At 43.6% G+C, this 72,089-nt stretch overlaps 2 non-coding genes across 2 annotated transcripts; both read right to left on the bottom strand.

Annotated features, from left to right (window-relative positions):
* Nucleotides 1–41,235: 41,235 nt before the first annotated feature.
* trnal-uaa (transfer RNA leucine (anticodon UAA)) lies at nucleotides 41,236–41,318 on the bottom strand. The gene has a single exon. It is a non-coding gene; the product is annotated as a tRNA-Leu (tRNA).
* A 3,324-nt stretch (nucleotides 41,319–44,642) lies between these two features.
* Nucleotides 44,643–44,725, bottom strand: trnal-uaa (transfer RNA leucine (anticodon UAA)). Its single transcript has one exon. It is a non-coding gene; the product is annotated as a tRNA-Leu (tRNA).
* Nucleotides 44,726–72,089: the final 27,364 nt, after the last annotated feature.

Here is a 72,089-nt window from a genome sequence, read left to right as displayed (position 1 = left end):
TGACTCTGGCTGGGTTCAGTTCTACACTGACTGGTTCCCTTCCCCTGAAGGTACTGACTCTGGCTGGGTTCAGTTCTACACACACTGGTTCCCCTCCCCTGAAGGTACTGACTCTGGCTGGGTTCAGTTCTACACTCACTGGTTCCCCTCCCCTGAAGGTACTGACTCTGGCTGGGTTCAGTTCTACACTCACTGTTTCCCTTCCACTGAAGGTACTGACTCTGGCTGGGTTCAGTTCTAGACTCACTGGTTCCCCTCCCCTTAAGTACTGACTCTGGCTGGGTTCAGTTCTACACTCACTGGTTCCCCTCCCCTGAAGGTACTGACTCTGGCTGGGTTCAGTTCTACACTCACTGTTTCCCTTCCACTGAAGGTACTGACTCTGGCTGGGTTCAGTTCTATACTCACTGGTTCCCCTCCCCTTAAGTACTGACTCTGGCTGGGTTCAGTTCCACACTCACTGGTTCCCTTCCCCTGAAGGTACTGACTCTGGCTGGGTTCAGTTCTGCACTCACTGGTTCCCTTCCGCTGAAGGTGCTGACTCTGGCTGGGTTCAGTTCTACACTCACTGGTTCCCCTCCCCTGAGGTTATGACTCTGGTTGGGTTCAATTCTACACTCACTGGTTCCCTTCCCCTAAAGGTGCTGACTCTGGTTGGGTTGTGTTCTACACTCACTGGTTCCCCTCCCCTGAAGGTGCTTACTCTGGTTCGGTTCAGTTCTGCACTCACTGGTTCCCTTCCCCTGAAGGTGCTGACTCTGGCTGGGTTCAGTTCTACAATCACTGGTTCCCCTCCCCTGAAGGTGCTGATTCTGGTTGGGTTCAGATTCACACTCACTGGTTCCCCTCCCCTGAAGGTGCTGATTCTTGTTGGGTTCAGTTCCACACTCACTGGTTCCCCTCTCTCTCCTCCCCTGATGTTTTTTTTTTCTGTTAAGTTAGTATTTAGTCTTTAAATAAAGGTTAATTAAATCAGCGGATTGCTGAGTCGTTGCTGGGTATATTTCTCTAAGATTTAGAGTTTAGTTCTACTTGATAATTGCGAGTGTAACTGGAGGGTTGACAGGACAGCTCAGTTCCGTGGATTACACATCCTGTGGCATGTGAGCAATCCTGGAAGCTTCGCACAGCCAGGACGACCACATGTGCAGGAGGTGTCTCCAGCTGCACCAACTCCAGCTCCGCGGTTTGGAGCTTGAGCGGCGGCTGGAGTCACTGCGGTGCATCCATGAGACTAGAGCTACGGGGATCTCACGTTTCTAGAGGTGGTCACCCAGCAGCTTAAGAATGTGCAGGCAGAGGGGGATTGGGTGACCCCTGGACAGAAGAGGAGGACCAGACAGGTAGTGCAGGAGTCCCCTGAGTCCATCTCGCTCTCCAACCGGTTCTCTGTTCTGAGTACTGGTGAGGGCGATGGTGGCTCTGGGAGTGAGCCAGAGCCACATTCACAGCAGCTTGGGTATCTCAGCTGTGCGGGGGGGGAGGAAGAAGAATGGAAGAGCTCTAGTGATCGGGGATTCAATAGTCAGGGGAGCAGACAGGTGTTTCTGCAGCCGCAGACGTGACTCCAGGATGGTATGTTGCCTCGCTGGTGCCAGGATGTCACTGAGCGGCTGCAGGGCATTCTGGGGGGAGAGGGTGAACAGCCGGAGGTTGTGGTCCACATCGGGACCAATGACACAGGTAGAAGGAGGGGTGAGGTCCTGCAGGCAGCATTTAAGAAGCTAGGAGAGAGATTAAAAAGCAGGCTCTCAAAGCTAGTAATCTCCGGATGACTGCCGATGCCATGAGCTCGTGAGTACAGAAATAGGAGGATAGAACAGATGAATACGTGGCTGGAGAGATGGTGCAGGCGGGAGGGCTTTAGTTTACGGAGGCATTGGGACCGTTTCTGGGGGAGGTGGGTCCGGTACATTCTGAACAGATTGCACCTCAAAGAGCCGGGACCAATAGCCTCACGGGGGGGGTTGCTAGTGCTGTTGGAGAGAGTTTAAACTCGCTTGGCAGGGCGACGGGAACCTGAAAATAGATTCAGTAGGGAGGGGAGTAAAGCTGGAATTAGAAAGCAAAATTAAAGAAAGGGAGTTTGAAGGAGAGAGGAAATAAGCAGGAAAAAAGTGTAAAAAAAACAAACTTAAAGCCACTTTGTCTAAATGCACGTATCATTTATAACAAAATAGATGAGTTGACGGCACAAATAGATACAAATGGGTATGATCTGATAGGCATTACAGAGACATGGTTGCAAGGTGACCAGGTCTGGGAATGAAATATTCAGGGGTATTTGATAATCCAGAAGGACAGACAGAAAGGAAAAGGAGGTGGGGTAGCTCTATTGATAAAGGATGGAATCACTGCAATAAGAAGAAACAATATTGGCTCAAATGATCAGGATGTTGAACCAGTTTGGGTGGAGATAAGGAATAATAAAGGGAAAAAGTCACTGGTGGACATAGTCTACAGGCCACCTAACAGTAGCAACTGTGTTGGTCGGAGCATAAACCAGGAAATAGTGGGGGCTTGTAAAAAGGGAACAGCAATAATCATTAGTGATTTTAACCTCCATATTGATTAGACATATCAAATTGGTCAGGGTAGCATTGAGTAGGAGTTCATAGAGTACATGAGGGGCGGGTTCATTCAGCAGTATGTAACGGAACCAACCAGGGGGCAGGCTATCTCAGATCTGGTCCTGTGTAATGAGATAGGATTAAAAAACAATCTCCAAGTAAAGGATCTCCTTGGAATGAGTGATCATAGCATGGTTGAATTTCAAATTCAGATGGTGGGTGAGAAAGTTAGCTCTCTAACCAGCGTACTAAGCTTAAATGAAGGAGACTATGTAGGTATGAGGGCAGAATTGGCTCAAGTGGACTGGGAAAATAGATTAAAGTGTAGGACGGTTGTTGAACAGTGGTGTACATTTAAGGAGATATTGCACAACTCTCGAGAGGAATATATTCCAGTGAGGAGAAAAGGGCGTAAAAGAAAAGATAGCCATCCATGGCTAACTAACGAAATAAAGGACGGTGTCCAATTTAAAAACGAGGTGAGACAAAGTGGCCAAAACTAGTGGGAGGACAGAAGATTGGGAATCTTTTAAAAGCCAGCAAAGAAAGACTAAAAAAATGAAGAAAGGGAAGTTAGACTATGAAAGTAAACTTGCACAAAATATAAAAACAGATAGCAAGAGTTTCTATAGGTATATAAAAAGAAAAAGAGTGGCTAAAGTAAATGTTGCTCCCTTGGAGGACGAGACCGGGAATTAGTAATGGGGAACATGGAGATGGCCGAAACTCTACAAACATTTTGTATCTGTCTTTACGGTAGAGGACACAAACAATATCCCAACGGTGGATAGTCAAGGGGCGATACGGCGGGGAGGGGGGGCGGAGGAACCTAATAAAATCACTAAGATGGTGTTACTCAGTAAGGTAATGGGACTAAAGGCAGATAAATCCCCTGGACCTGGTGGCTTGCATCCTAGGGTCTTCAGAGAAGTAACGGCAGGGATAGTGAATGCATTGATTGTAAATTTAACATAATTCCCTGGATTCAGATTGGAAACCTGCAAATGTAACACCTCTATTTAAAAAAGGAGGCACACAAAAAACAGGAAACTATAGACCAATTAGCCTAACATCGGTGGTTGGGAAAATGTTGGAGTCCATTATTAAAGAAGCAGAAGCAGGACATTTGGAAAAGCACTTTTTGTGTCAGGCAGAGTCACCACGGATTTATGAAGGGGAAGTCATGTTTGACAAATTTGTTGGAATTCTTTGAGGATGCAACAGACAGGGTGGATAAAGGGGAACCATTGGATGTGGTATATTTGGACTTCCAGAAGGCATTTGACAAGGTGCCACATAAAAAGTTACTGCACAAGATAAAATATCATGGGGTTGGGGGTAATATATTAGCATGGATAAAGGATTGATAAGTAAAAGAAAACAGAGTCAGGATAAATGGTTAATTCTCGGGTAGGCAATCAGTAACTAGTGGGGTGTCGCAGGGATCAGTGCTGGGACCCCTACTATTTACAATCTATATTAACGATGTGGAAGAAAGGGCCGATGGTAACGTAGCCACATTTGCTGACGATGCAAAGATAGGAGGAAAATCAATGTGTGAGGAGGACACAAAAAATCTGCAAAAGGACATAGACAGGCTAAATGAGCGTGCAAAAATTTGGTAGATGGAGTATAATGTTGGAAAGTGTGAGGTCACGTGCTTTGGCAGAAAAATTCAAAGAGCAAGTTATTAATTAAATGGAGAAAAATTGCAGAGGTTAGTATGCAGGTTCTGCAAGTGATCAGGAAGGCCAATGAAATCTTGGCCTTTATTGCAAAGGGGATGAAGTATAAAAGCAGGGAAGTCTTGCTACAGTTATACAGGGTATTGGTAATGGCACACCTGGAATACTGTGTACAGTTTTGGTTTCCATATTTACGAAAGGATATACTTGCTTTGGTGGCAGTTTCTTGTCTTGGAGGGTTGTAGTAAATCTGTGGAATTCGCTGCCTCAGAGAGCTGTGGAAGCTGGGTCATTGAATAAATTTAAGACAGAGATAGGCAGGTTTTTAACCAATAAGGGGTTATGGGGCGAAGACAGGGAAGTGGTCCAGAGTCCATGATCGGATCAGCCATGATCGTGTTGCGTTGTGAAGCAGGCTCGAGTATGGCCTGCTCCTGCTCATATTCCTGATGTCTATTTGTTCTTATGTTTACCACTCCCTCATCAGACACTTCCAGGGCAAGTACAGCAAGGGTTAGATACAGAGTAAAGCTCCCTCTGCACTGTCCCATCAAATGCTAAACCTTGCCCATAATGAGCAGGGCTCAGGGAGGTTGGTTGCTGGGCACTGCAGTGATGTCATTAAGCTAGTTTGAATAGCTAATAGTTACTCCAAACTAACTTAGGCCAGCATATCTGGCCACACAGAAAGACAGGAAAGCACCAAGCACTTAACAAAGCACAAAAATAAGCATTCAATAACAAATAAAAAAATACAAGGAAGCTGAGAGAACCTGCATCAAGCACCAAGATTTACAAAGCACGAAACAAAACACAAAAAGTAACAAGCAATTAATTAACAAATAAAAAATAAAAGGAACCCTGCATCGAAAGCACCAAGACCAAAGTAATTGATGGGATTGAAGGCCAATAAACCCCCGGGGCCTGATAGTCTGCATCCCAGATTACTTAAGGAAGTGGCCCTAGAAAGAGTGGATGCATTGGTGATCATTTTACAACAGTCTATCGACTCTGGATCAGTTCCTATGGCCTGGAGGGTAGCTAATGTAGCACCACTTTTTAAAAAATGAGAGAGAAAACGGGTAATTATAGACCAGTTAGCCTGACATCAGTAGTGAGGAAAATGTTGGAATCAATCATTAAGGTTGAGAGAGCAATGGCAGGATCGGACCAAATCAACATGGATTTATGAAAGGGAAATCATGCTTGACAAATCTTCTAGAATTTTTTGAGGAAGTAATTAGTAGAGTGGACAAGGGAGAACCAGTGTATGTGGTGTATTTGGACTTTGAAAAGGCTTTTGACAAGGTCCCACACAAGAGATTCGTGTGCAAAATTAAAGCACATGCTACTGGGGCTAATGTACTGACGTGGATAGAGAACTGGTTGGCAGACAGGAAGCAGTGAGTCGGGATAAACGAGTCCTTTTCAGAATGGCAAGCAGTGACTAGTGGGGTGCCGAAGAGCTCAGTGCTGGAACCCCAGCTATTTACATTATACATTAATGATTTAGATGGAGGAATTGTTGTAATATCTCCAAGTCTGCAGATGAAACTAGGCTGGGTGGCGGTGTGAGCTGTGTGGAGGACGCTAAGAGGCTGAAGGGTGACTTAGACAGGTTGGGTAATTGGGCAAACGCATGGCAGATGCAGCATAATGTGGATAAATGTGAGGTTATTCACTTTAGTGGCAAAAACACAAATGCAGAATATTATCTGAATGGCAGCAGATAAGGAAAAGAGAAAGTGCAACGAGATGGTGTCATGGTACATCAGTCATTGAAAGATAGCATGCAGGTCCAGCAGGCGGTGAAGTAGGCAAATGGTATGTTGGCCTTCACAGCAAGGGGATTTGAGTAGAGGGGCAGGGAGGTCTTACTGAAGTTGTAGAGGTCCTTAGTGAGGTCTCACCTGGAATATTGTGTTCAGTTTTTGTCTCCTAATCTGAGGAAGGACATTCTTGTTATTTAGGGAGTGCAACGGAGGTTCACCAGACTGATTCCCAGGATGGCAGGACTGACATATGAGGAGAGACTGGATCGACTGGGCCTGTATTCACTGAAGTTTAGAAGGATGAGAGGGAATCTCATCGAAACATATATACAATTCTGACGGGTCTGGACAGGTTTGATGCAGGAAGAATGTTCCCGATTTGGGGAAGGCCAGAAATAGGGGACATAGTCTAAGGATAAGGGGTAAGCCAGTTAGGACTGAGATGAGGAGAAACTTCTTCATTCAGAGTTGTTAAGCTGTGGAATTCCCTGCCTCAGAGAGTTGTTGATGCTAGTTCATTGGATATATTCAAGAGGGAGTTAGATATGGCCCTTACGGCTAAAGGGATCAAAGGTTATGGAGAGAAACGAGGAAAGGGGTACTGAGGTGAATGATCAGCCATGATCTTATTGAATGGTGGTGCAGGCTCGAAGGGCCGAATGGCCTACTCCTGCATCTATTTTCTATGTTTCTATGTAATAATCAATCAATAACAAATAAAAAGGTCGGCGAATCGGTTCTTTCTCACTGTGTAGATCTGCTCCTGGTGATATACCCTCAACCTCCTACTGACTGCAACTCAACTTGCATGTATGTGCAGTAAAAACTCAGAGAAAGCTCAGAATCTCTTCAGTCAACTTAAACTGGGGTCTCGAGATCTCTTGCAACCCAAAAAGCAAAATGAAAAATGGACCACAATCAATTAATAAATAAATAAACACACAAAAAGTAGAAGTCCCACCTTCAGCGGGCCGCCGATGAGGGAGCCCATTGGGCCAGGGACAGGGGCGGCACGCTTCGGGCCCCTCCCACACAGCCTGCAGAGCACACACAGAGATTCTGGGGGCGAGGAGCTACTGCACATGCGTGCACACTCTAGCGTGCATGTGCAGAGGTCCCGGCACTGTTTTCAGCCCCGGGACCTGGCTGCGCCTCCATCGAGGCGAGGCTGGGGAGCGGCCAAACTCGGCCTGAAGACTTTTGGTGCCCTAATCGGTATAGAAAAGCGTCGCACCTCTGGTGAGTTCGTCAGAAACCTCTACTGGTCAAATTTGGGCCCCAAGAATGGGACTGTTTCAAATTTACCAATTTAGCACTTTGTTCTCACCAATGTGTGTGGTCCCTTTAAATCTGCTGCACGGTGTCTCTTCTAGCGGTGGGTGCTGGTGAGTGGTCCCTTTAAATCTGCTGCACGGTGTCTCTTCCAGCGGTGGGAGCTAGTGAGCGGTCCCTTTAAATCTGCTGCACGGTGTCTCTTCCAGCGGTGGAATGAACATGGTTCAGTTCTGGATGTAACTAACAGCAGAATCCACACCCTGCAGTCACTTGTGAACTCGCTGGTGTCTCAGCAGGCTGAATGATCGAGTGAACCCCTTCCCACACATGGAGCAAGTGAACGGCCTCTCCCCGGTATGATCTCGCTGGTGTCTCGGAAGGTGCTAATTGTTGTGCATGTATACACCCTGTACACTCAATGTACAGTTACATAAGATCTATTAATGTACCTTTACACTGTATACAATATGCCTGTACCACCAGAGGGTGCAACAGGTGGAGACCTATAGGTCAGCTGCACACCGCAGGTATAAAAGGGAGCCCACCTTACTGTCACATCATTCAGGAGCTGCAATAAAAGGACTAAGGTCACAACAGTGCAAGTGCAATACCTTACCTCGTGGAGTCATTACTCGAGTGCTGGCAAACACGATAGTAATTACTGTTGAATGTGTTTCCACACACGGAGCAGGTGAACGGCCACTCCCCAGTGTGAGTGCGCTGGTGTGTCAGCAGTTCCTTTTTGCTATTAAAGCTCTTCTCACAGGCAGAACATTTAAAAGGTCTCACATTGGTGTGAACAAGTTGGTGTCTCAGTCGGTGGGTTGAAGAAATGAATCCTGACCCACACACGGAACAGGTGAAGGTCTCTCCCCAGTGTGAACTTGCTGGTGTGTTAGCAGCTCACATAACCGAGTGAATCTCTTCCCACACACGGAGCAGCTGAACAGCCTCACCCCAGTGTGGGTGTGTTGATGAGTTTCCAGCTCAGATGGGTAATTGAATCCTTTCCCACAGGCCCCGCATTTTCACGGTTTCTCCCCAGTGTGGCTGCGTTTGTGTTTCGCCAGGCTACAGGATCAGCTGAATCCTCGTCCACACACACAACATGTGTACGGTTTCTCCCCGCTGTCAACTCTGCGTTTTGCTTCCATGTTATGTTTGATGATATTCAGGTCCCGATGAATAGACTGATCGATCTTGATGTGACATTGGAGTTAAATCTCCCGTGTACAAGTCCTCCCCTTCAAATACATTGAATATAAAACAGATAAAAGGGAGTGAGAGAGAACCCAGAAAAACACACAGGCTGATTGTAAAATTGAGCTTAATAAATCGGGGAATTTGTGGTGCGGGCTCTCGATAAACAGTCACCATGAAAGCTGCCGGATTGTCACTAAAATCCCAACTGGCGCACTAATGTCCTCCAGCGATATGGGGATCGGGCGGGAGAGTCAAGTTCAGGTCGAAGATCAGCCATGGTCATATTGACCGATGGAGAAGGCTCGAAGGACCATATTGCTGACTCCTGCTCCTAATCCTTATGTTCTGATGGAAGGGAACCTGCCACCCAACCTGTCCCTCGGCTTTTACCACCCAGAAGGAAAAGGGCAGCAGGTGAATGGGAACACCATCATCTGCAAGTTCCCCTCCAAGTCACACACCATCCGGACTTGGTCCTTCATCGTCACTGGGTCAAAATCCTGGAACTGGCTCCCTAACAGCACTGTGGGAGTACCTTCACGACACGGACTGCAGCGGTTCAAGTAGGTGACTCCCCACCACCTTCTCCAGTGTAATTAGGAATGGCCAATAAATGCCGGCCTTGGCAGGGACGGCCACAGCCCGGAACACATTTAAAAATCTGTAAATGTTCAATGGATTAAAAGTCTCTCCAGAAATACTTGTTCCTCAAAAACTTTTCCATTGCGTGGACAGGGGGTGCTTAACAATCTAATCTCCCCCAGAGCCCACCTCCCCGGGGGCCCCGCACGGGCCCAGAGCCCACCTCCCCGGGAACCCCGCACGGGCCCAGAGCCCACCTCCCTGCACAGGCCCAGAGCCCACCTCCCCGGAGGCCCCGCACGGGCCCAGTGCCTACCTCCCCGGGGGCCCCGCATGGGCCCAGAGCCCACCTCCCCGGGGGCCCCGCACGGGCCCAGAGCCCACCTTCCCGGGGGCTCCGCACGGGCCCAGAGCCCACCTCCCCGGGGGCCCCGCACGGGCCCAGAGCCCACCTCCTCGGGGGCCCCGCTCGGGGAAAGGCCGGAGCCGCAGGTTGTTGTTCGGGGCCTGAGGCCCACAGTGTGTGTGTGTGAAGCGGATAATGCGGAGTGTTGTCTCTCGGGCAGGCGGGGCCTGTGCCCGCACTCGGTGTGTGTGAAGCCCGCGCCCCCTGGGGTTTATTAACCCGCTCCCTCCCTCCGCCCATCTCTCAGCCGCTGCGTCAGACACAGCCGCCCTACCGCGCATGCTCAGCTCACACTGCCCGGGTGATTGACGGCAGCTCCGGGCCAATAGGAAGAGCGGGGGCGGGGCCGGAGGACCGAGTGGGCAATGGGTCATCCAACGAATCAGACTGTGCTCGGGGCGGGGCTGGAGGACCGAGCGGGCGGAGGGTCCTCCAATCAATCGGAGTGTGCGAGAGGCAGGGCTGAGCCCGGATCTCCCGCACTGAGCATGTGCGGGCGGCGGCGGCGACAGTTGGTGGAGCCCGGATCATTTCGGTTGTCGGCGCGGGGCTGGAAGTGGAGCCGTGTGTGGGGCTGGTGAGCGTCATAAACACCTGGTGTAGGGCCCAGGGCCAATCACAGCCCAGAGGCTGACCCCGGGCTTGACCCGCGGTGACAGGCCCGGGGTCAGCGGGGTCACCGGCCGCCAGCTGGGATTTGGGAAAGAGGAAAAATGGGAGACATTCGAAAGCAAATGGTGCAATTTGCAGGTGAACACAAAGCTGTAAGGGGCAGGGTCCGTGGCCAATCTGTACCAGCATTAATAGCAGTATAGAGTACAACAAGCAAGTTCTGGTCAACCTTTATCACTCACGAGTTCGACTCAGATATTGAGGGTTGGCCTCAATTCTGGGACATCAATAATAACTTTCAAAACCAGCAATGTTCAAAGGGAACATTTTCTGGTGTTTTGGGGCAGGTGCAGAGAGTGGGTCTTTCAGTGAGTTGGACAGGCTCGATGGGTCGAATGGTCTCATTCTGTGCTGTGTTATTCCCTGAAATGGTGAGAGTCAGGGAGCGAGCGGTCAGGGAGAGCCCATCACCAAAACAGGGAGATATTACAGATATATAGGGAGGGTCAGAGTGTATAAAGAGGTGACGAGAGCACAGACACCCAGAATCAGTACCTTCAGGGGAGGGGAACCAGTGAGTGCAGAACTGAACCCAGCCAGATTCAGTGCTTTCAGGGGAGGGGAACCAGTGAGGGTCGAACTGAACAAAGCCAGAGTCAGTACTTTCAGGGAGGAGGTTCAGAGGTTTCGTGAGAGTGTTCCAGAGCTTGGGGCCTCGGCAACAGAAGACAAAGCCACGAATAGTTGAGCGATTATAATCAGGGATGCTCAGCAGTGAGTCACATTCTGCACTGAGGGAGTTGGGTGGTGGCTTCAGGCTTTAAAATTCTCATCCTCTTGTTCAAATCCCTCCAAGGCCTCGCCCCTCCCTATCTCTGTAACCTCCTCCAGCCCGCCAATCCTCTTAATAAGGAGAAACAATTTTCAGTGTCAGAAAGTTCAGTAACCAGAGGCACAGATTGAATGTGATTGGTAAATGAACCAGATGCTACATGAGGGAACTAATGAAGCAGCGAGATGTTCTGGCCTGGAACGCACTGCTTGTTCGGGTGGTGGAAGCAGATTCACTTGTAACTTTCGAAAGAGATAAACATGAGTTGAAAAAAATTTCAGCGTTATGGGGCAAGAGTAGGACAGGAGTCCCCTGAGTGCATCTCGCTCACTAACCGGTTTTCAGTTCTGGATACTGATGAGGGCGATGATTTCTCTGGGGAGTACAGCCAGAAACATGTCCACGACACCGTGGGTGGCTCAGCTGCACAGGGCGGGGAGGAAGCAGAGTGGAAGAGCATTAGTGCTGGTGCATTTGATAGTTAGGGGAACAAAAAAGCGCTTCTGCAGGCACAGACATGATTCCAGGATGGTATGTTGCCTCCCTGGTGCCAGGGTCAAGGATGTCACTGAGCGGCTGCAGGACATTGTTGAGGGGGGAGGATGAACATCCAGAGGTTGTGGTCCATATCGGGACCAATGACATCGGTAGAAAGAGGGATGAGATCCTGCAGGCAGATTTTAGGGAGCTAGGAAAGAGATTAAAAAACAGGACCTCAAAGGTAGTAATGTCCGGATTACTTCCGGTGCCACGTGCTGGTGAGTACAGAAATAAGAGGATGGAGCAGATGAATGTATGGCTGGAGTTTGGTGCAGGAGGGAGGGCTTTAGAATCCTGAGGCATTGAGAGCGTTTCTGGGGGAGGTGGGACCAGTACAAGCCGGACAGGTTGCAGCTCAACAGGACCGGACAATATCCTCACTGGGACTTTTGCTAATGTTTGGAAGGCAGAGGAAACAAAGGCTAGAAAATAGACAATAAGGGAGTTTGGCAGGGCTAAATGCCAGTGCCAGTGTGTTTCAATGAGATCACCTCTCATTCATCTAAACTTCGGAAGAGTATAGGCCCAGTCTACACAAACTCTCATCATAAGACAGTCCTCTCATCACAGGAATCAATCTAGAAATACTTCAATGCCAGTGCAAGGAGTCTGGGGATTGAGGCAGATAAGCTGAGGGCACAGACAGACATATGGGGGTATGATATTGAAACTATTCGTGAAACACGGCTAAAAGAATGCAGGAATGGCAGCTCAACATTCCTGGTCACAAGGTTTTAAGACAAGATAGAGACGGGATAAAAAAAAAGGCGGGCACATCGCAGAGTTGATTAAAGAAACAATTCCAGCTGTGGGGAGGGATGATATGTTTGAAGGATCATCAAATGAGGCCACATGGGAGAAGTGAAGAACAAAAAAGGGGCGATCACACTGCTGGGGATATACTATAGACCCCCAAACAGTCAGAGGGAGACAAAAGAGCAAATATGTCGGCACATTTCTGATACGTGCAAACATAATAGGGCAGTAATAGTCGGGGATTTCAACTACCCAAATATTAACTGTGATAGAATTAGTATGAATGATATAGAAGGAGCAGAATTCATAAAATGCATTCAGGAGAACATTTTTAGCCATTACGTAGCAAGCCCAACAAGAGAGGGGGTGGTTTTGGACTTGGGTTTAATGAATGAAGCTTGGGCAGGTGGAAGGGGTGTCAGTGGGAGAGCATTTTGGTGCTGGTGATCACAATTCAGTTAGATTCAGGGTCGTTATGAAAAAGGACAAAGATGGACCAGAAATAAAAGTTCTCAATTGGCATAAAGCTAAATTTACTAAGCAGAGATGTGATTTTACCAAAGTGGACTGGAAACAGCTACTTGAAGGTAAATTAGTGTCAGAGCAGTAGGAGGCATTCAAGGAGGAGATAGCGAGGATTCAGAGCTAGTATGTTCCCTTAAGATAAAGGGTGGGACTAATAAATCTAGAGCCCCTTACATGTCAATATTAGAATATCAGAGATAGGAGCAGGAGTAGGTCATATGGCCTCTCGAGCCTGCTCCGATATTCAATAAGATCATTGCCCTCAACTCCACTTTCCCACCTGATCTCCATATCCCGTGATTCCTCGAGAGTCCAAAAATCTATCTATCTCAGCCTTGAATAGACTGAGCATCCACAGCCCTCCAAAGAATTCCATAGATTCACAAACCTCTGAGTGAAGACATTTCTCATCTCTGTCTTAAATGGCCTCCCCCTTATCTTGAGCCCCCGAGTTCTAGTCACTCCTGGCCGGGGGAATCGAGCTCTCAGCATCTACCCTGTCAATACCCTTCAGAATCTTGTATGTTTCAATGGGATCCCCTCTCATTCTTCTAAACTCCAGAGAGTATAGGTCCATTCTACACAATGTCTCATCGTAAGACAGCTCTCTCATCCCAGGAATCAATCTTGTGAACCTCCATTGCACCGTCTTCAAGGCAAGTGTATCTTTCCTTAGATAAGGAGACCGAAACTGCCCAGTACTCCAGGTGTGGTCTCACCAAGGCCCTGTACAATTGTAGCAATAGATCCTTACTCTGATACTCCACCCCCTTACTGCTTGCTGTACCTGCATGCTCGCTTTCTATGTTTCTTGCACAAGGACACCCAAATCTCTCTCAACACCAAGATTTAAAGTTTCTCACCATTTAAAAGATATTCTGTTTTTCTATTCTTCCTACCAAGGTGAATAACCTCACATTTCCCGACATTATGCTCAATCTGCCACCTTACTGCCCATTCACATCGTCTGCCTATATATCTTTGCACTCTTGTGTTCTGCTCACAGCTTACTGTCTCACCTAGCTTTGTATCGTCAGCAAATATTACACTCGGTCCCTTTATCTAGGTCATTAATATAGATTGTAAATAGCTGAGGACCCAGCACTGACCCTTGCTTCACGGTAGAAGACACTAAAAACCTCTCCTTTTTTAAATAGGGGCGTTACATTTGCGGTTTTCCAATCTGGTGGGACTGCCCCAGAATCCAGGGAATTTTGGGAGATTAAAACCAATGCATCCACTATCTCTGCAGCCATTTCTCTTAAGACCCTGGGATGTAAGGCATCAGGTCCAGGGGACTTGTCCGCCTTTAGTCCCATTATTTTACCTAGTACCACTTCATTAGTGATAGTGATTGTATTAAGTTCCTCCCTACCTATAGCCCCTTGATTATCCACTTTTGGGATGTTTTTAGTGTCTTCTACCGTGAAGACCGATACAAAATATTTGTTCAACGTCTCTGCCATTTCCCTGTTCTCCAATATTAATTCCCCAGTCTCATCCTCCAGGGGACCAACATTTACTTTAGCCACTCTTTTCCTTTTTAACACTCTTTAAAATGTGCCTCTCTGACCCCCGGTGTCAAATTCTATCTGATAATGCTCCTGTGAAGCACCAGGGGCCATTTTACAGAGTTATTTCAAGGCTGAGATAGATACATTTTTGGTGTTTGGGGAATCGAGGGATATGGAGATCGGGCGGGAAAGTGGAGTTGAGGTTGGTGATCAGTCATGATGTTATTGAATGGTGGAGCAGGCTCGAAGGGCCGTATGGCCTACTCCTGCTCATAACTCTTATGTTCTTAAAGGTGCTATATAAATGAAAGTTGTTGTTGTTTATAAAGGAAGGATAAATGGTGGTGGGTCAGGGAGAGCATTTGATCAGAACTGGGAGATATGGCAGATGGACAGCTTATAGGGAGCGATCGAGTGAGCGAAAGGAGAGAGAGAGAGAGACCATGTACACAAGAAATGAACTGTAAAGTTGGGTGGGGAAGAGGAGGTGGGGAAGTGACAGCAGACAAAAGGAGGCACAATAGGAGAAGGGAGAGTAATAAAAGACATATAGAAAATAAAAACACTTGCATTTATTTCGCACCTTTCACCACCACCAGATGCTCCAAAGCCCTTTACAGTCAATTAAGTTATTTTTGAAGCGTAGTCACTATCGTAATGTAGGAAAAGCAGCAACCAATTTACAATGTGATAATGACCAGATAATCTGCTTCACTGATGCTAAGGGAAAATATTGGCCAGGACATCGGGGATAACTCCTCTGTTCTGCTTGAAATATTGCAATGGGACCTTTTACGTCCACCTGAGGGAGCAGACGGGGCCTCGGTTCAACATCTTATCCAAAGGACAGCACCTCCGACAGTACAGCAGTCCCTCAGCACTGCACTGGAGCATCAGCCGAGATTTCTGTGTTCATGTCTCTGGAGTGCGACATCAACTCACAACCTTGTGACCCAGAGGCAAGTGTGTTGCGCACTGAGTCACAGCTGACACAAATACTGACATAGTTAGAGCAGGTTAGCTCAGTTGGAGATGTGAGATGATGCATTTATCAATGCTTAGATATTTTGTCTATTCCTCAAAATCAGTATCATTTTGGAATGTTCAGGTCAACGTTCACAGATTAACAATAAGAAATAGGAGCAGGAGTAGGCCATTGTATCCCTCGAGCCTGCTCTGCCTTTCAATAAAATCATGGTTGATGTGATCTTGACCTCAACTCCACTTTCCTGCCTGCTCCCCATAACTCTTGACTCCCCTATTATGCAAAGATCTGTCTATCTCCGCTTTAAATATATTGACTGATTCAGCCTCCACAGCTCTCTGCGGTAGAGAATTCCAAAGATTCACGACCCTCAGAGAAGAAATTCCTCCGCATCTCCGTTTTAAATGGGCGACCCCTTATTCTAAAACTATGCACCCTAGTTCTAGATTCCCCCACGAGGTGAAACATCCTCTCTGCATCTACCCTGTCAAGCCCCCTCAGAATTTTACACGTTTCAATAAGTTCACCTCTCAATCTTCGAAACTGCAATGAGTACAAGCCCAACATGCTCAATCTTACTTCATAAGACAACCCCTTCATCTCAGGAATCAACCTCGTGAGCTTCTCTGAACTGCCTCCAATGCAAGTATATCCTCCTTAAATAAGGAGACCAAAACTGTACGCATACTCCAGGTGTGGTCTCACGAACACCCTGTACAGTTGTAGCAAGACTTCTCTACTTTTATACTCCATTCCTCTTCAATAAAGGCCAACATTCCATTTGCCTTCCTGATTACTTGCTGTACCTGCATGCTAACTTTTTGTGTTTCATGCACAAGGACCCCCAGATCCCCTCTGTCCCGCAGCATTTTGTAGTCGCCATTTAAATAATAATTTGCTTTTTTATTCTTCCAACCAAAGTGCATAACCTCACATTTTCCCTAATTATACTCCATCTGCCAAATTTTTGCCCACTCACTGAGCCTGTCCATAATCCTTTGCTGAATCTTTGTGTACTCCTCACAACTTGCTTTCCCACCTATCTTTGTATCAGCAGCATATTTGGCTGCAGTGCACTCCGTCCCTTCATCCAAGTCATTAATATAGGTTGTAATTAATTGAGGCCCCAGCACTGATCCCTGTGGCACCCCACTAGTTACAGTTTGCCAACCTGAAAATGACCCATTTTTCCGACTCTATGTTTTCTGTTAGTTAGCCAATCCAAAATTTATGCTAATATATTACCCCCAACCCCGTGAGCTCTTATATTGTGCAGTAACCTTTTATCTGGCACCTTATCGAATGCCTTCTGGAAATGCAAATACACCACTGCTACTGGTTCCTCTTCATCCACCGTGCTCGTTACATCCTCAAAGAACTCGAGCAAGTTTGTCAAACGTGATTTGCCTTTCATAAAACCATGCCGTCTCTGCTTGACTATTATGATTTTCTAAATGTACTGCTACTATTTCCTTCATAATGGACTCCAGCATTTTCCCAATGATAGATGTTAGGCTAACTGCTCTATAGTTTCCTGCTTTCTGTCTCCCTCCCTCCCTTGTTGAATTGGGGTGTTGCATTTGAGGTTTTCCAATCCACTGGGACCTTGCCAGAATCCAGGGAATTTTGGTCGATTACAACCAATCCATCCACTTTCTCTGCAGCCACTTCTTTTAAGACCCCAGGATGCAGGCCATCAAGTCCAGGGGACGTCCAACTTTAGTCACAATAGTTTGTCTGGTACTTTTTCTCTTGTGATAGTGATTGTTTTAAGTTCCTCGCTCCCTGTGACCCCTTGATTATCTATTATTATTGGGATGCTTTTAGTGTCTTCCACCGTGAAGACCATACAAAATATTTGTTTAAAGTCTCCGTCATTTCCCTGTTTCTCATTATTAATTCCCCGTCTCATCCTCCAAGGGACTAAAGTTTATTTTACCTATCTCTTCCTTTTTATATATCTGTAGAAACTTTGACTGTATTTATATTTCTTGCCAGTTTACTCAAAATCTACCTTCTCCCTCTTTATTATTTTTATTAAGACAATACTTAAAACCACACCGCAGAAGGAAAGAATGTTCCATAGAAACTAGAATTGTCTCTTCTGAATTTCGATTCTGTACTTACTTTTGTAAACTCCTTTTGCAGGGTGTTAGAAGGGGAGGATTTGAAGGAGGGAAACTCAAACTAAACGTCACGTCAAGATCAGATAGAGTCACTCGATTCATCAGGACTTGAATATCATCAGCCTTTAAATGTGGAAGTAGAAATGTTTTTTTGTTTTGTCTGTGGGTAAAGATTACAAACATCAATGTGACTAAAAAAGCAGAGACCCACACACCCGAGTGAGAGTGTATCAGTGCACTGATTGTGGAAAGAGCTTTAACCAGTTACACAGCCTGAAAAACCATTGCACCATTCACAGCGGGGAGAAACAGTAAACGTGTTGTGTGTGGAGGAGGCTTCAACTGATCGTCCAACCTGGAGAGACGGAAGCACACCCGCACCACGGAGAAACCGTGGAAATATGGGGACTGTGGGAAGGGATTCAGCTGCCCGTCTGCGCGGCAAGTTCATCAACACAGTCACACTGGGGAGAGGCCGTTCACCTGCCCAATGTGGGGGAAGCCATTCACTCAGTCATCCAGCCTGGTGAAACACCAGCTTGTTCACACTGGGGAGAGGCCTTTCACCTGCTTTGAATGTGGGAAGGGATTCACTCAGTCATCCATCCTGCTGATACACTAGCGAGTTCACATTGGGGAGAGGCCATTCACCTGCTCTGAGTGTGGGAAGGGATTCAGTGTGTCATCCCACCTGCTGACAAACCAGCGGGTTCACACTGGCGAGATGCCGTTCACCTGCTCGGAGTGTGGGAAGCGATTCACTGTGTCATCCCACCTGCTGAGACACCTGCAAGTTCACAAGTGACTGCAGGGGTTGGATTCTGCTATCATTGCAGCTGTTAATCACATCCCGACTGAATCGTGTCCATTACGACAGTTGAAGTTAGTTTCTGATGATAATAACCCTATAATTGGGCTGGAATATAATATTTTGATGTTTCAGTAACAGAGTGTGTCGATATTTAATGTTCCAAGATAAGAGGAGACTAATTGATGTCCTGTTACTGACTGCACCATTTTGGCGCCTTTTCTCCTTTCTAACTCTGGATTATTTCAGTTCTCATACCTTCGGTTACTCTCGTGGACAAATGCCAGTTCCCCTTCCCTTCCAGAGTGCCTCTCCTAGCCTTGGCATTGAGGAAAAGTGTCGGTAACATGCCTGGGATCACTGAACACAAAACCCAGTCTGTGAATCACTTTCAGATACTGGACTTAGTGTCTGTCCAACAGCATCTCTCTCACCTTCGATGTGTGAATGGAGCATCACGCCTGCAAACCTGGGTTCAATTTAAATTTGAATCCACTCAGGAAATGTATTTAAGAGAATACAGATCACATCAAATAATTGCCAACGGTTTCGAGTCAACAAGATGAACAAGTAAATACATCCCTGCCCAATATTCCAGCTCCACATTCACAGGAGAAAGTCTGTTATCAAACTCCTCGAGTAGACAGAATAGAGAACGATGCTAACTCTAAGAATATCTACCATCTGTTGTAAATATCTTTCAAATCCTGACTGATACAACCTGGCATTTTCCTTTCAGTTGAAGTGAATGGAAGATGAGAGTGGACTTGGCATAGGGAACTTGGTTAATTCAGCTTCTGAAAGGTGTTCATGTTTAGTTCATTCCATATCGGGGAAAATATGGTTGTTATCATTAGAGAGAGATTTCACTGAGCAACAGTTGGTGTTTGCACCCAACTGGCTGTGGATATTTTCATCATAGAATGTTTAGATTAGAAATATTATAGCACCAGATAAGCAGTGTTGTACTCTGAAAGGAGCAACATGGCTGTAGCATTGACGGGGAAGGAGGTGATCTGTATAAAGAATTCGAAGGGGTAAGCTGCAGGACAAGTTATAACGAACCACAGAAGGCTGAAAACCAAGGGTGGGATAGGTGTATTGCCTGAAAAAGAAGGAATACAACTAAAGGGAGAGTGCACCCCAGCGATCGTTAGAGGAAATATACGGCGTATGACTTGAAGCGTGACATGGTAATAACACAGTGAAGCTGGTATTGATCGTGTGTAGTGTAAGCAAGAAGGAATTCAAGCTAAAAAGTGGGGTGGGACCCCAGGATCCTAGGAAAACTGGCCAGTGGGATAAAATGCAAGCTAAAATAAATGGAAAATTATTAAAAGAAAAGAAAAATGTTGGAAAAGCAAATTGAATTTACAAAGGACAGTTAGTTTTTACCAAAAGATACAAATGCGAACTTGAAAGCTGCAGCAGCTTGAAAGAGAAACAAAGATGTTGAGGAAAATGGACTGGAGGAAGATCATCAAATTACAAAAACGAATTTGAAGAAATGAGATTTCAATTGGCTGTGAAAAAGATATTGGTTTAAATATAAAAACTTACGAGTTAAACCCGACAAAGCTTTGTGCTGAGAAAGAGAAACAACGATGTCTAACTATGGACTGGAGTAAGGTCATCAAAAAATGATTAAGTTCCGATTCAAAAGGGGGAACAGTAGTAAGCTAGGCGAACTCAGCACAGAAAGAAAAAACTGGGAGTTACAGAATTCTTAAAAAAGATGGACCGGCACCGAAGATTAGATTTAGTGCCGAGAGAAATAAAACACAAGATTTGCTCAGTGAACGGGATCGTAAAAAAACCAAACTGCTGGAATGTATATAGATTGCGTGGAAATTGGATTTCTGTAAACAGAATAGCTATTAAAAATGTGTGGTCTCGCTTTAAATCAATGAAAAACTCGTTGGCAAGTATTTGAATTGGATGTGTAGAGAAATTGGAGTTTAATCTAAAATGCTGCCTTTCCTGATGAAAAGGTTTTATTATGACAACTTTACTAATAATATCTGCTATTTTAACGGATTCCTAATTTTTTATCAAGCTTTGAAAGCACAAAGACTTGGGGAAATATTTTCAGATGAATACCCGAAGTCACGTAATTACGTCAGACCTTCTTACAAACCTGTAGTGGAATTAACCCATTCCATTGACAGCTGTTTTATTTATACTGGACATTATCAGTTTGGATTTCTTAATAAAAGAAAGAAGACTCACCCGACAGACAGAGGACATGGTGGGATAGTCAGAATAAAAATAAAATGAAGAAAGGCGATGCAATAATACTTGCCTGCTACAGAGGAGAGATAGATACTCAAACAAAACAAAAGTTAGCAGCCCGTCTGCCTGTGGACTGCAAATTTACAGAGCGACCTTCCTCACCCCGACCCTTTCGGCCCAGCAGACCATGCCAGAGTTTACTCCATCATCATGTCCTGATCTTAAACGGAGTGCACAAAGAGAGTGGTCAACATGGGAACGTAGGGAAAGTGAGATTCGGTGGTAAGTCCGTGGTGAGTCTAGCTGAGTATTAGCTGTAAGAAGGGAAATTTAGATTAACGTTTTGAATTGAACTTAGAACTTTAAATACAGAAATTAGCAGAAACTGCCTGTTAGTAGTAGTTAACCACCAGTCAGCTGTAAGTGTTAGTCTGAAATATGTGCTAATTACTGCCAGCAATGGGCATGGAGCTGAGACAGCACTTGTAATTTGTGTGTGGCTCCAAAGATATAAAACTAAACACTGACTTGTGATTCTCAGTGTGTTCTGCACAGTGATATTAAACGGAATTTGGTGAGAGTTTGAATGGGAACAGTGGTTGAAGGAGGTGCTGCTTTGGCCGCCAAATTACAGCCGGTCGATGAACGTTTGGTGAGTATTACCTTTTTTCTCGAAGCTTGGTCTACACTAAGACCTGGGAGCAATAACAATACTTTATTAAATTAATAATTTAACTATAATTACTAATTTATTAATATCATTATAAATAACCATTGAATAAAAACTAAGTAATTAAATTAATTCAGTGTGTAAATAAGCAAATAAATTTATAAAAAAATAACTAAAGATGGCACGGTAGGCAATGAGTCGAGACTGTAGTGTGTATGAGTTTGTGGACATCAAATCTGTCCCACTTTCCCACATCTGCAGGAAATGTCTCTGCTTTATTCACTCTGGCTCAGCGCAATTGGGCTGGAGTGCGAGTTCGACACACTCTGAAACACACAGGATAAGTGATATAATCCAGAAAACAGTCACATCCCACAGAAAAACGCAGGTTCAGGAAAGTCCGTGGTTGATTGGGTGCCGTGTAGCGATAACTGAGGAGAGGCTGAGAATGAGATACTGCTCCTGCCCAACGATAAGGATAAAGATTGCATGGAGGACATCCACAATACATACCAAGGTACGTCGCTCATAAGGTTGTCCACAGGCAGAGATAGGAAGAAATATTAAACAATTACATTGCATTAGTATTTATCAGGGAGTCAACACAGGTGGACATGACATTGGATGATATTAGAAATGAAATAAACGCATTTAAAATAACAAGAGGGAAAATATTATATAAACTAATCAAACCGAAATTGGATAAAATGCCGGCTTCGGACAAATTACATCGAGGGAAGAGATAGAAGAGGCATTAATAAACATATTTAATACTTTGTTAGAATAAAGTGCAGTGCCGGAGGATTGGCAGATACCTAATGTAATACCTATTTTTAAGAAGGGAGGTAGAACGTGTCTGAGGAACTATAGTACAGTCAACTTAACATCGTTGGGAGGAAAAATAATGGATTCCCTACTAAAGGAGAAGGTGGAAGAACAACTAGAAACCAAAAATGAATAGTCAGCATGGATTATAAAAGGGAAAGTCTTGAATTGACCAAATTCTTTGAATCTTTCGAAGAAGTAACAGATAGCGTAAACTAACGTAATGTAGTAGATGTAATTTATCTAGATTTCCAAAAGCCTTCGATAAGATACCCCATAATAGATTGAAAGGGCAGAACAAAAATTGTAATTACAATTAATAATAATAATTGGGATGTTTTAAAATGGAGTTAGCAGATTTTTAAAATGTATCCCACAGCCTGGTTTTCAATCAATGGGAAGCATGTGTGGGATGCCTTCCGCAGAGGGTCAGATGTTCCAATGCGTAGACCAAAGGCCTTGGGAGCTGGGCACAGACACAGATAACATCGAATTTGAATTCTGTAATACGATACAAGTTAAATAAAAAGAATCATAACAACACGTATCCTGAATTACTAATTAAACATACAGAGGCCAGATTGGAGGAAGCAACCTACCAGATAATCATGTATTAATCAATCAGCACGTATTAATTGTAACTTGCGTAATTAAGTAAGACTATAATCTGAAACTTTAAAAAATAAGATGTCTCTGGCAGTTTCTCTGAGCATTCCTTCAAGGGTAGCTCACCTGCCAGCTTGTATCTCCGAGTGGTGGTTTGAAGTTAACTCTAACAACGTGGCGCAGTCAACAGGATCTACTCGACGGGCAGATTAGATTCAAAAAGCCAAACCAACCGAATAACGAGTGAGTATAGAATTACCTTGAGAAATTCTCCTCGCAAAGTAACCAGATATCCAACGAATCTGAGGTAGAGTCCATGCAGCCAGTAAATCCAGTTGAGGGGCGCGTCAGGACAATGTAAATAAGTACTGTAAGTGTTGGGACAATAAGTACGCATACGGGATATCGGGGAAAAAGCCTCAGTGTAAATATTTCCGCATAATTAAAGGTGGAAAAACAGCACTAGTTAAAAAGCATTGGTGTAAAAAGTTCTGCTTAAGTAAAGATGGTAAAACAGGAACTGGGGAAAAAGCCCCAATGTCTGAAATGGCAAAGGAATCTGCCAAGGCACTTGGAGGGCTTCGGTATAAACTACCAGAAGAGTTTCTGAGAGATACATCTGAAAAGGTCATGGAGATGGTTAAGGCAGGATATGATGAAGGGAAAAAGATAATTTTAACAGCCGGAAAGATGAATAGAAAGATACCCGAAGGTGAGATGGACAGAGAAAGTGACAAAAGACAACAGGATGTAAGTATAAAAATAGATATAGATGACAGAAGGGAATGGACAGAGGAATTTGGCCCAAACTTGTATCCCACACTAACAGGGTTATGATTAGGACTGAGGAAAATAAACGATTGATTGGGGGCCAGAAGGCTCGCTTAGTAGATATTTTTCGTAAGTCCATAACACAAAATGTTAGTGACTATCTTAAGTGAAGTATGGATCCAAAAATAGAGCCGGCCAAACAATAAGCTTTGTTGAATGAAGAGAGACTTTTGTGAATGTCTGTCTTTGAATGAAAGTGCTTGTGTGATTTTTGGCTGCGAAATATTTGAGGTGGGAATTAATGAATTTTTCAGGTGTCTGAAAGCCTGCTTCAGAAAGTGGTAGAGCTGTCTGTTGTTATGGCTCCACCCACTTTTTCAGAAAGAGTGATTTGTTTTAACCCTTTGCAGTGTTGTCCTGTATGAAGGAAGTTTTAAGAAAGTGTGAACCTAGATTTGAATTACATTTTAATTTAGAAACCCATGTGTGGATTTATTCAGATGATATGTTATGGAGCTAGGAAATGCACAAAGGATAGGTTTGTTGAGCAAAAGATAAAAAATGTGTGGTCCCGATGGTTTAAAAAAAACATTTCGACACGCTCACTTGTCAAAAGAAAACATGTAATCATTGATTACATTTGTTTGAAAGACTATACATTTAGTCTAGGAATGAGATAAAGAACGGAGAAGGGAAATTGTAATGCCTTAAAAAAATTATCCTGCGTGGGTGACTCAAGGCTGCGGTCTTGGGAAGTACGCCCCCATATTTCTTTGTGTAAAATCTTGATGCGAAAGCTTCGAGCTCAGTAAAAATATTTTTAAATAAAAGATTGGCATATTTGAATTGGGATTTTGAGATATTTGTGGTGATTCTCCTTGATAAACATTTTGGTTGTATTGGAAAATCTTGGGTTTGGAAGACTTTTAATAAAAGTAAACATACTGCGTCAGAAGCTGAAGCTTTAAATGATTACATTTATGAGATACTGTATCACAAAATTGCAGTTACAGCGCAAAAGATTCGAGTTTTTGATGTTCAGCTTCTAAAGCAGAAGTGAGGCACATAATTATAAAACAAGTAATTTGCATTCTGTGATCTGTGAATCACTATAAGCATAAATGATAAGTCCGATTAAAAAACAGTATTATCATATTTGACATTTCATAATCCAACAATAAATACAAATACTACACAAAGGGAGCAGAAATTAGGATGGAAGCAGTGAAGAGTTAATTTTGTTGTGAAGATTTCAAGTACAACTATTTAAGAAAATACGCAACAAAATTAGATACATTTAAATTAAAAAGTTAAATCTGATCTCTTAAAAAAAAGAAATAAAAATATAATGTTTGGAAACAATGTAGAAATACCTTCAGGGATCAGGTCAAACTCCTGGGCAAGTGGGGAGCTATCTGCGAAATTGCAAAAGGAATTTTGAAAAAAATTAAATATTAAAATGGCAGGCTTTAGCAGTTTAGAACAAAGGAAAATATAAGTTGAACTTGTGACTTCAGATACGGTGGTTGAAGAACCATAGAAACTGAGACGTAAAGGCTTTGAAACTGGAACATTTGAGACAACAGAAAGCAGTTATCAAAGCCTACGTGCTAGACTCTGTTCTAGTAATGAAAAATACATTTGAGATAATGGAAAGCAGGATGTAAACTAAATCCCAAAAAGGCACAAATCGGACAATTTGTGGTACAGTACCTGGGACACGAAATATCCCAAGGAAATCGGACCATGTCCAATATCGGGAAGGAGGGCATTAGGATTATGCCCCGACCAAAACCAGTCTGAGGGGTTTGTAAGGTACTGGGGTTCTTTAGCTATTGTAGGAATTTTGTGCCTAACCACAGCAATTGCAGAACCAATACAGTGGCTAGTGAAAGGGAAATCCGGTTAAAATGGAAATGGTAAGACTCTAACTAAAACCTGGAATATCCAGGATGTGCTTTATCACCAGAATATAAACGTGATCATCACCGTCCTTCCGATTCTACAAGGAAAAGCTAGAAGGCCGCCCCGAGGGGGCCCAGAAGCATTTAACCACAGCGGAGGGTACAACAACTACATAAAGCAGCCTCTAGGGGGCGGCATCTAAGTGTCGGGAGCGTTTGTCTTGAAGCCATAAGATAAGTGTGTAAAAAATGTTACCTGAATATTGTAAACCAGGGGAATTAACCTTGGGAAATAGTTAAACCTGGAACAGAAGTAATGTTGATATTTGGCAATGTGTAGCATGAAATGTTACCTGTGAGCATAAATTAATCAGCCAGAAAAAAATAACCACAAGACTAAAGCTTTGTAAATACGATTGCTAGACACAATCCTGAGATTATCTAGCGACACATCAGGAGCAAGGGAATAACACAAGAAGCTGAGACACAAAGAAGGAAGACAGAGGAGATATATAGCGAATGACGTATTAACTTTAAAGGGACATCTCTAGTAGTTGCACCAGATATACAGGCGATCCAGGCAGGTGTAGAATATTTGAGGGGAACAACGGAGTTACTAATCAGGAAACAGGCCAGGATTGGGATAGAATCTTCTGAGTTAGGATCTAAAACATCCCAAAAAAAGCTAGAGCGTGTAGCCGTATTGGAAGGCCATGCACGAAAAATTAACGAGCAAAATAAGCAGGAATTGAGAGGACGATGCCGAGGACAGGAAAAGAGACACATGTCATGCTGATGGGAGATGGATGATTGGTCAGGTGAGACACGATATGGATCAGATACAAACCGGGCGAGTTACAGGTACAATAAATAGCACCCAGTTGAAAGAAATGGCACAGCACACTGGGCCATTAGATGCATGCACCCTGAAACATAGAAACATAGAAACATAGAAAACGGTTGCAGGAATAGACCATTCGCCCCTTCGAGCCTGCACCAACATTCAATAAGATCATGGTTGATCATTCAACTCAGTACCCCTTTCCTGCTTTCGCTCCATATCCCTTGATCCCTTTACCTTAAGGGCCATATCCAACTCCCTCTTGAATATATCTGATGAACTGGCATCAATAACGTTCTGCAGAAGAGAATTCCACAGGTTAACAACTCTCTGAGTGAAGAAGTTTCTCCTCATCTCGGTCCTAAATGGCTTATTCCTTGTCCTTAGACTGTGACCACTGGATCTGAACTCCCCCAAAATCGGGAACATTCTTCCTGCATCGAACTTGTCCAGTCCCATCAGAATTTTATATGTTTCTGAGGTCCCCTCTCAATCGTCTAAACTCCAGTGAATACAGACCCAGTCGATCCTATCTCTCCTCTGATGTCAGTCCTGCCATCCCGGAAATCAGTCTGGTGAACCTTCGCTGCACTCCCTGAATAGTAAGAACGTCCTTCCTCAGATTAGAACAAAACTGAATACATTATTCCAGGTGAGGCCTCACCTAGGCCCTGTACAGCTGCAACAACACCGCTCTGCTGCTATATTCAAATCCCCAAGATATGGGGCCAACATGCTATTTGCCTTCTTTCTGTCTGCTGCACCTGCATGCCAACCTTCAATGATTGATGTACCATGACACCCGGAATCGTTGCACTTCCCCTTTGCCGAATCATCCGCCATTCAGATAACATTCTGCCTTCGTGTTTTTGCCACGAAAATGCATAACCTCACATTTATCGTTATTACACGACATCTGCCACGCAATTGCCCACTCACCTAACCTGTCCAAGTCACCCTGCAGCCTCTTAGCATCCTCCTCACATATCACAACGCCATCCAGCATCATGTCATCTGCAAAATTGGAGATATTAGACACAATTCCTTCATCTAAGTCATTGATGTACATTGTAAAATGCTGGGGACCCAGCACTAAGCCATGCGGCACCCAACTAATCATTGCCCGCCATTGCGAAAAGAACCTGTTTATCCCGACTCTGTCAGCCAGTTCTCTATCCACATCAATACATTACCTCCAATGCCATGTGCTTTAATTTTGCACACCAACCTCTTGTGTGGGACCTTGTCAAAAGTCTTTTGTAAGTCCCACTACACCACATCCACTGGTTCTCCATTGTCCGCTCTACTCGTTACATCCTCAGAAAATTCTAAAAGATTTGGCAAGCATTATTTCCCTTTCATAAATTCATGCTGATTTGGACTGATCCTGATAGTGCTTTCCAAATGTGCTGCAATTTCATCTTTAATAATTGATTACAACATTTTCTCCACCACTGATGTCAGGCTAACTGGTCTGTAATTACCTGTTTTCTCTCTCCCTTCTTTTTCAAAATATAGTGTTACTTTCGCTACCCTCCAGTCCATACGAACTGATCGAGAGTTGATGGACTGTTAGAAAATGATCACCAATGCATCCACTATTTCTAGGGCCAATTCCTTAAGTATTCTGGGATGCAGACCATCAGGCCCCGGGGATGTATCGGCCTTTAGTCCCATCAATTTTCCGAACAAAATTTCCCACAAATAAGGATTTCCTTCAGTTCCTGCTTCTCACTAGCCCCTCGGCCACGTACTATTTCCAGAAGGTTATGCGTGTCTTCCTTCGTGAATGCAGAGCCAATGTATTTGTTCAACTGGTCTACCATTTCTTTGTTCCCCATTATAAATTCACCTGAATCTGACTGCAAGGGACCTACGTTTGCCTTCACTAATCTTTTTCTCTTCACATATCTATAGAAGGTTTTATGTTCCCAGCAAGCTTCCTCTCATACTCTATTTTCCTCCTCCGAATTAAACCCTTTGTCCTCCTCTGCTGAAATCTAAATTTCTCCCCGTCCTCAGGTTGATGCTTTTTCTGACCAATTTATATGCCTCTTCCTTGGATTTAACACTATCCTTAATTTCCCTTGTTAACCACGGTTGAGCCACCTTTCCCGTTTTATTTTTTTACTCCAGACAGGGATGTCCAATTGTTGAAGTTCCTCCATGTGATTTTAAATGTTTTCCATTGCCTATCTGCCATCAACCCTTTAAGTATCATTTCCCAGTCTATTCTAGCCAATTCATGTCTCATACCATCGAAGTTACCTTTCCTTAAGTTCAGGACCCCAGTCTCAGAATTAATTGTTTCACTCTCCACCTTAACAAATATTTCTACCTTATTATGGTTACTCTTCCCCAAGGGGCCTCACACAACAAGATTGCTAATTAGTCCTTTCTCATTACACGTCAACCAGTCTAGGATGGCCAGCCCTCTAGATGGTTCCTCGACATATTGGTCAAGTAAACTATCCCGAATACACTCCAGCAAATCCTCCTCCACCGTATTGCTACCAGTTTGGTTAGTCCAATCTATATGTAGATTAAAGTCGCCCATGATAACTTCTGTAGCTATATTGCACACATCCCTGCTTTCTTGTTTGATGCTGTCCCCAAACTCACTACTATTGTTTGGTGATACACAACTCCCACTAGCGTTTTCTTCCCTTTGATATTCCGCAGCTCCACCCACACAGAATCCACGCGAATGTCCTTCCTTACTATTGGGTTAATTTCCTCTTCAACCAGCTATGCCACCCCACCTCCTTTTCCTTTCTGTCTATCCTTCCTGATTGGTGAATATCCCTGGATGTTGCGTTCCCAGCCTTCGTCACCCTGGAGCCATTTCTCTGTGATGCCAATTACTTCATATTCATTCATTGCTGCCTGTGCAGTTAATTTGTCCACCTTATTACGAATACTCCTCGCATTGAGGCACAGTGCCTTCAGGCTTGTTATCTTAACACACCTTGTCCCTTTATAATTTGGCTGCAATGTGGCCCTTTTTGATTTTTGCCTTGGGTTTCTCTGCCCTCCACCTTTACTTTTCAGCCCCCATTTTACTTCCCTCTGTCTCACTGCATAGGTTCCCATCCCACTGCCATATTAGTTTAACCCCTCCCTAACAACACGAGCAAACTCTCCCCCGTGGACATTGGTTCTGTCCAGGTGCAGAGCGTCTGGTTTGCACTGGTCCCAGCTCCCCCTGAACCAGTTCCAATTTCCCAGGAAATTGAATCCCTCCATTCTGCACCACACATTCATCTGAGCTATCCTGCGATTCCTACTCTGACTAGCAGGTGTCAGTGGTAGCTATCCTGAAATTGCTACCTTTGATGTTCTATTTGTTAACGTAGCTCCAGGATCCCTAAATTCAGCTCGTAATTCCTCAGACAGAGTGAGTCAGACTCAAACACAAACACATTAAGAGCTCTCTTAAGACAGAGAGTGAGAGGCACAGAAACATTGCATAATCCCATTTCTTTGTCAGTTGAGAATGTTGTAAAGTTATCGACATGAACAGATTCAACAGAATACATTTGCGTATTACTGAGCAGGATGGGAGGAAATCGGATTTAATTTAAAGATTTACCAGGAGTGGGGTTCGAACCCACGCGGCTATACACCCATTGGATTTTACGCCCCACGCCTAAACTACTCGGCCATCCTGGTTTTGTCAGTATTCGGATTTTGTCTCTGTGAGAATCTGGGCTGCAGCTCCACTCTCACAGACATCGGTTTTCAATGAGCATTTTCAAACATTTATAGTAATATTGACACAGGGGCAACTCTCCTATTCTTTTTCGAGTAATGCTCTGGGAACTTTCACATCTACCCGAGGGTGCAGACGGAGCTTCAATTTAACATTTCATCCGAAAGTCAACAGCTTCAACAATGCAAAATTGCCCAAGTACTGCATTTGAGCGTCAGCCAAGATTATATGTTCAAGTCTCAAGAGTAGGACTGACACACACAACCTACTGATTCAGCCGAGAATGCTGCCACTGAACCAAAGCTCACATCCGTATTACTTTCCACAAGTCTTTTTCGAAAGTTCCAGGACATTTTGAAGCAATATTCAACATTTTGAAAAAGTTCCACACTCGTCAAGGTATTGAACCCCGACATCACGCGTGACAGGAAGGGATACTAACTACTACACTAACGAGGAACTGACGGGCATTTGTTTTGTCAGAGCAGGAATCGAGCTGTGAACAGAACTGGACACCATGAGAAGTCGACAGGCACTTTGAGAGACAGAGACTTCCGACAAACAGGGAGAGACAGACAGCGAGATAGAGACAACGTGAGACAGAAAGTATGAGACTGAGAAGGAGAGGCAGACTAAGTGAGAAAAAGACTCAAACACACACATATACAGAGATGTGTGTGTATGTGCTCTTTAAAGAGAGAGAGGGAAAGAGTGAGAGAAAGACAGTGACAAAGACAGTGACAAAGAGAGAGACAGAGAAAGAGTGAGCGACAGATAGAGAGATAGACAGAGATAGAAACAGAAAATGATGGAAATACTCAGCAGGTTAGAGGCAGTAACTAACAGAGACAGGCAAAGAGAGAGACAGGTAGAGACATGGACAGACAGAGATGATGGGAATGAGAGCGACAGTCAGACAGAGAGACTGAGTGAATCCCATTGGAACAGAACTGGACATCGTGAGAAAGAGACAGATACTTTGAGAGACAGGGAAACAGGGAGAGACAGACAGAGAGAAAGAGACAAAGAGAAACAGAGACTTTGAGACTGAGATGGAAGGTCAGACTGAATAACAGAAAGACTCAAACACATACATATACAGAGATGTGTTTGTGTGCTCCATAAAGAGAGGGAGGCAAATAGTGATGGAATGGCAGGCACAAAGACAGGAACAAAGAGAGAGACAATTCATAGAATGCATACGGGACTGTTTCTTAGAACAGTATGTAACAGAGCCTAAAAGGGAGCAAGCCATCTTGAATCTGGTCCTTACTAATGAGACAGGAAAAATAAACGATCTCCTCATAAAAGATCCTCTCGGCATGAGTGATCACGATATGGTTGAATTTGTAATACAGATTAAGGATGAGGAAGTTGTATCAGAAACGAGGGTACGATGCTTAAACAAAGGGGACTACAGTGGGATGAGGGCAGAGTTGGCTAAAGTACACTGGAACCAAGGACTAAACAGTGGCACAATTGAGGAACAGTGGAGGACATTTAAGTAGCTCTTTCATAGTGCGCAAAAAAAATATATTCTAGTGAAAAAGAGGGGAGGCAAGAGAAGTGATAACCAGCCATGGATAACCAAGGAAATAAAGGAGAGTATCAAATTAAAAACCAATGCGTATAAGGTGGCCAAGGTTAGTGGGAAACTACAAGATTGGGAAAATTTTAAACGACAGCAAAGAATGACTAAGAAAGCAATAAAGAAAGGAAAGATAGATTACGAAAGTAACTGGCGCAAAATATAAAAACAGATAGTAAAAGCTTTTACCGATATATAAAACGAAAGAGAGTGACTAAAGTAAATGTTGGTCGCTCAGAAGATGAGAAGGGAGATTTAATAATGGGAAATGTGGAAATGGCTGAGACATTAAACAATTATTTTGTTTCCGCCTTCACAGTGGAAGACACAAAAACAAAGCCAAAATCTGCAGGCCACAGGAATGTGGGAAGGGAGGATCTAGAGACAATCACTATCACTGGGGGAGTAGTGCTGGACAGGCTAATGGGACTGACGGTAGACAAGTCCCCTGGTACTGATGAAATACATCCCAGTGTATTAAAAGAGATGGCTGAAGTTATAGCAGATGCATTCATTATAATCTACCAAGATTCTCTGGACTCTGGGGAGGTACCAGCGGATTGGAAAGCAGCTAATGCAACGCCTCTGTTTAAAAAACGGGGCAGGCAAAAGGCAGGTAACTAAAGGACGGTTAGTTTAACATCTGTAGTGGGGAAAATGCTTGAAACTATCATTAAGGAAGAAATAGCGGGACATCTAGAAAGGAATAGTGCAATCAAGCAGACGCAGCATGGATTCATGAAGGGGAAATCATGTTTAACTAAATTACTGGAATTCTTTGAGGATATAATGAGCATGGTGGATAGAGGTGTACCGATGGATGTGGTGTATTTAGATTTCCAAATGGCATTCGATAAGGTGCTTCACAAAAGGTTACTACAGAAGATAAAGGTACGCGGAGTCAGAGGAAATATATTAGCATGGATAGAGAATTGGCTGGCGAACAGAAAGCAGAGTGTCGGTCTAAATGGGTCCTTTTCTGGTTGGAAATCAGTGGTTAGTGCTGTGCCACAGGGATCAGTGCTGGACCATAACTGTTTACAATATACATAGATGACCTAGAAGAGGGGACAGAGTGTAGTGCAACAAAATTTGCAGATGGAACTAAGGTTAGTGGGAAAGCGGGGTGTGTAGAGGACTCAGCGAGACTGCAAGGAGATTTGGATAGGTTAAGCGATTGCGCTAAAGTTTGGGAGATGGAATACAATGTCGGAAAGTGTGAGGTCATCCACTTTGGGAAAAAAAAACAATAAAAGGGAATATTATTTGAATGGGGAGAAATTACAACATGCTGTGGTGCAAAGGGACCTGGGGGTCCTTGTGCATGCATTCCAAAAGCGAATGGAATATTGGCCTTCATTGCGAAAGGGATGGAGTACAAAAGCAGGGAGGTCTTGCTGCAACTGTATAAGGTATTGGTAAGGCCGCACCTGAGTACTGCGTGCAGTTTTGGTCACCTTATTTAAGGAAGGATATACTAGCTTTGGAAGGGGTACAGAGACGATTCACTAGGCTGATTCCAGAAATGAGGGGGTTACCTTATGATGATAGATTGAGTAGACTGGGTCCTTACTCCATGGAGTACAGACGGATGAGGGGTGATCTTATAGAAACATTTAAAATCATGAAAGGGATAGACAATATAGAGGCAGAGAGTTTGTTTCCACTGGTCGGGGTGACTAGAACTAGGGGGCACAGCCTCAAAATACGGAGGAGTCAATTTAAAACCGAGTTGAGAAAAAATTTCTACTCCCAGAGGTTTGTGTATCTGTGGAATTCTCTGCCAAGGAAGCAGTTGAGGCTAGCTCATTGAATGTTTTCAAGTCAAAGATAGATAGCTTTTTAATCAATAAGGGAATTAAGGATTACGGGGAGAGGGCGGGTAAGTGGAACTGAGTTCACGACCAGATCAGCCATGATCTTATTGAATGGCGCGGCAGGCTCGAGGGGCTAGATGGCCTACTCCTGTTCCTAACTCTTATGTTCTTATGTTCTTATGTTCAAAGGGGGAGACAGATAGAGAGAAAGACAGATATAGAGAGAGATAGAGACAATAATTCGGTTATGTCTTTACAAAGGAAGATACAAAAAACCTTCAAAATGTACTAGGGGCCTGTGAGTCTAGTGAGAATGAGGAACTGAATGATATCCTTATTGGCGGGAAATTGTGTTCGGGAAATTGATGGGAATAAAGGCCGATAAATCCCTGGGTCCTGATAGTCTGCATCCCAGAGTACTTAAGGAAGTGGCCCTAGAAATAGTGGATGCATTGGTGATCATTTTCCAACAATCTATCGACTCTGTATCAATTCCTATTGACTGGAGGGTAGCTAATGTGATGGCACTTTTTTTTTAAAAGGAGGGAGAGAGAAAGCGGGTAATTATAGACCAGTTAGCCTGACATCAGTAGTGGGGAAAATGTTGGAATCAATCATTAAGGATGAAATAGCAGCCCATTTGGAAAGCACTGACAGGATCGGACCGAATCAGCATAGATTTATGAAAGTGAAATCATGCTTGAGGAATCTTCTGGAATTCTTTGAGGATGTAACTAGTAGAGTGGACAAGAGAGAACCAGTCGATGTGGTGTATTGGGATTTCAATAGGCTTTTGACAAGGTCCCGCACAAGGGATTGGTGCACAAAATCCAAGCGCATGATATTGGGATTAATGTACTGACTTGGATAGAGAACTGGTTGGCAGACAGGAAGCAGAGAATCTGGATAAACAGGTCATTTTCAGAAATGCTGGCAGTTACTAGTGAGGTGCCGCAGGGCTCAGTGCTGGGACCCCAACTCTTTACAATATACATTAACGATTTGGTTGAAGGAATAGAGTGTAATATCTCCAAGTTTGTGGATGACACTAAACTGGGTGGTGGTCCGAGCTGTGAGGAGGATGCTAAGAGGCTGCAGGGTGACTTGGACACGTTAGGTGAGTGGGCAAATATATGGCAGATGCAGTATAATGTGGATAAATGTGAGATTAACCATTTTGGGTCAAAAACACGAAGGCGGAATATTATCTGAATGGCGGCAGCCTAGAAAAAGGGGAGATGCAACGAGACCTGGGTGTCATGGTTCATCAGTCACTGAAAGTGGGCACGCAGGTACAGAAGGCGGTAAAGAATGCAAATGGAAAGCTGGCCTTCATAGCTAGAGGATTTGAATAAAGGAGCAGGGAGACCTTACTGCAGTTGTACAAGGCCTTAGTGAGGCCAGACCTGGTATATTGTATTCAGTTTTGGTCTTATAGTCTGAGGAAGGACGTTCTTGCTATTGAGGGAGTGCAGCAAACCAGTTGCCAAACAGTTCTCTATTCACGTCAGTACATTAATCCCAATACCATGCACTTGGACTTTGTGCACCAATCTCTTGTGCGGGACCTTGTCAAAAGCCTATTGAAAGTCCAAATACACCACATCCACTGGTTCTCCCTTGACACTCTACTCGTTACATCCTCAAAAAATTCCAGAAGATTCATCAAGCATGATTTCCCTTTCATAAATTCATGCTGACTCGGTCCGATATTGTCAACAGACTGATTCCAGGGATGGCAGTACTGTCATATGAGGAGAGATTCGATCAACTGTGCCTTTATTCACTGGCGTTTAGAATGATGAGAGGGGATCTCATAGAAATATATAAGATTTTGACGGGCCTGTACAGGTTAGATGCGGGAAGAAAGTTCTCGATGTTCGGGAATCCAGAACTAGGGGACATAGTCTTAGGATAAGGGGTAGGCCATTTAGCACTGAGATGAGGAGAAACTTCTTCACTCAGAGAGTTGTTGACCTGTGGAATTCCCTGCCGCAGAGAGTTGTTGATGCCAGTTCATTGGATATATTCAAGAGGGAGTTCGATATGGCCCTTACGGATAAGGGGGTGAAGGGGTATGGAGAGAAAGCAGGAAAGGGGAACTGAAGGAATGGTCAGCCATGAACATATTGAATGGCGACGCAGGCTCGAGGGGCCTAATGGCCTAATCCTGCAGCTATTTTCTATGTTTCTAAAACTGAAAATGATGAAAATACTCATCAGGTTAGAGACAGGGACAAAGTGAGTCAGGCAAAGACATGGGCAGAGATGATGGGAAAGAGAGAGACAGTCAGACATAGAATCTGAGAGAATCTTATTGGAACAGACGTGGGCACCGAGAGAAAGAGACAGATTGAGAGACAGAGACAAACAGAAAAACAGGCACAAACAGAGTGAGTCAGGGAGAGGCAGACTCAGACTCAAGCACACAAACACATGCACAGTTCTCTAAAGACAGAAAGGCAGAGACTGAGATACACAGATACATTTCACAATTTCATTTCATGATCGGCTCAGAATGTCACAGAGCAACAGAAAATTGTTGATATTGCAGATGAAACTCAGGTATCACTGATCAGCATGGGGCAAAATCAGTGATACATTAAAGAGATTCGAGGAGTGGGGACCGAACTCTCGTGGGAAAATCCAATTGAATTTTAAGGCCAACGCCTTAACCACTCGGCCAGCCTGGTCCTTCCAGCGTTTCGATTCTGTCTCTGTGAGAATCTGGGCTTCAACTCCACCCCACAGACACACAAACACACCGGGTTTCAGTGAGCATTTAGGAACATTTTTAGTAATATTGACACGGGGGCAACTCTCCTATTCTTTTTCGAGTAATGCTGTGATCCACCCGAGGGTGCAGACGGAGCTTTAATTTAAAATATCTTCCGAAATTCAACAGCTTCAACAATGCAAAATTCCCCAAGTACTGCACTTAAGTGTCTGCCAAGATTATCTGCTCAAGTCTCAGGAGTGGGACTGAAACACACAAACTCCTGATTCAGTCGAGAATACCGCCACTGAACCAAAGCCGATACCAAAGTTCACAACACTATTATTTTCATCAAATATTTTTAAGAAGTTCCATGACATACCAAATTCATGGTGATGATTTATACAGACAGTTGCACATACACAGATATATATATATATATACAGATAGACAGACACAGACAAACACACACATAAGCAAAAATATACTCGCAACAACGGACAAGGACAGATGTCTTAGACATCGAGAGGGATAGCCAGGCTGAATCACTGTCGCAACTTTGGCTGATTTTTGCGTTTTTCTATACGAAAGTATCGTGAATATTGCAGTTTAATAAAATGATTTAAAAAATGACAGTTTTGAAAGGTGTGGGACGTTATTCCATCTATCTTAGGATGAGTTTTGCAGAGACCTGGTTAAATTGTGAAATGGAATGAAAAATGCTGAGAATCGTAGTCGGCAGGTTTCGACCTTCAGCGGAAAAATACGATGGATTTTCTAGTTTATCGCTGCAACCTCTTGGCCACGACTACTGACTCATTTGTTCTTTAAATGTAACTCAGATAAAACTCAATCATCCACCTCTCTGCAGCAGATGACACAGAATTCTGAAAAAACCTCCTCTTCCTATTTTTTTACTATTCTGCATTGCACTGGAACTTTTTAATATGAATCTATACCAAGAAACAGAAGTAAAATCCTACATTTTGAAAAAGCTTCCTGTCCGTTGGAGAATTGAAACCCTGTCTTCTGCATAACAGGCCGGGATACTAAGCACTGTACCAACGAATGTGGGTTTAGTCAAAGCAGGAATCGAACTGTGAAGAAAACTGGACTCCATGAGAAGTAGCGAGACACATTGAGAGACAGAGACAAACCGACAAACAGGGAGAGACAGACAACGAGATAGAGAGAACGAGAGACAGAAAGTGTGAGACTCAGAAGGAGAGGCAGACGCAGTGAGAAAAAATCTCAAACACATACATATACAGAGATATGTGTGTGCTCTATAAAGAGAGAGAGGGAAAGAGTGAGACAAAGGCAGTGTTAATGACAGTGACAAGGACAGAGACAGATAGAGAGAGAGCGACAGATAGAGAGAGAGACAAAGATATAAACAGACAATGATGGAAATACTCAGCAGGTTAGAGACAGGAACTAACAGCCTCAGGCAAATAGATACAGACAGGCAGAGGCATAGACAGACAGAGATGATGGGAAGGAGAGAGACAGTCAGACAGAGAGATTGAGAGAATCCCATTCGAACAGAACTGGACACCGTGAGAAAGAGACAGACATATTGAGAGACAGAGACAAACAGGGAAACAGGGAGAGACAGACAGCGAGATAGAGACAGAGATAGACAGAAAGTTTTAGACTGAGAGGGAGGGTCAGACTGAGTGAGACAAAGACTCAAATACTTACACACACAGAGATCTGTTTGCGTGCTCCATAAAGAGAGGGAGGCAAATAGTGATGGAATGACAAGAAAAAGACAGAGACAAAGAGGGAGACAGATATAGAGAAAGACAGATAGAGAGAGAGAGAGAGAGAGAGCGAGAGAGAGAGACATAGAAATAAAAACAGAAAATGATGGAATGACTCATCAGGTGAGAGACAGGGACCAACACAGACAGGTAAAGAGACAGACGGTCAGACAGAATCCCTTTGGAACAGAATTGGACACAGTGAGAACGAGACAGAGGCAGACTTCGAGCGACGAAGACTCAAACACATACACAGCTTTCGAAAGAGAGAGGTGGAGACTGAGCGACGCAGATACATTTCATTATCTGCTCAGAGTGTCACCGAAACATGCACATGCAACAGAGGTAAATGGGGTAACACTGAGCAGCATGGGAAATAATCTCTGTTTAATTAAACAATTAGCAGTTGTGGGGTTCGAACCCGCGCAGTTATAAATCCATGGATTTTAAGTCCAACACTTTAACCACTCGGCCATCCTGGGCCTGGCAGAAACGGGCTTTGTCTCTGTCAGAATTTGGGCTTCAACTCCACCCCCACAGTCACACACATACACAGAGGGTGTAAGGGAGCATTTTCGAACATTTTTCGTGATATTGACACGGGGGCAACTCTCCTATTCTTTTTCGAGTAATGCTCTGGGACCTTTCACAGCCATCCGAGGGTGTAGGCGGAGCTTCAATTTTACATTTCATCCGATGGTCAACAGCCTCAACAATGCAAATTTCCCTAAGTACTGCATTTGAGTGTCAGCCAAGATGATGCGCTCAAGTCTCAGGAGAGGGACTTACACACACGACCTTTTTAATGGAGCCACTGAAACAAAGCCGATACCAAAGATCACAACCGTATTATTTTCCCCAAGTTTTTTAAAATGTTCCAGGACATACCAAATTCTTGGTGATGATTTCCATAGAGAGTTGCACATACACAGAGACATAGATACAGATAGACATACACAGACACACACACACATAAAATAACCAAAAATATACACGCATTAACATAGAATCATAGAAACATATAAATTAGTTGCAGGAGTAAGCCGTTGGCCCTTCGAGCCTGCACCACCATTCAATAAGATCATGGCTGATCTTTCAACCTCGGTACCTATATCCTCCTTTCTCTCCATATCCCTTGATCCCTTGAGCCGTAAGGGCCATATCTGACTCACTCTTCAATATATCTAACGAACTGGCTTCAACAACTTTCTGCGGTAGAGAATTCCACAGGTTACCCACTCTCTGAATGAAGCTGTTTCTCCTCATCTTGGTTCTAAATGGCTTACCGCTTATTCTTAGACTGTGACCCCTGGTTCTCGAACTCCCCAGCAACAGAAACATTCTTCCTGCCTCTCACGTGTCCAATCTCGTCAGAATTTTATATGTTTCTATGAGATCCCCTCTCATTCTTCTAAACTCCAGTGGATACCAGCAGAGTTGATCCAGTCTATCCTAATATGTCAGTCCTGCCATCCCTGGAATCAAGCTGGTGAACATTCGCTGCGCTCCATTAATAGCAAGGACGTCCTTCCTCAGATTTGGAGACCAAAACTAACAAAATATTTTACGTGTACAACTGCAGGAAGACTTCCCTGCTCCTATATTCAAATCCCCTAGCTATGAAGGCGAACATGCCATTTGCCTTCTTCACCGCCTGTTGCACTTGCATGCCCACTTTCAATGACAGATGCAGCATGACACCCAGATCAAGATAGACACAGAGAGCCTTAGACAAATAGACGGATAGACAGGCAGGGTCACTGTCGCTACTTTGGCTGGCCTTTGCGTTTTTCCGTCGAGAATGCTGCCACTGAACCAGAGCCGATACAAAAGTTCACAACGTATTATTTTCTCCAAGTCTTTTGAACAAGTTTCAGGACATACCAAATTCATGGTGATGATTTCCACAGACAGTTGCACATACACAGAGACATATATACAGATAGACAGACACAGACACAAACACACACATAACCAAAAATATACATGCACCAACTGACATGCACAGATGCCTTAGACATATCGAAGGATAGACAGGCTGAGTCACTACATTGGGTGATATTTGCATTTTTCTATCCGTATGTATCGTGAATATTGCAGACTAATAGAAATGTGAAAAAAATGTCAGCGTTGAAAGGTGTGGGACGTTATTCCATCTATCTCCGGATCATTTTTGCCAAAACCTGGTTAAATTGTAAAATGGAATGAAAAATGCTGAGAATCGTAGTCGGCAGGATTCTAACCTACGCGCAGAAAACCCAAAGTATTTCTAGTCCATCGCTTTAACCACTCGGCCACAATTACTGCGTCTCTGGCACTTTAAATGTTACTCAGAAAAAACTCAGTCATCCATCTCTGTGCAGCAGACGGCCACAGAATCCTGAAAAAGTCTCCGTTTGCAAAAAATCTGAAGAGGCAATCTCCTCTTGCTGTATTTTTACTGTTCTATATTGCTCTGGATCTTTTTAATAAAATCTATAACAAGAAACAGAAGTAAAATTCGACATTTTGAAAAACTGCTGCGCCATCGGGAAATGGAACCCGGTTCTCCCGCATAACAAGTGGGGAAAATCACTACGATACGGACGAGGATATGGGTTGCGTTAGAGCAGTAATCGAGCTGTCAACAGAAGTCGACAGACACATTGATCGACAGAGACAAACCGGCAAACAGAGATCGACAGACAGCGAGAGAGAGAGACAACGCGAGACAGAAAGGGTGAGACTGAAAAGTGAGGCAGACTCAGTGAGAAAAAGACTCAAACACCTACATATACAGAGATGTGTGTGTGATCTATAAAGAGAGAGAGGGAAAGAGTGAGAGAAAGACAGTGACAAGGAGAGAGACAGATAGAGAGAGTGCGACAGATAGAGAGAGAGACAGATATAAACAGAAAATGATGGAAATACTCAGCAGGTTAGAGGTAGCAACGACCAGCGACAGGCAAAGAGAGACAGATAGGCAGAAACATAGACAGACAGAGATGATGGGTAAGAGTGAGACAGTCAGACAGAGAGACTGAGTGAATCCCTTTCGAACAGAACTGGGCACCGTGAGAAAGAGACAGACAGATTCAGAACCAGAGACAAACAGGGAAACAGGGAGAGACAGACAGCGAGATAGAGACAAAGAGAGACAGAAATTTTGAGACTGAAAGGGAGGATCAGACTGAATGAGAAAAAGACTCAAACACATACATACACAGAGATGTATTTGCGTGCTCCAAAATGAGAGGGGGGGCAAATAGTGATGGAATGACAGAGAAAATGACAGGGACAATGAGAGTGAAAAAGAGGGCGACAGATAGTGAGAAAGACAGATAGAGAGAGAGAGACATAGAGACAAACACAGAAAATAATGGAAATACTTATCAGGTTAGAGACAGCGACAGACAGAGTGGGTCAGAGAGAGACAAAGACTCAAACACACAAACACATGCACAGCTCTCAAAAGAGAGAGAGCGGCAGAGACATTTCACAATTTCATTTCATTATCTGCTCAGAGTGTCACATAGTTACAGAAAACTAGAGATTCAGCAGATGAAAATTGGGTATCACTGAGCAGGATGGGAAAAATATCTGTTTAAGTAAGGAATTACCAGGAGTGGGGTTCGAACCCACGCGGGTATAAACCCACTAGATCTTAAGTCTAACGCCTTTACCACGCGGCCATCCTGGTCCTGATCCTGTCACAGGTTGGACTCAGCCTCTGTGAGAATCTGGGCTTCAGCTCCAGACATATCGGATTTCAGGGAGCATTTACAAACATTTTTCTTTACATTGACACGGGCGCAACTCTCCTATTATTTTTCGACTAAGGCTCTGGGAACTTACACATCTACCCGAGGGTGCAGATGGAGCTTCAATTTAAAATTTCAGCCGATGGTCAACAGCTTCAACAATGCAACATTCCCCAAGTACTGCATTTGAGTGTCAGCCAAGATTATGGGTTCAAGTCTCAGGAGTGGGACTTACACACACAACCTCCTGATTCAGTCGAGAGTGGAACCACTGAACCAAAACCGATACCAACGTTCACAACTGTATTATTTTCCCCAAGTTTTTTAAAAAGTTCCAGGACGTACCAAATTCATGGTGATGATTTCCACAGACAGTTGGACATACACAGAGACATACATACAGATAGACATACACAGACACACGCACACACAATAACCAAAAATATACACGCTTCAACATAGAAACATAGAAATTAGGTGCAGGAATATGCCATTCGGCCCTTCGAGCCTGCACTACCATTCAATAACATCATGGCTGATCATTCAACCTCAGTACCCCTTTCCTGCTTCCTCTCTATACCCCTTCATCCCTTTAGCCGTAAGGGCAATACCTAACTCCCTTTTGAATATATCTAATGAACTGGCCTCAACGACTTTCTGCAGTGGAAAATTTCAGAGGTTATCCACTCTCTCACTGAAGTCGTTTCTCTTCATCTCGGTTTCTAAATGGCTTACCCCTTACTCTTAGACTGTGATCCTTGGTCTCGAACTCCCCAGCAGCGAGAACATTCTTCCAGCCTCTAAGCTGTCCAATCTCGTCATAATTTCTCATGTTTCTTCTGATCTCCTCTCATTCTGCTAAACTCCAGTGGATACCAGCCCAGTTCATCCAGTCTCTCCTCATATGTCAGTCCTGCCATCCCGGGAATCATGCTGGTGAACTTAAGCTGTACTCCCTCAATAACAAGGACGTCCTTCCTCAGATTCGGAGACCAAAACTGAACACAGTATTCCAGTTGTGGCCTCACGGAGGCCCTGTACAAATGCAGTAAGATCTCCCTGCTCCTATACTCAAATCCCCTAGCTATGAAGGGGAACATGCCATTTGCCTTCTTCACCATCTGCTGCACCTGCATACCAACAATCAATGACTGATGTACCATGGCACCCAGATCAAGATATACAAAGATTGCCTTAGACAAGTAGATGGATAGACAGGCAGGGTCACTGTCGCAACTTTGGCTGTCTTTTGCGTTTTTCAGTCGAGGATACTGCCACTGAACCAAAGCCAATACCAAAGTTCACAACCGTATTATTTTCCCCAAGTCTTTTTAAAAATGTTCCAGCACATACCAAATTCATGGTGATGATTTCCACAGACAGTTGCACATACACAGAGACATATATACAGATAGATAGACTCAGAGACACACACACCCACACATATAACCAAAAATATACATGCACCAACAGACATGATTTTGACATATAGACGGATAGACAGACTAAATCACTGTCGCTACTTTGGCTAATTTTTGCGTTTTTCTATCCGTATGAATCATGAATATTGCAGATGAATAAAAATGAGAAATAGATGTCAGTGTTGAAATGTGTGGGACGTTATTCTGCCGATCTCAGGATCCGTTTTGCAAAAACCTGGTTAAATTGTAAAATGGAATGAAAAATGCTGTGAATTGTCGTCGGCAGGATTCGAAACTTCACGCAGAAAAACGAAAGGATTTCTGGACCATCGCTTTAACCACTCGGCAACAACTACTGCTTCTCTGGCCCTTTAAATGTTACTCAGAAAAAACTCAGTCATCCATCTCTGCAACAGACGGCCACAGAATCCTGAAAAAGTCCCCGTTTGCAAAAGATCTGTAAGAGGCAATCTCCTCTTGCTGTATTTTTACTGTTCTATATTGCTGTGGAACTTTTTAATAAAATCTATACCAAGAAACAGAAGTAAAATTCGACATTTAGAAAAAGCTGCTTTTCCGTCGGGGAATTGAACCTGGTTCTCCCGCGGAAAAGGGGGGCATAATCGTCACGACACGGACGAGGGAACGAGTTGCATCCGAGCAGTAATCTCGCTGTGAACCGAAGTCGACAGAAACATTGATCGACAGAGACAAACCGATAAACAGGGATTGGCAGACAGCGAGAGAGAGACAACGAGAGACAGAAAGCGTGAGACTGAAAAGTCAGTCAGAGTCAGCGAGAAAAAGACTCAAACACCTAAATATACAGAGATGCGTGTGTGTGATCTATAAAAAGAGAGAGGGAAAGAGTGAGAGAAAGACAGTGATAAAGACAGTGACAAGGTGAGAGACAGATAGAGAGAGAGCGACAGATAGAGAGAGAGACAAAGATATAAACAGAAAATGATGGAAATACTCAGCAGGTTAGAGACAGGAACTACCAGCGACAGGCAAAGAGAGACAGACAGGCAGAAACATAGAGAGACAGAGATGATGGGAAAGAGTGAGACAGTCAGACAGAGAGATTGAGAGAATCCCATTGGAACAGAACTGGACACGGTGAGAAAGAGACAGACACATTGAGAACCAGAGACAAACAGGGAAACAGGGAGAGACAGACAGTGAGATAGAGACAAAGAGAGACATAAACATTGAGTCTGAAAGGGAGGACCAGACTGAATGAAAAAAGACTCAAACACATACATACACAGAGATGCATTTGCGTGCTCCTTAAAGAGAGGGAGGCAAATAACGATGGAATGACAGAGAAAAGGACAGGGACAAAGAGAGAGACAAAGAGGGAGACAAATAGAGAGAAAGACAGATAGAGAGAGAGATAATCAGAGACAAAAACAGAAAATAATGGAAATACTTATCAGGTTAGAGTCAGGGGCTAATAGAGACAGGCAAAGACATGGACAGACAGAGATAATGGGACAGAGAGAGACAGTCAGACAGAGAGTCTGAGAGAATCCCTTTGCAACAGAACGAGACACCGTGAGAAAGAGACAGATTGAGAGACAGAAACAAACAGAGAAACAGGGACAGACAGAGTGTGTCAGAGAGAGGCAGACTGAGAGAGACAAAGACTCAAACACACAAACACAAACACAGCTCTCCAAAGAGAGAGAGCGGCAGAGACCGAGCGACACAGATACATTTCACAATTTCATTTCATTATAGACTCAGAGTGTCATATCGTTGCAGAAAGTTGGAGATTCAGCATTTGAGAATCGTGTATCACTGAGCAGGATGGGAAAAATCTACTTTTAATTAAGGAATTACCAGGACTGGGGTTCAAACCCACGCGGGTATAAACCCATTAGATCTTAAGTCCAACGCATTTACCACTCGGCCATCCTGGTCCTGATCCTGTCAGAACTTGGACTCTGCCTGTGAGAATCTGAGCTTCAGCTCCACGCCCACAGCGACACACAGACACAAAGGATTTCAGGGAGCATTTACGAACATTTTTCGCTATATTGACACGGGCGCAACTCTCCTATTCTTTTTCGACTAAGGCTCTGGGAACTTTCACATCCACCCGAGGGTGCAGATGGAGCTTCAATTTAAAATTTCAGCCGATGGTCAACAGCTTCAACAATGCAACATTCCCCAAGTACTGCATTTGAGTGTCAGCCAAGATGATGTGTTCAAGTCTCAGAAGTGGGACTTACACACACAACCTCCTGATTCAGTCGAGAATGGTGCCACTGAACCAAAACCGATATCAGAGATCACAACCATATTATTTTCCGCAAGTTTTTTAAAAAGTTCCAGGACGTACCAAATTCATCGTGATGATTTCCACAAAGAGTTGCACGTACACAGAGACATACATACAGATAGGCATGTACACACAATAACCAAAGATGTACACGCATCAACATAGAAATATAGAAATTAGGTGCAGGTATATGCCATTTGGCCCTTCGAGCCTGCACCATCATTCAATAAGATCATGGCTCATCGTTCAACCTCAGCACCCCATTCCTGCTTTCTCTCCATACCCCTTGATCCCTTTAGCCATAAGGGCCCTTTTGAAAATATCTAACGAACTGGCCTCAACGTCATTCTGCGGTAGAAAATTTCACAGGTTAACCACTCTCTGAATGAAGAGGTTTCTCCTCATCTCGGTCCTAAATTGCTTACACCTTATTCTTAGACTGTGATCCTTGGTCTCGAACACCCCAGCAACGAGAACATTCTTCCAGCCTCGAAGCTGTCCAATCTCTTCAGAATTTTATATGTTTCTATGAGATCCCCTCTCATTCTTCTAAACTCCAGTGGATACCAGCCCAGTTGATCCAGTCTCTCGTCATATGTCAGTCCTGCCATTCCGGGAAACATGCTGGTGAACCTTCGCTGTGTTCCCTCAATAGCAAGAACGTCCTTCCTCAGATTTGGAGACCAAAACTGAACACAATATTTAAGGTGTGGCCTCACCAAGTTGTACAATTATAGTAAAACCTCCCTGCTCCTATACTCAAATCCCCTCGCTAATAAGGCGAACATGCCATTTGCCTTCTTTACCGCCTTCTGCACCTGCATACCAACAATCAATGACTGATGTACCATGACACCCAGATCAAGATATACATAGGTTGCCTTAGACAAATAGATGGATAGGCAGGCAGGGTCACTGTCGCTACTTTGGCTGGCTTTTGCGTTTTTCAGTCGAGGATGCTGCCACTGAACCAAAGCCGATACCAAAGTTCACAACCGTATTATTTTCCCCAAGTCTTTTTTTAAAGTTCCAGAACATACCAAATTCATGGTGATGATTTTCACAGACAGTTGCACATACACAGGGACATAGATACAGATAGACAGACACAGCGACACACACACATCAATAACCAAATATATACATGCACCAACGGACATGCACAGATGCCTTATACATATAGAGGGATAGACAGGCTGAATCACTTTCGCTACTTAGGCTGATTTTTGCGTTTTTCTATCTGTATGCATCGTGAATATTGCAGATATTGAGATATTGCAAAAAATGAGAAATAGATTTCAGTGTTGAAAGGTGTGGGACGTTCTTCCGCCGATCTCAGGATCAGTTTTGCAAAAACCTGGTTAAATTGTAAAATGGAATGAAAAATGCTGAGAATCAGAGCCGGCAGGATTCGTTCCTGCGCGGGGTAAACCCAAAGGATTTCTAGAACATCGCGTTAACCACTCGGCACAAGTACTGCGTCTCTGGCACTTTAAATGTTGCTCAGAAAAAACTCAGTCATCCATCTCTGTGCAGCAGACGGCCACAGAATCCTGAAAACGTCTCCGTTTGCAAAAAATCTGGAAGAGTCAATCTCCTCTTGCTGTATCTTTACTGTTCTATATTGCTCTGAAACTTTTTAATATGAATCTATACCAAGAAACAGAAGTAAAATTCGACATTTTGGAAAAGCTGCTTGTTTATTGGGGAATTGAACTCGGTTCTCCCACGTAACAGGCAGGGATAGTCACCACTATGCGAATGAGAATACGGGCTGTGGTGAAGCAGTTATCGAGCTGTGAAAATAAGTCGACAGACACATTGAGAGACAGAGACAAACCGACAAACATGGAGAGACAGACAGCGAGATAGAGACAACGAGAGACAGAAAGTGTGAGACTGAGAAGGAGAGGCAGACTGAGTGAGATAAAGACTCAAACATATACATATACAGAGATGTGTGTGTGTGATCTATTAAGAGAGAGAGGGAAAGAGTGAGAGAAAGACAGTGATAAACACAGTGACAAGGAGAGAGACAGATAGAGAGAGAGCGATAGAGACTAAAACAGAAAATGAAGGAAATACTTCTCAGCTTACAGGCAGGGACTAACAGAGACAGGCAAAGACATGGACAGACCGAAATGATGGGAAAGAGAGAGCCAGTCAGACAAGGAGTCTGAGAGAATCCCATTGGAACAGACGTGGCACCATGAGAAAGAGACAGATTGAGAGACAGAGACAAACAGGGAAACGGGGACAGACAGAGTGAGTCAGACTGAGAGAGACAAAGACACAAACATACAAAACTCTCTGAAGAGAGAGAGAGAGGCAGAGACCGAACGACACAGATACATTTCACAATTTCATTTCATTATCGGTTCAGAGTGTCACATTGTTAAAGAAAATTGCTGATTCAACCGATGAAAAACCGGACTCATTGATCAGAATGGGAGCAAATCCGTGTTAAATTAAAGAGATACCATGAGTGGGGTACGAACCCACGCGGGGAAAACCATTGAATTTTAAGGCCAACGCCTCAACCACTCGGCTATCCTGGTCCTGTGAGAACCTGGATTCTGTCTCTGTGAGAATCTGGGCTTCAACCCCAACCCCACATACAAACACATACACATCGGCTTTCAGTGAGCATTTACGAACATTTTTAGTAATATTGACACGGGGGCAATATCCAGATATTTTTGTTTTTGTATCCCCTCAAAACAATACTATTTAGATGATACTGCCTCTCCATGTTCCACCCAAAGTATACCGCTTCTCAATTATCCGCATTAAATTGCACTGCCATGTCCCGGCCCATTTCACTCGTCTCTCTGATTCCTCTTCAAGTCTGTTACTATCATGCTCACTATTGGCTACGTTGCCAGGTTTTGCTTCATCTTCGAACTTCGAGATGGAATCCCTATAACCAAGTCCAGGTCATTGTTATATAACAAGAACAACAATGAGAATTGAAATGGACCGTTTTAAGGAGAAACTTCCAATTAACCGGATTTTGGAATGGTATTTAATTCGGATTATTTATTGAGTGGGAGGAAGGAGGAAACTCAAGAGACGTCCATTCAATAGGATGGAATAGAGCCCAGATCATAGTGCGCTGAGTAGGGAGAAACTGCTTCCGCTGTTTGGCGATGGACTACTCCCCCAAAATCACCAGCTTTTCCTGGAAGAAAGATAAAATCACCAGCCTTTCCTGGAAGAAAGATAAAGAGCCGGTTAACCATCAGCGAGTCAGAGGTGTGCAGCAGCACCATCTACTGCGAGGTTTGACGTGGTGTGTCGGTCTGGGCCATCACAATGCCAGGTTAGTGATGTGGGATACAGGGCAAACTGTGATAAGATGAGAAGGTATGTTCAACTTGTACAGAAATTTGGTTAGACGACACTTAGAGTGCTGTGTACAGTTCTGCTCTCCATATTACACTTAGAATGCTGTGTACAGTTCTGTTCTCCAGATCACACTGAGAGTACTGTGTATAGTTCTGGTCTCCCTATCGCACTTAAAATACTGTGCACCGTTCTGGTCTCCCATATCACAATTAAAATACTGTGTATAATTCTGGTCTCTCTATCATACTTAGAATATTATGCACAGTTCTGGTTTCCATATCACATTTAGAATACTGTCCACAGTTCAGGTCTCCATATCATACCAAGAATATTGTTTACAGTTCTGGTCTCCTAATCACTCTTGGAATACTGAGTAACGTTCTGGTCTGCAGATTACACTGAGAATACTGTGCACAATTCTGCTCTCTGTAAATGCCAGGTTAGTGTTAGTCTGACAGCGAGGAACCTGTTAAAATATAAGGACACTTTGCATTTCTTAATGATTGATTTTGCAAGCAATGTCAATAATTTGTCTTCTCTTGAAGATCCTGAACGCGACATCATTCCTCCAACTGTTCTCCTCACGCTGAGTTCTACTGAACAAATCACCAGCAGCAGATATGCAAGCGCCGTGTGTTCAATCATCGATTTCCGGCCAAAGTCACTGACCGTGAATTGGCTGGAGAGTGGACAACTCCTGGATTCGGGCTCCGTCACCTCTCCCGTCTTTGAGGTGAACGGGAACTTCTCGGCGGCCAGTCGGCTGACAGTCCCCACCGAGGAATGGTTCACCGGCTCGGTCTACACCTGCCAGGTCACTCATGAAGTGGTCACGCAAAGCCGTAACTTCACCAGATCTCAGGGTAAGAAGCACAATCCCGAGAGGTTACAGACCATTCTGAGCGCTGATCTCAGTCAGGACTTTTATTGAAATTAGTAAAAAGCACCGAACTATTCCTAATTTCCAATCATGCAGTTTGTGTAGTCTTGTGATTACAAACTTGCCTTGAAACAGCGCCTTCAGCGACCTTAGTCTGAACCAAATCGCTTGCCAGCCAATGAATTAAGTTGTGAAATGTGGTCACAGTTGTAATGTACAACGTGCAGCAATCATTTACTGCACAGCAATCTCCCACAAACAGCAGTGTGATAATGACCAGATTATATTTTGCTTAGTGGTGTTTTTTGAGCTATAAATATTCCCAGGCCACTAAGGAAAAGTCCTCGGCTTTTCATTGAAATAGTTCCAGGGAATCATTTACATCCACCGAAGAGGCCAGACGGATCCGCGGTTTAACACGTGATCCGAAAGACGGCACCTCCGATAGTGCACCACGCCCCCAGTACTGCACTGGGAAATTCATCTTACATTTTGTGATCAAGTATCTGGAGTGGGACTTCAACCCACGATCTTCTGGTTCAGGATTCCTCATTGTTCAGTATTTAATAAACTCGCCAACGAAGCTTTCCCCCTGCTCTGATTTCAGGCAGTGAGTGACGTGCCCGTATTCTCATGTTTATCCTGAGTTGGCTGATCATATACGGAGCGGCAGTCAGAGTCTGGAACCCTTTACTGCTAACTGTCCAGGAACCCACTGTTGGAATGGGCATCTACCCTATTCAGAGCACTGAGCCCAATTCTGGGCTCCGCACTTCAGGAAGGATATACTGGTCATGGAGGCGGTAAAGTGCAGGTTTATCCGAATGATACCGGAGCTAATAAAATAAAGTGATGAGGAGACGAGTAGAGAATATTAAGAGGTGATACAATTGAGGTGTTCAAGTAGATAAATACAATTGATCAAGTAGATATAGAACAATTATTTCCTTTGATGGAAAAGTCCAGAACAAATAGCAGAATCTTAAAATTAGAGCGAGATCGTGCGGAAGTGATGTCAGGAAGGATTTCTTCACAGGAAGTCTGGATTTCCCTCTTCAAAAGCTGCTGAAGTTTGGTTTCAATTGAAAACTGAGATTGATAGATTTTTGTTAGGCAAGATTATCAAGTGTTACAGAACTAAGGCGTGAATATGGTGTTGACTGTAGATCAGCCCTGATCTAACTGGATTGCGGGACAGGATGGATGGGCTGAATGGCCTCCTCCTGTTCCTATGTTGCTATTAATGCCCTGAGATCATATTTAACTCTGACTCTCTCTCACCAGACATGATAAATGTTCAGTAATGACAGAAATTAACAAACTACATCACATCATTACAAATGATGCCCCACCACAAAAGACCCTTTGGAACTCCATTCTCCCGACCTTGAACTTCTCCTCTGACGGGGGCTGTGACTGGTTCCTGCCATTTTCACCGCAATAAAGATCACAGCATGTGACCAGAAACATAACTTTGTTTCCTGCTGTCCCATAAATCCTGAAATTAATTTGACACTTGTTTTGAACCAGAGTAATGCTGGTGTAGACCTCTAGACCTTCGGGCTATTTGGGTTATACTATTATAACCAGCGGAGATGCGTTCGGATGCAAGGATCTACAGATGGGTGTAAACATAGAAACATAGAAACATAGAAAATAGGTGCAGGAGTAGGCCATTCGGCCCTTCTAGCCTGCACCGCCATTCAATGAGTTCATGGCTGAACATTCAACCTCAGTACCCCATTTCTGCTTTCTCGCCATACCCCTTGATCCCCCTAGTAGTAAGGACCTCATCTAACTCCTTTTTGAATATATTTAGTGAATTGGCCTCAACAACTTTCTGTGGGTAGAGAATTCCACAGGTTCACCACTCTCTGGGTGAAGAGGTTCCTCCGCATCTCGGTCCTAAATGGCTTACCCCTTATCCTTAGACTGTGACCTCTGGTTCTGGACTTCCCCAACATTGGGAACATTCTTCCTGCATCTAAACTGTCTAACCCCGTCAGAATTTTAAATGTTTCTATGAGGTCCCCTCTCATTCTTCTGAACTCCAGTGAATACAAGCCCAGTTGATCCAATCTTTCTTGATAGGTCAGTCCCGCCATCCCGGTAATCAGTCTGGTGAACCTTCGCTGCACTCCCTCAATAGCAAGAATGTCCTTCCTCAGGTTAGGAGACCAAAACTGTACACAATACTCCAGGTGTGGCCTCAACAATGCCCTGTACAACTGTAGCAACACCTCCCTGCCCCTGTACTCAAATCCCCTTGCTATGAAGGCCAACATTCCATTTGCTTTCTTAACCGCCTGCTGAACCTGCATGCCAACCTTCAATGACTGATGTATCATGACACCCAGGTCTCTTTGCACCTCCCCTTTTCCTAATCTGTCACCATTCAGATAATAGTCTGTCTCTCTGTTTTTACCACCAAAGTGGATAACCTCACATTTATCCACATTATACTTCATCTGCCATGCATTTGCCCACTCACCTAACCTATCCAAGTCGCTCTGCAGCCTCACAGCATCCTCCTCGCAGCTCACACTGGCACCCAACTGAGTGTCATCCGCAAATTTGGAGATACTACATTTATACCCTAATCTAAATCATTAATGTACAGTGTAAACAGCTGGGGCCCCAGCACAGAACCTTGAGGTACCCCACTAGTCACTGCCTGCCATTCTGAAAAGTACCCATTTACTCCTACACTTTGCTTCCTGTTTGACAACCAGTTCTCAATCCATGTCAGTACACTACCCCCAATCCCATGTGCTCTAACTTTGCACATCAATCTCTTGTGTGGGACCTTGTCGAACGCCTTCTGAAAGTCCAAATATACCACATCAACTGGTTCTCCCTTATCCACTCTACTGGAAACATCCTCAAAAAATTCCAAAAGATTTGTCAAGCATGATTTCCCTTTCACAAATCCATGGTGACTTGGACCTATCATGTCACCTCTTTCCAAATGCACTGCTATGACATCCTTAATAATTGATTCCATCATTTTACCCACTACCGATGTCAGGCTGACCGCTCTATAATTCCCTGTTTTCTCTCTCCCTCCTTTTTTAAAAAGTGGGGTTACATTGGCTACCCTCCACTCCATCGGAACTGATCCAGAGTCAATGGAATGTTGGAAAATGACTGTCAACGCATCCACTATTTCCAAGGCCACCTCCTTAAGTACTCTGGATGCTGTCCATCAGGTCCTGGGGATTTATCGGCCTTCAATCCCATCAATTTCCCCAACATAATTTCGCGGCTAATAAGGATTTCCCTCAGTTCCTCCTCCTTAATAGACGCCCCGACCCCTTTTATAACCGGAAGATTGTTCGTGTCCTCCTTCGTGAATACCGAACCAAAGTACTTGTTCAATTGGTCCGCCATTTCTTTGTTCCCCGTTATGACTTCCCCTGATTCTGACTGCAGGGGACCTACGTTTGTCTTTACTAACCTTTTTCGCTTTACATATCTATAGAAACTTTTGCAATCCGTCTTAATGTTCCCTGCAAGCTTCTTCTCATATTCCATTTTCCCTGCCCCAATCAAACCCTTTGTCCTCCTCTGCTGAGTTCTAAATTTCTCCCAGTCCCCAGGTTCGCTGCTATTTCTGGCCAATTTGTATGCCACATCGTTGGCTTTAATACTATCCCTGATTTCCCTTGATAGCCACGGTTGAGCCACCTTCCCTTTTTTACTTTTATGCCAGACAGGAATGTACAATTGTTGTAGTTCATCCATGCGATCTCTAAATGTCTGCCATTGCCCATCCACAGTCAACCCCTTAAGTATCATTCGCCAATCCATCCCAGCCAATTCACGCCTCATACCTTCAAAGTTAGCCTTCTTTAACTTCTGGACCATGGTCTCTGAATTAACTGTTTCATTCTCCATCCCAATGCAGAATTCCACCATATTATGGTCACTCTTCCCCAAGGGGCCTCGCACAACGAGATTGCTAATTAATCCTCTCTCATTACATAACACCCAGTCGAAGATGGCCTCCCCGCTAGTTGGTTCCTCGACTTATTGGTCTAAAAAACCATCTCTTATGCACTCCATAAAATCCTCCTCCACCGTATTGCTTCCAGTTTGGTTAGCCCAATCTATGTGCATATTAAAGTCACCCATTATAACTGCTGCACCTTTATTGCACGCACCCCTAATTTCCTGTTTGATGCCCTCCCCAACATCACTACTACTGTTTGGAGGTCTGTACACAACTCCCACTAACGTTTTTTGCCCTTTGGTGTTCTGCAGCTCTACCCATATAGATTCCACATCATCCAAGCTAATGTCCTTCCTAACTATTGCCTTAATCTCCTCCTTAACCAGCAATGCTACCCCACCTCCTTTTCCTTTTATTCTATCCTTCCTGAATGTTGAAGCAGCAAGGAATTTCAGGATGAGCGCTCTTCAGTGCCTAACACAATAGCACCACAATGTATTCCCGTTTTACGCCGGTTATTTGCTTCACAGCCCATTACAGGTGGCTCTGGCTTCAAATACACAGGAAATGTTACAGATCTCCCGGAATCGTTGCCAATACATTGTCCTTCCAATAACGCCGGTGTTAAAGCAGCAGCGTGAGGTTGATATCTCAAAAGTGATTTATCCCCCTTGAACGAGTTAAGGCTAAAAATTGGTGTCCGGATTCTGAAGATGCAGCTTTTCCTGACTTTCATTCCTGTTTTGCAGTGGATGTCCCATGCAGCGATTCAAAAATCACTCTTCGCCCACAGTTACTGGCACAGGACTTACTGGAGCGACGGTGACCTTAAACTGCGTCGTGTCTGATGCTCCTTCTGTGCTCACCGTGTCCTGGACCTGAGAAAAGGAGGCTTTGAAATCAGAGATTGCCGTCTAACACGGAGAGGATCCCAGCAGCGTAATCAGCAACTTAAACATCTCGACACAAGACTGGCTGAGTGGGGATAAGTTCTACTGGATGGTGAGCCATCAGGATATACCACTCCTATCAGAGATTCCATCCACAAGGAAAAGGGATAGCGCGGAGATTGTTGCAATAAGTCAGATACTGTGACTATTTCTGCTGCATGTGCAAGGGCCAATTCATTATTTAAAGTGTTTAATGGGCTACTCTGATCATTCAGTTTGGTAATTCCACGAACTCAGCACTCTGGGACCTGATGTTATGTATTTTAGGGGAAACTGGATAAGTCCATGAGCGAGAAAGGAATAGAAGGGTATGTTATTAGGATGAGATTAAGTGAGCTAGGAAGAGGCATGTGTGGAACATACACACCAGCATAGACCAGTTGGCCAAATCTCCTTGATCTGTGCAGTAAATTCAACTCCAACCCTTCAAGATTTCAGAGAGAAAGATTATGTTCACTCTGCTGCGGGATGGTAAACCAGAGAGGCCCCAGAGGGGAAATAATAAAGCGTTAAATGTCAACGAAGAGCATATTTCTCTGACGTACAACCACGGGACATTGGCGAATGTAAACAGAGAAAGCGAGTTGGTGGTGGTCTCAAAGGCCAGCCGGGAGCAGAGGAGGATTGGAATCCGAGTGAGGAGCTCTCGGATCGCGGGGGGTGGGTTAGGCAGGGAACCTGGATCCAGGAGGGAGGTGTAAGGGCAATAACCACCTGGGTGCAGCCGTCCCCGCATCGCTGTAACTGTTGCGATTTACACAGTGTGTCAAGCCGGACCAGCTACAGTTAAAAACCGAATGGAGGTTAAAATAGAGGATTCCAGCCTCCTATAAATATATTATTCAAATACAATATTACAACCAGGAGTGGTCGGGTTGATGTCGGGATGCCGATTTTTACCAATTTAATCACCCCCACACCCTCAATACGCCTGCTTTATTAGATTAAAACTCCCACCATTGTATCTGGAACTGTCCAGTTCATTTGCCTTTATTGTAACTGTTCTACAGCGAAAGATCCACGGGAACCAGCCGTGTCTGTCCTCCTGCCCTCGGCAGAAGAAGTCTCTACTCAGAGGTTGGTCAGCCTCACCTGCTTAGTGAGAGGATTCTCCACCCGAGAGATCTTCGTCAAATGGACCGTCAAGGACAAGCCGGTGGTTCCGACAACTACCAGAACACCGAGGTGATGGCGGAGAATGGCAGCAGCTCCTTCTTCATGTACAGCCTGCTATCCATTGCAGCCGAGGAGTGGGCCCGCGGCGCCTCTTACTCCTGTGTGGTGGGACATGAAGCGATTTCCTTGAAAATCACCAACAGAACCATCAATAAATTCAGAGGTAAACCCTGTTTTGTGAACATTTCCCTTGCTCTGATGGACAACATCAATTCTTATCAATGAGAATCTCTCGATTGCCTTTCAGTTCTTAAGTAAAAAACAATAAAGGCCTTTTCTTCCAATCGTGAGTTACACACACAGCCGCTCAATTAATTTTGTTTCCTATTTTAGCCAAGGGGCGGGCTGTTAATCTGAAGCAGAATATTTGTCGGACTTGTGGCCAAAGCTGGTACATTCAGCGCTCTCAGCTCATATACACCACAGGTTGGAGAGAAAGAGAAGCTCTTTAATGACAGGATACCTCAAAGTCATTTCAGCAACTTTCGTCCCACTGAGAGAATCTGCATAGTTCTATTTCCCGATAAACAAATGCTGTACATTTATATTTCGGTGCCCTTGTTTCTCGTGTTGTCCATCCCTTCAGATTTGGGGACAATTTTTTTTGGCAGCATCGCACACTCTGGGATCTGAAATGAGGTCCACACACGAACACGAACTGAATCTCCCATCGCCCCACCAGAGAGAGGTGAAATGGAAATTGTTATCCCCCTGTACCTTCCACTACACCACCAGAGAGAGATGAAAGGGCAATTATTCATCCACTGTAAGACCATTGCCATACAAAAGAGTGGTGAAATGGCAATTCTGAACCCACTGTGCTTCCCACTGCCCCACCAGAGTGAGGGGAAACGGCAATTGTTAATGCACTGTAACTTCACTCCGTCTCTGCAAGATTCTACAAGTTCCCTGGCAGGACAGACGCGCCAAAATTAGCGTCCTCGTGCAGGCCAACATCCCAGCATCGAAGCACTGACCACACTTGATCAGCTGCTCTGGGCAGGCCACATTGTCTGCATGCCAGACACGAGACTCCCAAAGCAAGCGCTCGACTCGGAACTCGCCCATGGCAAATGAGCCAAAGGTGGGCAGGGGAAACGTTATAAGGGACCACAAAGCCTCCCTGATAAAGTGCGACATCCCCACTGACACTTGAGAGTCCCTGGCCAAAGACCGTCCTAAATGGAGGAAGGGAGGAAGTACATCCGGGAGGGCGCTGAGCCCCTCGTGTCTCGTCGCCGAGAGCATTCAGACATCAAGCGCAGGCAGTGGAAGGAACGTGCGGCAAACGTGTAAAATCTTCCCCTTCCCGCAACCACGGTCTTTCCCACCTGTGACAGAGACTGTGGTTCCCTATTGGACTGTACAGCCACGTAAGAAATCAGGCTAAGAGTGGAAGCAATTCTTCCTTGATTGCGAGGGACTGCCTTTGATGATGTAAACCCTCTCCCCCACCAGAGAGAGGGGAAAGGGCAATTGTTAACTAACTGTCCCGCCCACTACCCCAGCATAGTGAGGGGAATCTGCAATTGTTAACCCAATGTATCCGACTTCCGCACAAGCGAGAGGGCAAAGGGCAATTGTTAAATCATTGTACCCCTCAATGTCACCAGAGAGAGATGCCCATCGATTCATTTGTTGCATTCCGTCAGCTGATGTCACATTGTGTCTCACAATGAACACATTTACACAGAGCGAGGAAGAATGCGTGGAAACGTTAGTAGTGTATGTTTTTGTGGAAGTTCACACTTACACATAAACACAACACGGATTTACACATAAACGCACAGCGACTTACACATAAACACACACATTGACACACTGACACAAGATATTACGCATACCCAGAATATAATACACACCGTCATTGTCAGAACCACAGCACCATTAATATGACAGCAAAAATAAACACACCCTTAAATAAAACAGAAGCACTGACACACACACACACACACACAAACACACACACTTTCACTTGCATAAACACATATTCAACACAAATTAACTAACGCATAGCACACACACACATTTACATGCGAACACACACAGTTACACATAACTGCACATATTGTTACCCATAAACATACACAACACGTACACATAACCATACACAAACACATTAAAACACGCACATGAACGTACTTACAAAGAATAGACATATTTAAACATAACCACAAACAATTGCATATATACACGTAAAGGCTTACATGTAAACATACACAATCTTACAAAAATACACAAACACTTACACATAAATACAAATATATGGAATGACACATTAAAACATTCAAACTTACATATCAACATACATCAACACACAAACACAGACAACACCAAAAGAAGAGATCGTCATACACACAAACACAAACACTAAAGTGCAAAAAATACGTCAGGTAACAGACGAATATAGAATTAAAATAAATTATTTGAACAGACAGTCTGCAACGATTGTATTAAATAAATCATTTCTGATACCATAATATCTAACATTCCTATATTCTGGTCCTGAACGCAAACTGAATCAAAGTTCTTAGTTGGAAACTCATGCAAATTAATTATGTTCAGAACCTTGACTACCACAAATTAATCCAGATTATAACTCACATCTGATGTCTTACCCTGTCCCTTTGACAGTCTCCGAATAATTAGCTATCTGAAGCTATTGTTAAATTAATCGATATCATTCAGTATAGTTCCCCCGATATTACATCATACTATTCCCGAATGGTAAATCCTATGAAATTGATGCAAAATCAATTAGCCTGTGACATTGAAGGAAAACTGTCATATTTTCCAAAACCGACTACAGAAGAATCATAAAGAAAGAACGACTGTGGAATTAGAAACACAGATAGATTACTGAGCGTGATTAACTTAACACAGGACATACATTGAACATTAAAATAGAGAATAATCTAACACCTTAAAAAAAGAAAATAGAATACGTAATAATAAGATGAGATCTTGGGTTAACAAACGATCTGAATATATTTCCTCCCCTACATCCCGTAGATTCCTCAGACCACATCTGGAGTGAAGAGTATGAGGACGAGAGCAGCAACATCTGGACAACCGCTTCCACATTCATCATCTTGATCTTCCTGAACATTTCCTACAACGCTGCCATCACTCCGGTGAAGGTGAGAAGATTCAATGCACTCAGTTCGAGTTGATTGAAGAGGTTTGACAAATCTCTAAATGTTTCATTGATAACAACCCTGAAATTAATGCCCCAAACCACTAAAACGCTGCTTCAAACTTTTATCCCTCTTTTACAGGTCAAGTGATTGACTGAATTTCGGCCGCCGTGGATTTTTCTCCTCTGGTTGTTAACTGTGTCTTGAAAATAAATTATGTCCTCTTGGTGATTCCCGGAGTAAATTGCCTTCAATTTTTTCATTTCTCTGTTTGAAATGTGTGAGATAACCGTGGCTATAATGTAAATGTATCTCGGAGTCAAACAATTGTTTGAATATCTCATGTGTACATAAGTCACTTTTATCATTCATGATTCACAATTATTCACTTCCCTTGGTGTTGAACATCTGTTCCTCTCTCCCTGATGTCTGTTAGAGTTGTACAAATAGCTGGCAGCTCAGACCGACTGTGTTCTGGTATTAATGTGACGCTCATTTGTTATATTCAATTTGTGTGAACATTTGAAAACCTTCTCTGTAAATTGTTCTCTGTGAAATTGTTAATAAAACTGCAATGGCAAATGGAATAATTTGGACTTTGCTGAACTCTTTACTCCAAGGCTCCTTCACACTGTTCTATTTCCCTATCACACGTTGTTTTATTTCCATGAAATTTATTCTTCCCGCGTCCTATCCTGATGTTTTTGAATCCAAGTCCCTTCGGTTAAGGAGCCACTGCGCCACCTAGTGTCCCATCAGAGTGACGGCACATTTTCCCCTGCCTTGTGACATCATGCACCAGAGGCGGAATGACTGCACAGTGACCAGGCGGTCTCCTCTAATATTATGGCCTTTCACGTGCCAGGTTATATTAAAGAGCAGGCCTCTGATGCACCATAGTCCGATACAGTATAGTATGTGTCAGAGCAAATCTCCCTCTACACTGTCCTAACAAACACTCTCAGGGCAGGTACAACACAGGTTAGATAAAGAGTAAAGCTCCCTCTGCACTGTCCCATCAAAAACTCCCAGGGCAGGTGCAGAACGGGTTAGATACAGAGAACAGCTCCATCTACACTTGCACACCACACCCTCCCAGGGCAGGTACAGCACTGGTTAAATATAGAATAAATCTCCCTCTACACCGTCCCATCAAACACACCCAGGTCAGGAGCAGCACTGGTTAAATACAGATTAAAGCTCACTCTATACTGTCCCATCAAACACTTCCAGACACACTAGAGAGCACAAACTCTTGGAATGATTCCCAAAAACTGGGGCCTAACTGACACACAGACACGCGCTCCAATGTTTCTGTTATACACATATAGAAAGCCAAGAAAGTGACGACAGGTGGAGAGATTTTCTTTGACAGAGAGGAGATGAGAGTTCACGCGGCATCTGCAGGTACATTTGGAGCTTTGTGCCCGTTGGGCACCTACATACAAAATGTGTGATGCACGGGCAATATCAATTTCTGATGTAAAATCATTGTCGTTTTGTTCTACCCAAATATATGATTGACATCCTCCTCTCTGGGAGGGCATTCGTAGAATGTAAGTTTCGTTTACGATTCAACTCTTTAAAGGTCACCTGAATGCATATGGTCCATACGGACAGAAATGCGTAGGGTTATCACTGCCAACCGTTCTCCATTATGAGGAACATACATAAAAACATAAGAATATAAGAAATTGGAACAGGAGTAGGCCATACTGCACCTCGAGCCTGCTCTGCCATTCATGGCGGTTATGATAATGGACTGAGCTCCACTTTCCTGCCTGCTCCCCATAGCCCCTTATCGTTTAAAACACTGTCTATTTCTATCTTAAGGTTATTCAATGTCCCAGCTTCCACGGCTCTCTGAGGCAGCGAAGTCCAGACATTTACAACGTTCTTAGAGAGGAAATTTCTCCTCATCTCTGTTTTAATTGGGCGGCCCCATATTTTAAGATCATGCCCTCCAGTTCTAATCTCCCCCATCAGTGCAAACATCCTCTCTGGATCCACCTTGTCAAGCCCCCTCATAATCTGATACATTTCGATAAGATCACTTCTCATTCTTCTGAATTCCAATGAGTCGAGGCCCAAACTACTCAACCTTTCCTCATAAGTCAACCCCCTCATCTCCGGAATCATCCGAGTGAACCTTCTCTGAACTGCCTCCAAAGCAAGTATATCCTTTCATAAATATGTAAACCAAAACCGCACACAGTTCCAGGTGTGGCCTCCCCAATATCCTGTATAACTTTAGCAAGACTTCCCTGCTTTTATACTCCATTCTCTTCACAATAATGGCCAAGATGCCAATGGCCTTCCTGATCATTCGCTGTACCTGCATATCATCCTTTTGTGCTTCATGCACAAGTACCCTCAGGTGCCGCTGAACTGCGGCACTTTGCAATCTTTTTCCATTTAAATAATAACGGTCTCTTTGATTTTTTTCTGCCAAAGTGCATGATCTCACGTTAAACACGACCCGCTGTCACCTCTTCCCTGGACTGCCTTTCTGTCTGCTCTGCACTATTCCCTCTGATACCATCTCGCTTAACTCACTGAACATCATCCACAGATTTGTTCTCACTGCTCTGCTCCATTCCTTCTGATACCATCTCCCTGAACTCACTGAACATCACCCTGAGGATTCTGTCTTCCTGCTCTGCGCCATTCCTTCTGATACTATCAACGTGAAATCAGTGAACAACTCCTACGGATACGGCAGTCACCTTCGAAGAAACAGCCAATCACTGTGCTATGATGTATGCGAGGGATTATGGCGTCATCCACGGAATCCAGGTACGCAACTCAGTTGAAGTTAGTACCAGGGACAAACATATTTCCTGATGTTTGATTTCTGATTTAAGCAAATTGGAAAAGGAGCCTGAGGTGAAAAGGGCCGAATTTATTGATGCAGGTTTGATCAGGAATATACTACGTGAAAGAGTGGGGAAAAGAATTAATATTAACTTTAAAAAGGGAATTAGTTAAATATCTAAAAGGAGAAAATTGCAGGGCTTTAGGAAAAGAGTGGGACTAATACGATAGCTCTTTCAAAGTGCCAGCACAGGCTTAATATTCTGATTCTAGATTCGAGGCGATGCCAGCGAATGTTGTCATTCTGTTCTCACAATTAACTTTAGCTGCAACCAGTTGGCTTCTGCTTCGTGCATGTCGCTAAGATACTCAACCTGCCCAATTGATTGGCTCTGCAGGACATTGCCACGAGTATCAAGAAATCAGTTTATTGTGAGCCCTTCATACAGGATACTGTCCTTTGGGTCCATCTCAGTGTGTGTCGGCTCACAGGAACCAATGTGGCAGGATCTGCCCGCCGTTATATACGACTTCAGCAGTCGGAGCCAAGATCTACAAAGTGGCGGGAGGTTCTGTATGAGGGTTGAACTGAGTTCCATCACTGTGAGTGCCAGGGCACGTTAATAAACTGCAGGTCCAGTCATCTGCAGCCCAGAGATGGTTAAACCGGTAAACTTAGTCACAATTTAGAGATCTGCAGAGAAACGTCTCTGGCAAAATATATTACCTTCATAATAGCCGATGTATTTCACCAGAATAATCTCGATCGCAGGTAGGTTGTGGTAAGTGTTCCCTGTGCTGGTTTAAATTGTGCTAATTAAGAAGGACATTAGAAACATAGAAACATAGAAAATAGGTGCAGGAGTAGGCCATTCGGCCCTTCTAGCCTGCACCGCCATTCAATGAGTTCATGGCTGAACATTCAACTTCAGTACCCCATTCCTGCTTTCTCGCCATACCCCTTGATCCCCCTAGCAGTAAGGACCTCATCTAACTCCTTTTTGAATATATTTAGTGAATTGGCCTCAACAACTTTCTGTGGTAGAGAATTCCACAGGTTCACCACTCTCTGGGTGAAGAAGTTCCTCCGCATCTCGGTCCTAAATGGCTTACCCCTTATCCTTAGACTGTGACCCCTGGTTCTGGACTTCCCCAACATTGGGAACATTCTTCTTGCATCTAACCTGTCTAACCCCGTCAGAATTTTATATGTTTCTATGAGGTCCCCTCTCATTCTTCTGAACTCCAGTGATTAAAAGCCCAGTTGATCCAGTCTTTCTTGATAGGTCAGTCCCGCCATCCCGGGAATCAGTCTGGTGAACCTTCGCTGCACTCCCTCAATAGCAAGAATGTCTTTCCTCAGGTTAGGTGACCAAAACTGTACACAATACTCCAGGTGTGGCCTCACCAATGCCCTGTACAACTGTAGCAACACCTCCCTGCCACTGTACTCAAATCCCCTTGCTATGAAGGCCAACGTGCCATTTGCTTTCTTAACCGCCTGCTGCACCTGCATGCCAACCTTCAATGACTGATGTACCATGACACCCAGGTCTCTTTGCACCTCCCCTTTTCCTAATCTGTCACCATTCAGATAATAGTCTGTCTCTCTGTTTTTACCACCAAAGTGGATAACCTCACATTTATCCACAATATACTTCATCTGCCATGCATTTGCCCACTCACCTAACCTATCCAAGTCGCTCTGCAGCCTCACAGCATCCTCCTCGCAGCTCACACTGCCACCCAACTTAGTGTCATCCGCAAATTTGGAGATACTACATTTAATCCCCTCATCTAAATCATTAATGTACAGTGTAAACAGCTGGGGCCCCAGCACAGAACCTTGCGGTACCCCACTAGTCACTGCCTGCCATTCTGAAAAGTACCCATTTACTCCTACTCTTTGCTTCCTGTCTGACAACCAGTTCTCAATCCATGTCAGTACACTACCCCCAATCCCATGTGCTCTAACTTTGCACATCAATCTCTTGTGTGGGACCTTGTCGAACGCCTTCTGAAAGTCCAAATATACCACATCAACTGGTTCTCCCTTATCCACTCTACTGGAAACATCCTCAAAAAATTCCAGAAGATTTGTCAAGCATGATTTCCCTTTCACAAATCCATGCTGACTTGGACCTATCATGTCACCTCTTTCCAAATGCACTGCTATGACATCCTTAATAATTGATTCCATCATTTTACCCACTACCGATGTCAGGCTGACCGGTCTATAATTCCCTGTTTTCTCTCTCCCTCCTTTTTTAAAAAGTGGGGTTACATTGGCTACCCTCCACTCCATCAAATGCTGTTACCCAATTAAAGAATTTGGTGCCTTTTACCAGGAGAAGAATTGCATGCAATGCTTCTTTACTTTCTGTTATACCTCCCTGCCAAACATTTGCTCACTTTACTGAGTATAGCAGCTTGCAATGGGAAATAGAATTTAAATTTTAAGGTGTTGATCGTGACATTGTAATAGCGCCCATATCGTACCATCATATCATTATATTGTGGCTGGTGCAGGATCATAGAATCATAGAATGGGTTACAGCATAAATTGACACATTTCGGCCTGTGGAGCCCCTGTCCGCACTCTGCAAGAGCACCTCAGCTATTCCCACTCCCCACCTTTTCCTCATAGCCCTGCATTTTTCCCCTTTAGTTAGCTATCCAACATCCTTTTGAAAACTACGATTGAACTTGCCACCACCATCCTTTCAGGCAGTGCTTTCCAGATCATAACCACTCGCTGCATAAAAAAGTTATTCCTCAAGTCACCTTTGATTCTTTTGCCAGTCCACTTAAATCTGTGTCCTCTTGTTCTCGAACCTTCCTCCAATGGGAAGAGTTTCGCCCTGTCTTTTCTGTCCCGAACACTCATGATTTTGAACACCTCTATCAAATGTCCTCTCAAGGTTCACTGCACCAGAGAACAACTCCAGCTTCTCCAGTCTATGCACGTAAATTTAATCCCTCATCCCTGTAACCATTGTTCTAATTTTTCTGCACTCTCTCGAAGGCCTTCACATCCTTCCTAAAGTGTGATGCACAGCATTGGATACAACATCCAGTTGAGCACGAACCAGTGTTTTATAGAGGATTATCTTAACTTCCATGCTTTGGTACGCTATGCCTCTATTTATGAAGCCCAGGATGGCGATTGTTGTTTTAACTGCTTTCTCAACCTGCCACTCTCAACGATTTGTGAACGTGTATCCCAGGTTTCTCTGTTCATGCACCCCCTTTAGGATTGTACCCTTTAATTTATACTGCTTCTCCTCGTTCTTCCTACCAAAATGTTAAACTTCACACTTTTCTGCATTGGATTTCATCTGCCACGGATCCGCCCATTCCAACAGCCTGCGGTGCCCTTTTGAAGTCTATCACTGTCCGCGTCAATGTTCACCATACTTCTAAGTTTTGTGTCGTCTGTAAATTTTGCAATTGAGACAAGTACACCCAAGTCCAATTCATTAATATATATCAAGAAAAGCAACGTTCCTGATAAAGACTCCTGGGTAACACTGATATCAGTCAGAAACACATTCCATTCATCACTAATCCCTCTTTCCTGTCATTCAGCTAATTTGGTACCCATGCTGCAACTTTCCCTCTTACTCTATGGGCTTCTACTTTGCAGGCAAACGTATTAGCTGGCACTTCAACTTTTTGGAAGTTCATGTATACCACATCAACCGCATTGCCCTCAACTACTCTCTCTGTTACCAACGTAAAAAAACTCAATCAAGTTATTTAAACACAATTTACCTTTAACAACTGCATACTGGCGTCCTTTAATTAATCCATACTTGTCCAAGTGACTGTAAATTTTGTCTCTATTTTTCGCAGGATCACAGAGACTGCTGCCATGATCCACCACTCGCAATAGTCCTGAGAGTTATGGATCAAGGATATTCAGAGCGGTCTCTACAGGATAACAACTGGTTGTCACATAGTCGCATAATCCTGACTCTAAGAAGGAAAGAAAGAAAGTACTGGATTTATATAGCACCTTTTACAACGAGTGGATGTCTCAAAGCGCTTTACAGCCAGTGAAATACTTTTTGAAAGTGTAGTCACTGTTGTAATGCAGTGAGCCGATGGTGATTCATGAGAGCACGATAGAATGGAAAAGTATCTGTTAGCATTGGTTTGATAATACTACTCTGAGGAACCAAACCGCCGGCAGTACTGAAAAAGGGCCCTCTGATTAAAATATAATCTTAATTACACGCAAATCAGTTGTACGATTTCTCACACATGGATGTCAAGATGTACGATATCGCGCATGTGGATGTCGAGATATTCAATTTCTCAGACTTGGATGTCGAGATGGGCCATGTTATTGGGGCTGATGGAGCTGGACAAAGCTGGTTCAGAGCTGACAGGACAGGATGGCCCACTGGGTGTGATGTAATGCAGAATTAACACGAAAATACATTTTTATAATTTGATTAATTTTATAATGAGATTCATTGGATATTTCAGCGCATCCATTAACTCCTCTCTGAATTTACTCTGGATCACTGAATAAATACACGTGTTTGTGCAGGAACTCAAAAGCTGAAGACTATTTCCGGTTTCTTGGAGAATACATTTTGGGTCTTTGAAATTGGAACCTGAGAAATAATTATTCTTTGTAATTCGGACATACAAGAAATTTACAACGTACACTGTCATAATAGGATGAAACTGCCCGAGATGGTAAAGTGTAAAACGATTAATTTTCTCCGGCTCTCCAACTCTGGGTCGCTTTGATTCTCTCCATTGCTGTGGGCCCGGAGCCTTCTGCGGACTCTGCTCGTCGCTAGAATATGTCTGACGGTCAGAGCATTGAGCAGCAATATCAGGAGAAAGTCATGGCGTTAAAATTCTGTCAAGCCATTCATATACTATCCATAGAGGAGAACGATAAAATATTACTTTGATGTTACATAACCATGGGGCATTGTCAGTTATGAACATAGGTTCATAAGTGAGATAAGAAGTGATGTTTTTTTAAACAGCCAGGGCACCGACCATGACTATAATCAGAGCTGCACTTTTCTCAGTGCAATATTTTGTTTTCAGTTTCTGGCATCATATCGCCACAAATCGATCGAAGGTGAAAGCGACTGTTAACCAGATGGAACTATCCGTGGCTACATAAATTAGGATAGATGTTATAGTACAGCCTGGAGTAGTGGACAGCAGACTAAATTGAAAATAAATTCCAATGATCCGGTTTAATATCACAGCGGTGATAATGACCAGGAGATCTGCCACTGCCATGGACAGCAGGTACTAAGTGATACATCTGGAAAGACCGCACTTTCCTCGGGACAGGATCACAATTATCACCAAGTTAGCTGCAGGAAATAGACAGAAAAGAAAACAGTAACATTAAGTATCACTCCTCCTTGATGTTTATTTATTTTGATCATATTTCAGCCTCGCGATGGGAATGATTCAGTGACCTGTCGGCAGAGATTGATCTGTTAAGATTTGAATAATGTTTGAGGAAGGGAAGCAGGAACAGCGAAAGTGAAGGAGCGTGGGCGGACTAAAGCAATGAATGAGGAGCAGGACAGTGAGAACAGGCCAAGGAGTTTTAGGTGCAACTTCGTGACTACAACCGTTTATCGTTCACTGATTGCCATCCATTTAATGACTCAGAATATCCCTTCAATAATTGCATGGCTAAAATCACACGTCAATCATGCAATCACTCAATCTGTTCAGAAATTCGATCATATAGACTCATAGATTCATAGAAGCTTACAGCACGGAAGGAGGCCCTCGACCAACAAGAAGCTTTTCAGCTTAATCACACGTTCCAGCTCTAGGTCTGTAATCCTGCAGGTTACGGCACCTATGGTGCATATCCAAGTACTTTTTAAATGTGGTGAGGTGTTCTGCCTCTACCATCCTTTCAGGCAGTGAGTTCCAGAACACTCTGCATGAAGAAATTCCCCTCAAATCCCCTTTAAAACTTTTAATTATTTTAAATTGATGTATCCTGGTTGTTGATCCCTCTGCTAATGGCAATAGACCCTTTCTATCCACTATATCTAGGCCCGTCATAACTTTATACACATCAATGAAGTTTCCCCTCTGTTCCAAGAAAAACAAATCCAGCCTATCCAATCTGTCCTCGTGGCTAATATTCCCCACTACCGGCAACATGCTCGTAAATCTGCAGTTCAATCATCTCCTTCCTGCAATGCGGTGACCAGAACTGCACACAATACTTCAGCTGTGGCCTAGCAAGTGTTTTATACAGTTGACGCATAAGCCCCCCCTGCTCTTGAATTTTATGCCGCGGCTAATAAATGCAAGCTTTAATTATGCCTTATTAATCACCTTATCTACTTGTACTGCTAACTTCAGGGATCTGTGGACATGCACTCCAACGTCTCTTTGTCCCTCGACACTTCTCAGTGAACCATTTAATGTGTATTCCCTTTCCTTGTCAACCTTCCCCAAATGCATTACCTCACAAACCTCTGGATTAAATTCAATTTGCCACTGTTCTGCCCACCTGACCCGTTGATAGACATTTTCCTGCTGTCTGCACCTTTATTCTTCATTATCAACCACACAGTTGATTTTAATATCGTTTCAACGCAATAGCCAGAAAGAGATGCATTTTAAATACCCTTTACACGCATCATTTCTGGACATTTGTCCATCGACAGCATTTGTGAACCTGTGTTTGATCACCAGAATTAACTGTACTGATAAAAAGTGGCGGGAAATACATATCAAGATACACATTATTGACCGATCATTGTCGCATTGGTTCACTTCAGATTTTTTCATCAGTCACACGATTCTTACTTTTTAAAAATAACGACTTTTGGACTTGAACAGAGATTATTAGCTGAAGGCAGTGCGAATATAGATCTGGGACAGAAAGTCACGCTGATGCAGAATAATGTTGTAATAAATTTTGCTTTGGACACCCGGGGAACTTTACAATTCCAATAAAATGTCACACTGAACAGGGATACAGAAGACACATACTCTGACTCAGGGAGATTTGAAATGAGACCAGAAAACCTGGAAGGTCAAGCAACATCTGTGGAGAGAGAAAATGAGTTAATGTATCAGATCAGTGATCTTTCATCAGAACACAATGAACAAAGCGGCTGTGAAGCAAAATCTCGAAACACAAAATGCCAAATCGCGTAAAGATGCAGATCATCAGCAGAAACCGTGATATCCTTAACAACCAATGACTTGCTGTAATACCTTACCTGGAACACCGACAGCAGCGAGAAGCAGATAGTAAATGGCAAGTATTGGACTGTTTCCAGGGGCGTGCATTCTCTGTGAGAAACGAATTGCTGGAGACAGTAGCTCCAATATGAGTTGTGGCTCATTCTAATGATCCCTTAGTTATACCGAATGTTAATCCCTAGTGAGCCAATCAGATTATGCAATTTTATTGTGAGCTACGGTCATTGAAACAAACAAATTAAGGCAGCCATTTTCGAGTTCACCTTTTCTACATTACAATAACTTCCAATGAATATTGCACCATGTGGCAGGGGAAAAAAGACTTCCGTATCTTTCTAAGGAAAATATAATGTAAATCTCCATCTGGACATTCGAAGATGGCATAAAACCATACACAGCATAGAGGTCCGAGTTCAATTCCTGGTGTTTTCTTTTGAACTATGGGGCACAGTCTCAGGATAAGGGGAAGCATATTTAGGATCGAGATGAGGAGGAATTTCTTCACTCAGAGGGTTGTGAATCTTTTGAATTCTCGGCCACATCGGGCTGTGGATCCCGAATCTCTGAATATATTCAAGACTTAGGTAGATATATTTTTGGAGTCTATGGGGAATCTGGGGATATGAAGATTGTGCAGGAAAGTGGAGTTGAGTTCGATGATCAATCATGAATTTATTGAATGGCAGAGCAGGCTCGAGAGGCATAGGGCCTACTCCTGCTACTATTTCTAATGGTTTGTTATGTTCCTTAATCAGACCCAAATTATCTCAATGGGAGAAAGCAGTTGTGCGATCTAATGATAACTTTTGTCTCCCATCCTGCAATAAAGCAGTCATAGTGTAGTAGGTGGTGCTATCTTTGGACAGAGCACCCCTTGTTCTGCAGCAAACCGTCATACGGCAGAAGGGCTGCTACAATTATAAAGCACATCCCTCATCATCCGATAAATCAATAATCGGGATGGTACAACTAGACAGACAAATAAGATGTAAACAGAAACGTGTTTTATCAATTAAAACATGCAATACTCAAATAAACAGGGTTGAATACAGGAAACAGCTAAAGAAAATGATGGCTGCTATCACAACATCAAACACTAATGGACTAATGGTTTGTAGACAACTGTGGCAGTAATGGGATCAGCATTTTTCTTTACGTGGTGAATCAGAGACTTATCAAAGATTGAATTGGGCCACTGAAGGGTGTTCAAGGGCAGGTTTCAAAGGAATCACTAAGAATGGTGGAAATATTACATTTGTACTTTGCATCAGTCTTCACACTTGAAAATGATTCTCGAATATTAGAATTTAATTCTACTAGTTTTGTTAGCAGCATTACCAAAGATAAAAACGTTAGGGTAAAAATAATTAAGAACTTGAAAATAGATAGAGCAGCCGCGCTGGATGATATCCACCTGATGGTCCTCTGGGAGATAGGACATGAGCTGTGAGAGCTGCTGGCCTGTATTTATAATAGCTCACTGCTCTCTTGAATGGTTCCTACAGATTGGATGGAGACCAATGCAGACCCCATTTTTGAAATAGGTGACAAGACAGACTCGGGCAACTATAGGCCCATCAGTTTAACATCAGTGATATGTAAGATGCTTGAAGCAAACATAAGGGATTTAAGAATACTTGGATCGGGAGGCACATTTTAGGCATACCAATATGACTTCATAAAAAAGAGGTAGTATCTCACAAATCTAATTGTATTTTTTGAAACAGTTACGAAGTTTGTGGATCAGGGAAGCCCAGTAGACATTGTCCACTCAGATTTCCCAAAACATTTTGAAAAATACCGCACAAAAGGCTTTTGTATAAGATCGGAGCCTCTGGTATACGTTGAAATATATTGAGTTGGATTCAGAACTGGCTGGCAGGAAACAGTCAAAAAGTAATAATTGATGGATTTGAATCTGATTGTAGACTAGTCACCCGTGGTGTCCCGCAGGGGTCAGTGTTGGGTATATTGTGTTTTACTATTTTTAATAATGATCTAGATTTTGGGATTGCGCGCAAAACTTTTAAATTTGCAGATGATACCAAGATCTGAGTGAGATTTTGAATTATAGCAGATGCTCGACTGCTTCAGGCAGATCTTAATGTGCTGGTAGATTATGCTCAAGGCTGGAAAATTATGTACAACTTAGATAAGTGCATATTTATGCATGTAGTTAGGGCAAATGTTCACATTCTTACACCCTCCAGGGAAAGGTATTAAAGTTGGCGCAGATAGAAATGGAATTGCGCATTCTAGTACATACACCCTTAAAGTTACATGAGCAATGCCGTGCAGTGATAGTTACAGCAAATAAGGCATCGGGGTGTATCCAAATGACTTTTGATTATAATAGGACGTATACTGTTATGTCCTTGAACAAGGCCTTAATCAGACCGAGCTTTGAATACTGTGTCCAGTTTTGTCCTCCTCACATGATAGGTGATATTGACACTCTGAAAAGGAGAACAAGAGGGTCACGAGGCTATTTCCAAGTATAAAGCATTTTAATTACCAATATAAGTTGAATGAGTTGGTACTCAATTCCTTAGATCAGCGTAGACTTAGGGGGGATCTGATTGAGGTTTATATAATAATGAAGGAAATAGAAGGTTTTCCAACCGATAGTTAATTTCAATTAAATAGGTTAGGTTGGACCAGGTATCACACATTTAAGTTGTATAGGACTAGATCTAGGTTAGATGTCAGGAGGTGGATCTTTTCCCAGAAGATAGTAGACCACTGTACAATCTGTCGTTTCATGTAATGAATGCAAACTCACTGAATTCCTCAAGTGAAAGCAGGATTTGTTTCTGGCTGCGGTAGAGATCACATGTTATAGAAGGGAGGTACTGCAGGGAATTCAAGGCCAGAGTAATCACCTGGACTAGTTTCGATCATCTAGATGGATCAGAGAAGAATTTGCCAAATTTCTTCCCCCAAATTGGCCTGGGTTTTTAATCAGACTTTTGCTACTTCCAGGAGATCACATGGTTTCGGGCGGCGTGGGACAGGCTCAATGGACCAGATGGTCTTAACCTTTCCATCATTGCATGTATGCTCGTATCTTTGTTTGTAGAGTGTCCGTTCTCTTGCAGAAAATCTGTCATATGGCAGTGGGCGTTGCTAAATGTATACAGAGCGTCGTTTGTCTTGCGGCAAATCAGTCAGAGGGAGGCAGGGGGCGCAACAATTATTAAAGAACATACTATTCCATGCGTTAAAAAATTAAGAAAGCAGTAGGGGGCGCTACAATTATAAACGAATAAAGATATTGAAAAAGAGATAAATTCCTAGATCTAGAGATGGATAGATAGATAGATAGATAGATAGATAGATAGATAGATAGATAGATAGATAGATAGATAGATAGATAGATAGACAGACAGATAGATAGATAGATTGATTGATTGATTGATTGATAGATTGATTGATTGATAGAGTGATAGAAAGAGAGAGGGATAATCTGCCAGCTAGGCAGATAGAAAGATAGACAGACAGCCAAATAGATTGATAGT

Source organism: Pristiophorus japonicus, chromosome 23 (genome assembly GCF_044704955.1).
Source record: "Pristiophorus japonicus isolate sPriJap1 chromosome 23, sPriJap1.hap1, whole genome shotgun sequence".
NCBI classification, from domain to species: domain Eukaryota; kingdom Metazoa; phylum Chordata; class Chondrichthyes; family Pristiophoridae; genus Pristiophorus; species Pristiophorus japonicus.
Note: the sequence above shows the minus strand (reverse complement) of the source record. Positions and strands in the feature narration are given on the sequence as shown.